This window comes from Strongylocentrotus purpuratus, unplaced genomic scaffold (assembly GCF_000002235.5).
Source record: "Strongylocentrotus purpuratus isolate Spur 01 unplaced genomic scaffold, Spur_5.0 spur5_scaffold_2, whole genome shotgun sequence".
NCBI classification, from domain to species: domain Eukaryota; kingdom Metazoa; phylum Echinodermata; class Echinoidea; order Camarodonta; family Strongylocentrotidae; genus Strongylocentrotus; species Strongylocentrotus purpuratus.
The window spans coordinates 38,193,413-38,255,263 of NW_022145605.1; the positions used below are offsets into that span (position 1 = coordinate 38,193,413).

A 61,851-nucleotide genomic window follows, 5' to 3' on the forward strand; every position below is an offset into this window, starting at 1 on the left:
TGTTTGATCAAAATCGGTTCAGAGACGGCTGAAATATCCATAAATATAACGATTTCGTACCACCACAAATATTAGATATTTTGAAATTTTTTTAAAAACCGTTGAAAAAACGAAATAACGGCTTTTATGTCGTATTTCAGCCAATGCCGATGTTAGTTTTTTTGTTGGCATTTTCGTGTTGCTTATATTACGCACAACCAGCCGGATCATGTATTGTTATTTTAATTAACAAATTAATTAACGGTCACCGTGTTTTTTTTTAAAGTGGAGCTGTATTGGCTAAATTCACACATTTTGGGGTCTAAAATTAACCGTTCATAGCCATTTTAGGTTCTAAAAGGGCACTAGAAATGTAATAGATAAGAATAAGAGCAATAACCATGCACTTTGAAGGCATTTGCGGTCTGAAAACAGAACTCAACTATCCCTTTAACCTTTCGAATGCTTTCTTCGCCTCTTTGTGCGGTCGCTCGTTTGCCACACGTGCAATTTTGCACAAAACAATATGCACTGATTGGCTGAGGGATTGCTGTGCAACTCTTTTAATTAACACAGCTATAGATTCTTCTTTCACTTGACACACTAAAATCAATTTGAAGCCTTTGGTATTTCTATCCCTTAATACATACAACGTGACACAGGGACATAGAGTTCTAGGACACCTACCCCCTGGACAACCACCCTCCGGATAACCACCTTCTAGGACAACTACCCCCTAGGATAACCATCCTCCAGGACAAGTACCCCCAGACAACTACCCATAGGGCAACCGCCCTCTAGGATATATACTTATGTGAGGGATAGTTGTCAAGGGGTGGTCGTACTAGAGAGTGGTTGCCCTAGGGGGTAGTTGTCCTATAGGGTGGTTATCCTAGGGGTGGTTATCCGGGGTGGTTGTCCAGGGGTAGGTGTCGGGATACGGGGAGATGGATGTATGGCGTACAAAGGGTTAACGAACATGTCTATACAAAGTGGACCCCATGGTGGAATCGATAACGGATCAGCCTCAATTTCAGTGGTCATTGTCCGTATGACAGGCCACTGGTCACTTTCTATAGAACAATTATGGATCGGATTAACATCATGTGAAAAGGGGGTATTCCAGTGTTGATAGGAACCTCATGTGGTCTACCACAGCTTTTCAAGAAGCTTCTACTTCTAGATCTTACGAGACCTTAATAGAACGATGCAATGACCATACAGCCCAGACTATTTACGCATTACCCCCTTTCATCTGTTTCATACTTGATAATTTCGCAATTTAATGATTTTATGTGTAATATATCATTTTAAACAAAATCGGACTGTGGGGGACATTAATATTTTGATGTATCTGTATGGTAAGCCCCCCCCCCTCCATCCGCCATGACCATTCTCACTAAAATACCATGCATCTTTCTGTCTGACTCTGGTCTGTCTGTTTTTTGTAAGTCTGTCTGTCTCCTATTCTCACCCCCTCCCTATCTCTGTATGTATGTCTGTCTCTGTCTGTCTCTCCCTATCTAACTGTCTCTCTTATCATTTTCCCTTCCTTCCTTCATTACTTCTCTCCGAGTCTCTCACACCGCTACTCTCCCCATGTTTTGCTACTGTATCTGCCCTTTCCTTTATTCATGGTGACAATAATAATCGAACTATAATCATGCATCTAGTCTCTAAAGTAACAAAAGGTCCAGCGAGTGTTATACTATTTGATTATACAATCAATAATCAGTCAGTAGCAGTGTGATGACTGATCCAATCCGATTTAGATTATACGGTATGTTATTCCTTGATCCTTTCTTTCTGTTCATTCGATCTGTTAAGAAGCGTTAGTACAAACAAAATAGAATAATACGGGTATTTTGCACGGGAATATTCTGCAACCCCCCCCCCCCCCACAGCTTTCCCACATTCTCTGATTCATTTACTTTAAAATGCTGTCGTCGTCTCTCTCTCTCTCTCTCTCTCTCTCTCTCTCTCTCTCTCTCTCTCTCTCTCTCTTGCATGCTTTTGTCTCCGAATTTTTCTGAATTTCTACTGTCCTTTGTTCTTAGTCTGTCTGTTTGTCTGTCTCTTCGGAATTCGCTCCAATTAATCCAACCTATTACCCCCTTCCTTTCTTTCTTTCTCTCTCTCTCCCTCGCGCGCGCTTTCTCTCTCTTTCTATCTATCTTTCTATCTTTCTATCTCTCTATCTATCTCGTTCTCCTCCTCTCATTCCACCCTCTCACACCCTCCTAAAGTTCGTTCATTAAAGGTAAAGACCAGTATTGGTAACGCCCCAATTTCAAAAAATGAAATGGAAGCTCTCATTACCAATCATGTGAAAGAATATGTTTTGACTAATACATGATGATAAAAAATTTGCCGGGAAACCGCCTACTAATTCATATATTTGGTAAATTTATTTCTCTCATGGTCGTGTGAGAGAGATAGGGTAGTCCCATATACATCTTTCTGTGTATAGTGCTTGTAACTTTACGAAGAATGGGCCAAATTTCTTATCATTTTGATGATTCCAGAACCTTGCAGATGCTAGATGCTAGATGATCAACCTTTTCTGATCGATTCCACAACGTTTCTTTCACAATGCAATCGCATGACCATTACTGGTCTTTACCTTTAAGCCCGTCAAATCTTCTAAAGTCTCCCACATATGAATCGTATTATGTCCATGAATGAAGCAATCTATACTTTCTTAAAACCATGCTGTCTTGTCACGAAATTTCAATATAATACCAAAACAATGAGATCAGTTATATTTTAAAGAAATAATTTATTGAATACAAATATCACTTTATACAATACCATACACATAAGGCAGAGCGCATTGGAAGCCTTTATCTCCTACCAACACATATCATAGTTATTTTCAAAAAATAGAATAGAAACGTCCTTAACAAAGTAAACTGAACAGACGTATAGGAACAACCATTTCACCACACTTAGACAGATATGTACGTTATGTTTAACATAATTACAATAAAAAAATACCATATATTTAATTCTATATGATTTTTTATGAAAGTATGACTGAAATCGTCAATAGTTTATAACATTGCAGTAATTTAAGGAGGGATTTCAAGAGGGTCAGACACTTTCTTCTTATTTATGACACACATATTTATGAACTGTAAAGCTGTATTTGCATAGCAACATGTAAAATCTTGCATAGTAAGACATAGAAAATAAACCTTGCACGCCGTTTTATATCATTTGAAAGAGAGGTGAGGTTGCAACATGCAATCACCAAACGCTGATATACATAAAGTTACTTCTTCGGGCAGGTTGAAAAACTACTTCAACGAGTCACTTTGATTTCATAAAGTCAGACACCGTTTTTTCGTTAATCAACTTGCAACGTATTGCGTCATATTTTCATTGATAAAAAAGCCGTTGCATGTGTTATGAAAATAAATAAATCATACTGACTGATGTGTTTCTAGGATCGAAATCTTCTGGTAGATGAAAATAAATTCTTCTTGCAAAACACACATTGTGTAAATATTGCTTTTTAGTTTAAAAGCAAATACATATTTATCATCAGTAATGTTGATACCCAGAATGATTTACTTTATCTTGCCCCACCACCCCTCTCTCTTTCTCTGTCTTTATTTTTGATAGCTATTTCATGTAGACCAATATATTTTATAGGCCAAAGACGGTGGCACTTGAAACATGTATGGCGAATTTAGTTCTGCAAACAATAACCCATGTGTTACATGAATCAGATTTTTTTAAACTTATGTACCTCGCGGAATTGGGAATTTACGTTGATCAATTTCACGCAATCGTAATGGGCATTACAAATGTTGCTAGTTTGTTGTCGACCCTCAAACTCATTACCAATCATTATGACGACATTGGCCGATGGGGTGTTATTGATCGACTCTTGACAAACGTCTCGTACGTCATTGGAAGATTTGTTGCGGGGGGGGGGGGGGGGGTCCCGTGCCCTCTATTTAAACCAATGTGGCATATCATTTTGTACACAAAATGAAAATGTGCTCCACCAACACTTTCAAAGATTTTTTTAAAATCCAAAAGGCACCTTCTCAAAAATCATGTGATCCCCATTAATCATTGTTATTTTTTTTCTGAATCATGCCCCTCCTATCTGCCCCTGCCGTACATACACCACAAATTAATTTGAACCTAGTTGTATTACTATATTTGTTTCATTATGAATTTGCTCCGAGCCGACTTTCGCATCTTTCGAATTAAACAATGATGATCATGAAAGGAAATTTATTTTTCGAATAATTGAATAAATAGTTAAATACAAGTAAAACTCCATCAATGAACACAATTCCCGCAATATCGCACCCATGTTAGTTTCCTCGCTCCAATTTAGCGTAAACTTGGATCAAGAGAACAGAAAGATTCATGTTATTCTTAGTATAAATTCGACGGTTTTCTTTGAAAGTTATTGTACGACACTAAACATCGCTTTTGTATATAATGTTCGCAACAATAAATCAAGAGTGTCTCATGAATCTTGTCACTGGAAGCCACAAGCATCCACAATGCAACAAAAAGACACAAATCGTGACGTCATGAATAGTAACGCGGACTTTGTCACGTCTGCTTCTTCGGTTTAACAACGTGATATGTAGTCATGGCAACGGCACTTTTAAAGATGTTTTCCAAGTAATAGGACGTCTCTATTTGTGCAGATGTGAAATAAAACAGTCATTCATTTTCCTGTATGACAAAGCAACTGCAATGTTAAGAAAGAAACCACTCTTGACACCAGCAAACATGAATAATCTCGCTTTGTCCAATGTAATGACTTGGTACCGTTTGATTTTGTATATGTCCAAGTTCATTCAATTCATCTTAATAAGGTAGAGATCACCAAAGCTGGCGTTCTGTTTCTCCATGTGAAATGTTTCAAAACTTTCGTTTCACCTGTCCAGCTCCATGTTATACAAGCAATCCGCCCAACATCTTTTTTTTCTGCGACAGCGTTTGCAGTCTGTAATAAGTTAAGAGTCTTTTGAGTGTCTCCATCCAACCCGCGGTCGAGATTACGTTCTCACGAGCTCTGTAGACCCGTCATCTCCAGACTGACGTCCCAGAGCCGTTGGGCCAGGTCCTGGTCCTGTGCCGTCCTGGACAGCTTCTGGACCTGACAACCCTTGAAGAACTCTCCAGACTGGTCCAAGATATCGTCTGAAACTGCACAGTGAATCGACGTCTGGGCCCCAGCCTTGACTGACTTGAGGAAGAAGAAGGAGATGAGAGGGGCGAGTGCCCGCAACCAACCCGCCCAGTTACGCTTGATCTCGGTGTTGACAGAACCTGCAATGAGAAATATTTGATTTGAATTTAATGATTTATCTAACAATTTTGCCATGGAAAGGTATTTTGTAATACAGATTGAGATACACAGAATTACATAAACAACATAATGAAAGATGCATATGACAGAAATATTTATATAAATTTAAATCTGGCAAATGAAATATTGGAACTTTTCTTGCGAACCATACAATTGATGATGCGAAGATAAAATTATACTCATCCTCAGTCAGATTAAGAACAAAAAGCATCATTAAAAGTCAATAAATACTTTTCTTAATACAACCAAACTATATGTTTATCATGCTATAGACTGTTGCTAGATGATGGTAAAGTTTACTTCAAGTTTACACTGCAAAATAGTTTAAAATCTAACGACTATTTTGCAATTCGTTCGAAAATCTGCGTCGTCCAATTTCCAAAGTCAGAAATATTTGTCCTCACCTGGATGGAGACTGAAGCTGACGACCCCCGTCCCGGCCATCTTGTCGGCTAGCTGCCTGGTAAAGAGCACGTTCGCCAGCTTGCTCCTTGCGTACGACTTCACCCGACCATCGTTCACCGACAGACGCTCGAGGTCGAGCTTGCCGAACATGTAGGCGTCGGAGGAGACGTTGATGACCCTGGACGGAGCACATTTCTGCAGCTTGTCGAGGAGGATGTTGGTGAGGAGGAAGTGGCCGAGATGATTGACGCCGAACACGAGTTCGTGTCCCTCCTCGGTGCGAAGCGAGCCATCGTTGATCACGCCTGGAAAAGTAGGAAAAGGATTGAAATGATTGGTTAATATTGGTCAAAATTACCTTAAAATAATTGATCAAAATAATGCGTGCTGAATATGATGATTATTTATTACTTTTTTGAACGAGAGAGCTTATGTTTTTGCCGATTTATCTTGCTTTTACAGGCTTTTGGTTAATAATTTGTTGCACTCATGCATTCATCGATTCACAAAAGAAAAAAAACCGATTCCAATGTATAAGAAAAGGACAATGATATGTGTTTTTCCGAAGAAAATAAATTACTAGGCAACTCAATTCTTTAGTTCATGAAGGCGAAATTTGTTTGTTTTTTGTCTTTACTATCGTCACTGAAAAAGAAAGAACACCCTTATGAGAACACATAATTAAACTACCTGGAACCTAGTAAAAAAATCATTATAAATGAAGATAATGCCCGAAAAAGAAACTTCTATGGAAAGAAACGACTTGCGGTCTAAAGGTATTAAATAGCTTGACTTAAATTTTAACTTGATGAATATTATGGTTGATTAATGGATATTGTCATAATATTAATTGTGAAATGCTTACCCGAATGCAATTTACAATATAAGGTCAAATTTAGAGCAAAGAGGTTAGACATGAAAAGAAAACACAGTTTTCCCTTAGATCTTGTTCATGACAATTTCAATCAGCTTTCAAAATTTGGGTCAAATATAAATAATTTTTTTCTTTTTCAATTTCAGTCTACCGAAGTCACTTAATTATGACCAAAACAAAAACCAAGGTTAAAGGTGGACTTTAATAGTAAAAAGTGCATCATTATTTTTTTTCTCAACCTGTTCAATGGAATGAAAATAAAACGAGGATTAAATGAAAGGATTTTCAGTGCATAAATGGTGAAGGCCTGAAGAAATAAGCTATTCATAATGCACTTCTACAATAACCAAACTATACCTGACCACGTTGAATAACGGATAATTGAATTTAATATTAGTGACCTCATTTTATAAATGCAATTGTTTTGATTGCATTGTGTTGATGGTGAAGATCATGAAGTGCAAGCCCATTCACGATTACAAAAAGAATTCGAACTTTTCCTTTGGCTATGGTGCCTGGAAAATAATATGTTCAAGGGCAGATTGCATAGAAGTCGAGTTTCGAATTTTTGACAGAAAATCATAAACGAAAACGGCAGTTGACGGTCTTCTTCAACTTCGTTCATAATCAAAATGACGGCCAAGCTAACATTCATTAAACTTGACGTTTATCACGAATTCATCAAAACAACGAATTCATGTTTTGACATCCAGATAAAAATGTTTTACGATGCAGAGTATATAAGGTTAGCCAGAGATTGCGTTTTTACTGCACCCAATAGGTATGATAAAACCCAGGCGAGTTGAGCAGACGATCGCTTCCTGCACTTTTTGACTTGACCTTGAGTTTGGGCGGGAAACTTTTTATTTGCGTTATTGGAAGTTTCTTCATCAGTTAGCAAATCGGATCGTTGATCGACTGCATTCAATACAAGATGTCATTCTTTGAAAGGTTAAGGTTTAAATTTTGGGGAATATTTGTTTCGTTTCCGTGGCTGTTACTCCTCTCAAATTGTCACAGCCATTATTTGAGTTTTCACTGATTTCGTGTATGTCATCTGTGATCTCCACTGTCCAAAAGTAATCAAGATCTTGACTCTGATGTTAGCTTTACATGCAATAGTAGGTGATCCTTATAAATAGAATAACGTTGCGTTTGATTTTTGCATGATGCGTTCAAATAGTTGCAAGAAGCCAGGTTTTGTTATATCATAGGAAAATGAAAGAATGAATTTCTTTGGATGTTGATGATTAAAGAACTTTGACTTGACGATGGCGCGCATTTATACCTTTATTATATTAAAAAAAAAACTTAGACCGGACCGCGAGGATACAATATGAATATTCGTCCCATCTTACCTGCATTGTTAACTAGAATGTCCAATCTCTCTTCGGTGTTATTGAATTCCTGGGCGAAATGGCGTATGGAATCAAAACTGGCCAGGTTCAGTTTCATAAAGATCACGTCATCATTTCCCGTACTCATTCGGATGTCCTTTTCCGCTTCTCGACCCCGTACAGCATCGCGACAAGCCAGGATGACACGGGCGCCTCGACGGGCCAGGTCCCGCGCTGTCTCCTTACCAATTCCTGTATTGGCTCCTGAAATGATTATGAAGGGGGGAAATGAGAGATTATTTCACAAAAACCTTTAAAAACATGTATAAAAACTCAAACTGACAAGGAAGGGAGAAGACCAGCACCTGTGAATATCTCAAAGTTTGTTTTCTTCTATGCCATTTATAACCAGAACAAGAATTTTTTTAGAAGATGCCAAACAAACTCAGGATTACTTTGTATTTCACTGCCGCATAATAAGACCTGCGGGTTTCCAAAGAGCATTCGAAAGGAGGCAATTGGCTATAAAATAATCCGTATTTTATAAATTGATGGATTGACCATCCGAAGTCAGTCATTACAATATACAAAATAAAATACCATAAAGATGGTATGAAAGGCTTTTAAGATATAACTGCGATGTTTAAAATAATCCGATTTGGACCAACTAGCATTTTAATTTGTTTAAACAATTAAAATTCAATCTAAATTCTTAAGCAAACACATTTAATAATTATGATATTGGGCCAATGCATAGAGAGCCTTTAGCTTCCAGAATATGCATGCTCCAGGCCCAGTATATTCTTTTGAACAGCATGGCATGGGAATCGTACAAAGAAACTAATTACAAGAGAAACAAGACTGAACTTGTTGAAAGTGAAGGCACCGTTATAAATTGAACGATTGGTGGACGAATTTGTACTGGCACAGCATAATACAGTCTTTGTTGAACTCTAACAAAATCTCTCGTTTGTCAAATCCAACACAACGATATACCACCTAAGATCAATGCGGTGCTTTGAAGAAGATAACAAAGAGCCCCTTTAACAATGGATAGGGGTAATACTAGTGACCCCTCTACCAATACGCTGGTATAGAAGATGGGTGCAGGCATGGGGTAATGATTGTAGTATACCCCTAAATATTTTCCCGTGCGGGTATTACTCATATTGAAATGAATTACCTAATTGGGTTTTCGTTCGCATTAACCTCTAAATTTACCCTCGGGATGCGCTAAAGAATTATGAAATTATATCATTATTAGCGAGCTGGCTGTGATTGATGGTATAGATTATGAGTGGTTTTGTGATTTTCTTTAAACTTCGCCGCCACGCCAATTAAGTAAATCTTTCCCATTTACTCCAATACAGTCTCATATGCGATGTGTTGCACTACATTTTTCTTCTTCACAAAGCAAAGTGCAACCACAATGATGCTCCAATACCTTTCTATAATTATTATCTCACATACACCCGTAATTATTTATAAGCAAAGTCGTGTTATTGTTGGTATGGCTCTGTGCCTCTATTCAAAATGAATACAATGAATACTTTGCGACACTAGCCAAATATTCACAAAAAACAGAATTCAGAGACAGAGACAGTTTTGATAATAATTCATATACATTTTAGTGCAATTTTCTGTCACATCCGACTCCAATACCTCATTCCCCATACAGTATGTCATGACATTTCTAGTCTATCGACAAACATCCATAAATATCACAATTCTTGACGTCGGATAAATATGACTTCTGATACCCATGCATAACCTATGCTCTCTGTTGTCTCTGTTATCTAAACAACACGCTCTTCACGTCGATAACTTTCCATTTCTCGCTCTTTTGATAACCCGCTTAACATTTGAAATGTCACAGATAAACAACTTTATACATTATTTTGTCCTAAATCATATTATTGACTAACCCCGGTGCGGTTTAGAAGATAAAGTGAAAAACATTCCAATATTTAATCATTGGAATTTCTGGTGTTTCAATATAACAGATCTGACAGGCTTTTATATTATTGTCACGGCTTAATTGGCATATTGTTCTCATAATCAATATTTTGAATAGAGCGGTGAAGCTCGTAAGAGATAACTCCTTGGGTAAGTAATCAATATCACTTGCATACTATAGTGTTATCCTCTTTGCCCTTCGTCTTTTATCGTACTCGTAGCAAGAATTAGAATACAATACAGCCTATAGGTAGCCGATTACCCTTAAAATAATTTCTAATGATTACATTTCTTTAAATAAACAAAAATAACGATAATCGAACTTGAACAAAATAACATATTTTAAATGGTAAGTGAAAGACATACAGACCTTATAACTAGCATGGTATCAAAAATACAACCAGATTGGCACGAATTAGCCTGATATTTCACAACTTAGGCTAAAGTTGCTGAACAAATAAATATTAGATAATCCAATGGTAACATTCCGAGATTTATGAAGCATCGCATCATGAACACAATATAGTTCCACTGTACAGACTACAGTTAACATTCGGTTGTCACTCAGTCATGGTTGTATATATTCCTATTGATATTAGACCCTTAAATTGGACAATTTTGGAAGGGGAAGCGGTTAGAAGATTGGAGCACTAAATAAAACAAAAATTAATTGATAAATGAAGCAAAATAGACCAAACAATTAATAAATCAAATGGTATACAAGTCATGACTGAGGATCATCACCTAAGTCACCTTATCATCATTAAAACTTTTAAAAGCATTTTTTTTTTTTTTTTTTTTTTTTTTTTTTTACTATGGATCAATCTTCAAGCAAAGTTTCTTTTCTTTAAAAAAAAAAATGAATTTAATCCATCAATTTTATCCTCACCTGTCACAATGACTGTCTTTCCATCCAGTCGCTTGGGACAGGAACACCTATCAGCGACCTTCACTACGTAATAGTAGAGTCCGACCACCAGAACCACCATCATCAACGCGATCGTCGTCCATTCCAGGTCCCCCGGCCCTCGCTGCCCGAAGTCGGGTACGCGCTCCAAGCTCAGCGTGCTCAAACTGATCATGATGACGGGGTGATGGGGATGATGATGAATTCAAGGATGAGGAGGAGGGTGGAGAGGATGATGATGCTAGTATGCTGTGAAGAACTAGGTGTGAAGTATTCACCTGTATGACTGTATTCACCTGTAAAACAAGACCATTTTTTATTAAATTTATGTTGATTTATAATTAACTGAAGTAACTTAAGTAAGGCTAAGGGGGAACAGATTTTAGAACATTGTTTTGTGTAGAACAGAGTATTGTTCAACAAGAGCAATAAGAAAATTATAATATTGCCTCCAAGTTGGGGGGGGGGGGGAAGAAACAAAACATAAATTACCAAATAAACTGACTGACGGTGCTCTGAAAAAATCACTTCAAATCTCGTCCAGGTAACTCATCTTAATATCTTATTCTTAGTCTTACCTTTACTTTTGAAAACGGTAGGCCTAATATTAGATCAATTCGTTAAAAAAAAACTTAAACAAGAAAGAGAGAGAGAGGAAAAGAGAAAAAAGAGAGGTATGAAGGCGCCTGGTTCTATAGAGTATACACTTACCTTTTAGACAGGTGTTTCTTTGGTGAGGGTGACATCCAATCGAAGATGATAATTATCCAATTGATTTTATCCAGGCAGCTAAGGGATGCGAATAGCGCGATTAAATGGAAACTTGTTGGAAATAAATGAGTCCAGGTGCTAACTTGATGAGTTGATGCAATCTTGCGAGTTGCGAGTATCACTTAAAATTAAGTAATTTTATTCAAAACGTGTCTTGAAATGATTTCTCCTGGCTCACAAAAACATCACAGGAGAACCTAATCACAATAATTTTCAAATGAAAGAGAGACACAGAAAAACTCTTTATAGTGCACAGCGTCTTCTCAACTTCCTTTCGTTGCTTATGATGTAGAAGGAAATACACATGTGATGATAAGTATCCTCGGTTATGTGGAAACGGCTGGCCGACTACCTTTCGTGCGTTCGTGCGTCGACTCGAGTATCCCTGTTACGCTGAATCGCGAACAGTAGCCCATCCATGTACGGAGAAACTCCGCCCACAAGACGTGATGTCACCGTTTAAACACATCGCCCATTGGTTGATAGTCTGACAGTTCATTGTGACGTAGTGGACGAGTTGATTAACTGTCTGCAGGTAGGGGTGGGTGGAGATGAAAATGGGATGTGCTGTTTCACAGACAAAACTGACACTTTCCTGTCTGGTTTGTTGTAGCGGAAGATGGCGGTATATACAGTAATGTGATTTATATTGTGGTATTTTATTTGGAGAAGAGCGTAGATAGTGGGGAATGTGGTGATGTTTTGTTCACTTTATTGTTTCACGCGAAGGGGAAATTATCTTCAAAGTTGTGTTATGTTGATAAAAAACGAAAGCACACCATGCCCGATGAAAAACTAAGGCATTGGTATATTTACGTCTACTTATTTGCACCGTAATTTCCAATGTTAATTTTTTATGCAAGGGATCTTTCCTTATGAAATATATCTCTCCTAGTAAAAAAAAATGATTACAAAAAAAGATATATCTTTGGCATAAATCAGTGAACCAATGGCACTCGAAGACAGTGTTTATATCAGTCAGAATTGAATCGCCAGCTCTCTCAACGTTCAATGAAAGCATTAATTATGTATGGTGAAACTTTGTCAAATAGAATCGCATTCACTATGAATATGACTGACAAAGAAAGCGGACACAATATACAGTTCCTCAGGTAGATAAAGGAACATCCCTTTACTGCTATTATGTAAAAAAAATGTGTAGAACAGGAGAATATGCATGTGGCACCTGTTCTACACATTTTTACATAATAGCAGTGAAGGGATGTTCCTTTATCTACCTGAGGAACTGTATATTTTGTCCGCTTTCTTTGTCAGTCATTTTCATAGTGATTAATACGAAAGAAAAGGGACACTACACCGTTGACGTATTATAAACACTAGATGGTGCTGTTTTATTAGCTCATTCACACCGCGAAACCCACTCCGGACCGACTCCAAACTGCCCGATTCTTATGCATTATTTGTTTTTGTCTGTTGTCGGTTTTGTGTCGATCTCATTTGTGTAACTGGACGCATCTATGTTACAAATTAGTGTGTGACCACCATTAGAATGACTGATTTCCGGATTGATTGCTTTCTCTGTTCATAATCACAAAGTGTTAGGCCTATGTAATGGTGACTTGGAAAAAGCTTTCTTTCAGAGAGAGAAATGACAACAACAAATTGTTTCTACACAGCTATTATTTACTATAATAATAAAAGCATTTAAGGATTTTTCTTGATGTCGTTATATGTAGTAGAAGAGTTTCATTGAATCTACATGTATCTACCATAAATTGTATTTATGGTAATCAATCATTTTATGTACAGACGATGCCTGTGCTCCAGTTTGTGAAGAATTCTTTTTCCTATATTTCCCTAGAGAGACTTATATCATATTTATCTTGTGTTTTTATCGTTATTTCAAGTATTTTAGCCGTGGGTGATGGTTGTATTCGCCTACACATTTCGGTATGTGGTCTAACTTATCAATCAACGGAACGATTTCAATGTCAACTAAATTTTGTTTCAAACAAAATCGCCATTCCTGTATACAGCGCCATAAACATGCACCAGAAATAATGTTTACACGTTGAAATAAATTCAAAGTAAAATGTTTAAAGCAAAGATTGTCTCATTTGATTTGTAGGGAACACAAACAGCCACGAACGCTTTTTTTTATGGAACTGTTTTTATTTTTTAAGTATATTTTATTATATAATTATTATGTAACTAAGTATAGGCCTAATGCAAGCCCAAACAAAAGTGCAAGTGCTTCCAAAACGTTTTTAGCTGTAATAATATCTTGATAAAAAAGTGCCAGTGGCCGGTTACAGTTTCCATCAGTAATCGTAATAATTATGATGTGTGCTTATCTGTTTATTCTCGTTGCCTAATTCTTTTGTAGGATATAGAACGTCTACCGAACAAATGCCCAATTTTATCCTGATATTAACATCAAACGTATAGTTACTAAGGTGAAACTTGCCTCAAAGTTATAACTTTATTTTATGTGTGAATCCAGTCACTATTTAATCTGGAAGAATTATATGGCACCCAGTTTCACATAATAATAATAATAATAATAATAATAATAATAATAGTGGGTTCTTGTATAGCGCTCATGTCAGTCAGATTCATGTATCCCACCTTTAATTTCATCTTTTATTTTTTGGTGGGAGAATCTGTCAGTGATGAATTTTATGCCTCTCCGTGTGTCGTCTGCGAATCGATACGAGCGATCAAGGATCACTGATCCAGAACGGAAAGGGGTTAGACCTCCTGAAACATGGAATTTAAAGAACTTGAAACTCCTCCTCGTCCTCTCCTCAATGATCACGTGATGCGATGAAAGCTGCAAGACTACGACAGATGCCCCGGTGACAATTTCTTACACCCGAGTTTGCATCTTAAACTTTCTTTCTACGTCTGATGGTCCTAACTTAACCATGCTAAATCAAGCCTTAAACAAATATTATAACCCTAACCCTAATCATATCCTTGACAAAATAACATAGATAGCCCTTTCTCTCTATATTTCCACTATTCTTTCAAAATTGATAGTCCGACTGCATGGTGCTTTGCAAGTTTGAAAGAAAGGGAAGCGAGCGTGCAAACTACGATAATACTGACCCTCTCTTGTCAATATTATAGTTCTTCATCAAAATAAGAATGATGGGGGAATACGAATACAATTCGGATGAGGGTTGCATAATATTAACGGTGACGATGGCCCGAATAATGATAATTTAGTGAAGGGGCCGGCTGCAGACTTCAATACGCCCCCACCCACAAACACACACTCTCCGACTCGTATTAAGGGCCCTACTTAGTACTCGTTTGATTGTAGCCTTCAGGGACTCAACAATAACAAGTCTCTGGTCTATACTACTGATCCATCGCGAAGTGAGAAAAGGGACTTGTTGCCCTGATTAGAACTTGGGAAGAAATACTATCCCAAATCAACCGATAGAAATAAAAGGAACAGTGAAGCACAAGATCCACATCACTTTCGGCCCTCGATTAAAAGTAATGCAAAGTTTTGGTAAAATTTGGAAATTGGTTGGATAGTAGGCCTATAGGCCTAATTCTTTAAATGTTTGATATATTTGGATGGCCCTGTGGATGTATTATAAGCACTAGAAAATTTAACCCCTGAAACGCTTCTGCTTTTGAGAAATGGAATAATCAAAATTTTACTGGTGCTCCCGGTAAATTTCAAATATTTCAGATAGTGCCTAAGACCATTCCATGGTAGCTGCGACCATGAAAATCTCAGACCATGCAGTTCTGATATCTAAATTCCAAATGGGAATATCAATTTGGTCGATTGTGGTCAAGAAATATTTTTTCAAAGCTAAAGTAATATCAGTCTTGAGAGGGAGCTATACAACATAAAGAGTTTATTATTTACAATTTCATCACTTTGGACTCGATTTCAACCGCGACAACGACATTGAATATTGTAAAATCATGCTTCCCGTTCATTTGAACCAAATTCATGACCCCATACATTAATACGCCGGTGTTCAACAGTTCTGTTTTACCCTTATGAATAAATGAGTGGTTTCAGAGTGATAAATAATGCATCGTAACTTTCCTACGTAAAAAGTGAATGTGTTGTTTCTTATTATTAATTGCTGATTCATTTTTTATCCACAGTACTTATTTTTCCAGGAACCTATAAATATACGAGCACTGCTTTTTAATAGGTTCCTCACATGTTCTACTTAAATTATTATATGAATTGAGAATCATTGAGACATGCTCATCATTATACTACATGTATTGTATAATGTTTGATTTCATATGTTATGTCTAATTTTTTTGTAAAATGTGGAACAATTAATAACAACTTGAAAAAACTTGAAAATAGTTTTAGTTGATATAATTTTACGACCTGCAACGTGATTGCCTATTAAATGTGCCTTTACAGTAGACTTAGCATTAAATAATAAGATTTATGTAATAAATATGTTTTAAGTTTTCTGTTAGATTTTATTTTTTATTTTTAAATTTCTTTCTGGTCAAAACGCCTTGTCGCGCAGTCTAGCTACCGGAAGTATACTCGTCGGTAAACAGAAGAAATCCGAAGATAAAGCTTCGATGAAAACGGGGTTTTATGTTCCAAGAAATCCATAGAATCAATTAATTGCGAAAAGAAAAGGTTCAGAATGCCAGGTACGTGCTTGGATTACGAGTGCATAATGAATACTAATGATCTTAGATGTGAATCATGATTGTAAGGTGTATTGTTCCAGACCGAGTAGGCTATACTAATGTGTAGGCCTAGGCCTACGGTTGAATGAATGGAGATGTTTTGGTGTGGAATTTTCGGTCATATGTTTTTATTTTATGTGCGGATGTGGACGCTAGTTCAGAAGTCTAGCCAAAATTTGACCCGTGACTCCGACGTGGAGATACCCTGTTAAAACATACCCAAGAGGAATTAAATATTCATCAAATGTCCAAATAAAGGTCATGATTTAAAAGTCGATATGTTTGTTACCTGTTAGTCTAGACTAAGTTAGACCTAGACTAGTCTATGTGTCAATTTTCTTATCTTTTTCAGAGTATTTTTTCTAAAAACGAAGATTTATTACATGCACTTTCTCATGGGATTCACGGCAAACTGCAGCACAATACAATTGCATACCGTACTGACGGAGGGGTGTGGGCGCGCGCGTGTGTTCAGTTAACGACTGTAAACTAAGATTAGACTCTAGATCTAGACAGTTGCTAACTGAACACACATGCACGCCCGCACCCCACTTTCGGGATGGTACAAGTAGATCAAGGAAAGAGAATCAGTTAAAGGAATTCTATTTCTTCTTTTTAAAAACTAAAGATCAGATACTAGATCTAATTTTTCATAAAAATGAAAAATTTGTCCTCTAAATTTTGCCAGATATTTTGGCATAGCCATAGATTTCTAGTTACCTTTGGCTTGCAACCGAGATTAGAATTTTACAGCAACCAATATAAAGGCGATATTGACAAAACTGCACACAATTTGTTTTCCCCACGAGTGGTCATGGCTCATGCCGGCTCTGTTGACCTCTCCAGTTCTGTTGCATAGCAATTGTGGATTCTTTCAATATTATGCTATGATATTTTCATGAATCCTTTCAGGTGAACAGCCCATGGCAGTGCAACCAGAAGAAGTGAACTTCAAGGAGAAGTATCGCTCTCTCAAGCGGAAAATGAGATTCCTCATTTATGTAAGTGTCTGTTCATTTGTTGTGCGATGACTGTCTAATGCACACATCTATCTAAATATCTCAATAGAGTATGGGGAACACAGGGGGGACACCCTCTAACAAATATTAGTGAAAAAGGAATAAGTGAGATAGAAGGTTAGGGAGGGGAAGAATTGTCCAGACTTAGTTTTAAACAATAAGAGATGTGTCAAATAAGGCAAATTTTGATTTGTACTTATAAAAAAAGTTGAAAAAAAAGGGAGCTACAGTACAAATGGAGTTGAATTACATGAAACTGTATTTATTAATGCTAAAACTTGTCATTTCTTAAGTCTATAAACTTAGTTAATGCTTAAAGTTTGCCATTTGTAAATCCTTTACTTAAAGCCCCACTGCACTACTTATAGCTACTTGCGCCCTCTATATAGCAAATAATGCCCAAGCGGTGACCATTGGTCCCCCATGAACCCCTTTTTCTTATGTTAATTGAGAGCTGATTTGACGAGATAGCCACCTGCCAGTGACCATGCAGGGAGGTCTAATCCCTCCTGTCCAAACTAGTGCAGAGGGGATTTAAATGTATCGTCTTCATTTACGATAATTGATAAGGAGTAAACATGACTTGAATACTATGGAGTACAATGAACATTACCGTAAGTATTTTATGATTTTGTAATTTGTATTCATTTTTTTCTTCCAATTGTTTGTTTATTCTGCTGATAGGAGCAAGAGTGTTTCCAGGAGGAGCTGAGAAGAGCTCAGAGAAAGCTCCTGAAGATCTCTAGAGACAAGAACTTTCTTCTAGACAGACTGCTGCAGTATGAAAGGGTTATTGATCCTGGTACCGATTCAGATTCTACCCTCTCCTCAGAAGATAGTTGTAAGGAGACCAAAAAGGTATGTCATTTTGTAGTCATTGAATCTCTAGAGACAAGAACTTTCTCCTAGACAGACTGCTGCAGTATGAAAGGGTTATTGATCCTGGTACGGATTCAGGTTCTACCCTCTCCTCAGAAGATAGTTGTAAGGAGACCAAAAAGGTGTGTCGTTTTGTAGCCTTTGAAGATATAAGCCATCGCTGTTGGTCAAAGCTATGGATTTAGTGAAAACATGCTTTTTCTTGAGGCATCTAGATAGTCCAAGGTGAAGTATCAACACTTATGAACTATGGTCCACAAGTGGACCAAACGTTGGACTACTGCAGACTTCTTGCCAACATACAATACATATGCGCCATATACTACCAACAATGCAGTCTGCTTTAATCTGTTCTTGTCCCTCAGATATTCTTGGGAACTGGTGAATATATTTTTTTAAAATCCTTTGTTGTATTGTTTGTTCTCTTTTCTTTGAAAAATGTTTTACCCAAAATAAATACATCTTGATCAGTAAGGGACAAACAGCATTGAACCGTTTGAAGATTAGTTTATTTGTAGGGCCAGATAATTTGGCTACCCCCTTCTATTGCGTTGCTGACATTAATATCATGCAGCCCTACTCACTGGCATTACACCCCATTGATTCAGGGGAAAAATAAACGGGGCTCGAGGCAAATTCGCCCCGGAAATGTCAAAAAGAGCCCCCCAAAATTTGCATAGAGTTCAATGCAAAACAAATTAAATAGTGTTATTTTCATGCAAGCAAGCTTGAAAAGTAGCCCCCAAATTGTTTAAATATTTTTTCCATGCATTGATTGATTGAAACAGGAGCAGGAGAAGAAGGTCGTGAAGAAGAAGAGACGAGCCAAGAAGAAACCAACCAAGAAACTTATGGGTACACCGGTCCTAGGAGCCAGCAGAGATCCTCTACCTCATGACCTTCGCACCTTACCTCCTTCTCTTCATCAGCAACTACCGGTAAGTCAAGACCACCCATTCATGTATTCATGTAGGAATCTACACTTTAACTCCCACCCCCCTGTGGTCAAGTTGGCTTGGTAAATGCATATGTTTTAAGGGCTCCACACTAAATTTTTGAAAGGGGGTGAAGATTCAATTTTTTACAGAATTGAATCCATTTATAGTCCTATGTAAAAACTTCAAAAGTTTTGGAGTCTGGACTGAGATTTTGGATCATGGGCTCCTGTTAAATAGTGTTGAGCCCTGTCTATGAAATTTCTTAAATGCTTGAGCACCATTTCATGGTAGCTTGGCTAAAGCCGGGGTGATAATATATGATTGCAGGCCCTCAGGGGGAACAGTATTTACACTGATGAGGCTACCCTGGGAAACAAGACATATTATTATTAATACTATTGTTATTATTGTATCTTTTTTTATAACTCCTTTTCTCTCTCCAGCACTTGGCAGAGCTCATTCGTAAAGCCTCTGAAGGACTCCCGATCACACATCAACCAGGAATGCAAATGCCAGGTACGCAATGATCGACCTCCTTCTCTCACTCAGGCCCTATTTCTTACGTTTCATTTCAAGTAGATTCAGAATGGATCGGTTCAACAAGGAAACATTGACTGATCACATTGTAAACATGATACATATGCACATGTATGTTGAGAATAAGTGATAACATGTTAGCATGAACGTTTTCGAAACTACAGAACAATGTTAAGTGCTATTGTACTAGTATGAAATGTTAGTACAGGTCTTTCATGAAAAAGTCTTAATACATTTAAAGTTACATCTATCGTTTTTGTCTGTCAACAAATTCAACAGGTATGCCGACTACAGGCCCGGACCAACAGCAGCAGCAGCACCAACCCCCACTCCAGTCCCCCCTCTCCCTCCTATCCCCACACCACCAGCTCCCCCACCCTGCCCTCCTCTCCCCCACCGTAGGGATGGGCCTCCCCCTCGCCAACATGGCCCATGTCTTCGACCCCCGCGCCTTCGACAGGAGCATGCAGCACCACCACCTGCCCCCTCAGCCGTCACCTTACTCCCTGCCTGGTCTCCTGGGGATGGGTCTTGGGGGAGGACCCATGGGGCTGGGAGGAGAGATGCCTCATATGGACCTCAACGCGCTGACCGCTGCCGCAGCACAGGATAAGGTTAATCAAGAGAGAAGCAAGAAGAAATCCAAGAAGTGAGTGTGATATGAATGGATTGAAAGCTAAAAGGTCCATGTTCCTTCGTTATTTGTTTGATTACATCAGCCGAAGTCACAGATTTGATTAGTAATCAGTGTATGACATAGATGAATATATTAAATCAATGAAGTGGTCATTTTGTGATATGATAGGCATGCAGTGTCAGTATAATTAGTCATATATTGGGAATCACTAACGTAATCGATGTGTACAGTAGTAATTATTGGTGATATTCACTGATTGCTAGATGAGAGTGCTTATATTGAGGTTACATTAAAGAAGGATATGTATCAAGAACCAACTTTCCTCCTTTATTGTACAGGCTCTTTATCCGTTGAAGTTGGGTTATTTATACATTCACAGTTTAACTATTCTAAAGCATTGCATGGCAATTGTTCTCCATTTGTAGGGTCATTAAACACTCTTCTTCTCCTGCATTTCAGGGACACCTCGGACAAACACTCCTCTGGCTCCCAGGGCCCTTCCACATCTCACCATCGCATCCCTCTTCCTCAACCATCTACCTCATCAACTCACGACGACAACGAAGACCTGGTCATCGATGTCCGTGATTCCAAGATATAGGGTTTTGAATAATTAGGAATAGTCTGCATTTTATCTCCCTTAACCCATAAGCAACTAGAGATCTTGTAAAAATGGCCTATTACTAACTGGAAGATGTTGCAATATTGCTCTCATTTTTACATTTTTCTGAACATTTATGAAACATGCGCTATTTTCTATGCAGAATCCTACTGTAGACATCGTAAGGATTACATGGTTTCGTGAGTAAAAGGAGGGGCGGTTTAGTCGAGTGGAATGTAGTCGCAAACTGCAGCATTTGATAAAGTGATCTCATCTTGGCTCCATGCTATGAAGATTTAGGATTGCTTCGGATCAGTGAATTTCTAACTAAGTCGCAAGTGTGTCATAACAGATAGGCCATTGTAAAATTGCTATTGATATACTTGTGATTGGTTCAGATATTTGTAACTTGACCCAGATCAAACAGTTAAATGGTCATCTATCATGGACCTTGCTAGTCAGGACAGGCACGCACCGAAGTCATTATTCAGATTCTTCTGCATGTATGTTGAAGATAGAAAGAGTAGATCCTAGATAAGGGAAATATTAAATGATTAGTTTGATGCATTCGTAGTGAGACTTGGCACACAGTATTTCACAAAATAAGATAAGAACTTGCAGAACTGTAGATGTTTTGTCTGTAAAGCTTGTGCAGCCTAGGGCAAACTTTTTTTCTTCTCTCAATGTCATGGTAAAGGCCAACATTACATCATTAATCTTAACTCATTTCAAGTACTGCCTTAATTACTTAAATGAATGTATATCTCACGGAAACCAACTAAGTGCTATGTACTTTTGGTGTGGATATTACTTGCATATCTTATCATGTATTTCACAAACGTCCTACTCTATCTTCTTTTAAATTGTTTTCTTGAATGTTTTATGTGTACAGTCGGTGTTAAAAGCTGGTTAGTATTCAACATATTTATGGATCAGATAATGGTTCATTGTACTTGTTTAAAAGATAGATTGAAAAAGCAGGGACTCCTGTTTTCAGGCAAAAGCCTGAAATCTGGCCCTGGCAATTTATTTTCAGACCATAGTTTAGGTCTTTTGTGTACAAAATACTTGTAGCTCATTCTAGGGGATTTTAAAGCTTTAAAGTTATCAATTTATGTGATACACATAACACACATATAAACCTCAAAATTAACCCAAAGGTACATCTACATGGTAAAAAATACATGTTCATGTATAAATATAAGTTACTGGTAGTTATTTCAAAGAATTCATTTAATAAAGAGCAAAATTTATAATCTCTCTACCTCAGAAGAAATTAAAAAATAGAAGTAAATCAAAGCCACACTATCGAACGATACTGTGATACCAAAATATATATATTTTTTACACTATACATGTATACCAATAAATCAAATCAAATCAAATATCTATACATATGTACATTTATACAAGTAATTATAAACAAAATACATTTTACACGTCTGTGGTTAAAACATTGAAATGAATATTCAGAAGGTATTGTAGGAACTATATTTTTGCTAGGTCATTGTATTTTTATTGATTTATTTTTCAATATGGCACTTCTAGTATTGCACTACAGAACAGATCAATAGTTTTATCATGAAAACACACAGTATACATACAAATTGGTATTGGCAATGTCAAACTGATAAAATGGCAACCTGATTTATTCATATAAAGTTGCTAAGTCCAAATAATGTCCAGCAAATTACCAATTAAATTAAAGATTGAAAATAAATATCCCTTCACCCAAGGAGAAACTTGGAAAACAAAAATTATTTCAGAAGGGAGGTACATTCCAATACATTAGATGATCAGATAGATAGATAGAAAGGTTTTATTGAACAAATTCCATCGTCGCAGTCTTACAACTGAATTGCCATTGGAATACAATTGAAAAGTACATGTATTTACAAGTTAAAAGTACAATAGTCTTAGGACTATGACATAATATATATATAAAAATATCATATTAAAAACTCTATATCAAAATTCAATGAGTATGGAGAGAAAGAAAGGATGACTTGAGGAATATGAGCAAGGAGCAAGAATCAACAAAAGGTGAGAGAAGAATGAAAGGAAAAGAAAGGAAGGGTAAGTAAGAGGAATATATCAAGAAAGATGAGGTGAAAAACATGTGTAATGAGCCTTCTTTTGATTAGCTTTAAAATGTAGAGATCCTCATGGCGTGTATAAACCACCAATATATAAAACATGTATACAAATTATTAAATTAAAAGTTTGACAGGAAACATCAGGTATTGTAGTATTGTAGTTATGAAACTCTCCAGGTGGTCAAATTCAAACATAGTACAATTGTGAAATTAAGTATGATCAAAGATATCAGTCGTGCTAAACGTACAGTGAATTAAAAAGACTCGAGGCTAGTGAATAGAAAGTCCCGAAATAGGCGGAGGAGGACATTAGGATTAGATTACAGTGTAAAGATTAAAGCGTTCCAGTATGAATTAAAAAAAAAAGAAGAAAGATATTGACTAAGAGTCTTTTAATTAAATTAAATCATAATTAATGTTTTTTCTTTTTTGGATTTCAGTCATAAATTACTATTTATGCCTAATGTATGTGTAGTATGGACTTGTACTTAAATATGGTTTGTTAGGGGGTTTTTGTTCTCGTTTTTGTTCCATATCAGTATTGTGTACAACAACACATTTGTATGTCTTACTTTTTTATTTTATTTTTTACTCATCTGTATATGCAACAGTTGTATATATGACATGAAATAAAAATGTCAACAACAGGGTGACAATAAACAGATCACTTGTATGTCCTTTGTTTGGGTTGAATTCATGTGGGTTTGTATTCTAGAAAAACATTTATAAAGAGAAATCTCAATTGACATTCTGAACATTAAGTTAGTTTACTGATGTTCAAATTTATGGATGTTATCTGACTCTAAATAAGTTTAATCTGTTGGGACTTATGGCAGGGATGAAGAGAGAGGAGTGAAAGAATTGGGAGTGGTGCTAAAAGAGAAGGCTAGGAACCAAGAGTTGTGTCGCAGCATGATCACCAAAGTCAATCAATATGGCACTTGGAGAGAGAGAGAGGGACATAAAAAGAGTGGGCAAAACCATGTAACGAATGATAAACTGCAGACATATTCTGTGTCTATCACTAGCTCTGAAATATCTGCTGCAAGCCATGAGGTCATTAATTCTATGTTACCGTATAAGCTATTACTTTGCAAATTCTCAGCAGACAAAATAACACGTACTTGTGATTTTATCGAACATTTCGAGATATGAAAGTCTTGAAACTAGTGCATCAATTATCAATTTATAAACAAAATCCTACAATTTGCTTCGTTTCATATGAAATCATCAATGCATCACACATTCGGGAATTAGAATTATGCAGTCTAACTTCTGAGCATAAATCTTAATAGCATCTCACAGATTTGTCTCGCACCAGCAGTATCAACTTCCCATCTTGAAATGTTGAAGAGCCTCTTGCACTTTACTGCACGCTTGGTGGATATCCGCCTCTATTGCTGCCTTGACTGGAAGAAGTAGACACTGTATCTCATTCAAGCGTACACTCGTCTAGGAGAGTGAAAGAGACAAAGAAACCATGATATAAGATTTAACCCTTACTGTACTCCGACATTTTCGGAGATCGCGCCGCAACCGCTTGGAATTTTGAATTGTCATTTCATGACTTTTTTCCCTCAAGTCTTACGCACATTTTGAAACCATTTTCGTCGAAATCGGATATACCTGTAAGGTGTTACATAACAATTAGTATGCGCATGTCATCAAAAAAGTGCTATAATTGCATATATTCATGTACAAGCAGAAATGTGAAGATATGAATTGATATAAAATTGCTTATATATGTTTCTCAAAGTAACTTGATGTATTTCAGAACAAAAGAATACATCAGAAATAAAACAATAGATATAATAAGAAATAAAAAACAATAAAATACATAAGAAAATAAATAGTTGAAAATCGCATCAAATTTGCATAAATTATCATTATTAATTACATCAAATAACTATTTTGTGTTAGAAAAGAAGTTTCATATGAATAATGGGTTTCAATTAACATTAAAAAAGTGGAGTCTGACAATTTTTGTAATGATTCTAGTTCCCTATATATATTTCCAGATTTTATATTCATGAATGCATATTCATAATTTATGCAAATTAACCTATGCATTTTCAAAAATCATAAAAATAATGAAACCTCATGAATTAGAGGTGAAGGAAACATTTATTCAATACATTTTCAAGATTCTTCACAAGTCTACGGACAAATATGTAGAGTTTTCTGTAAAATGCATAAAATTAGCATTTTGCATAATTAATTAGGCTATAAAATTTGCATATTAGGAAAAAACTAATTATACCATCTTGTTCCTTACGTAAATATCTACAAACGTGCAAATGTTCGCGTTCATCGGACATTCGACGGCCGAGATCATAGGGGGGGGGGGGGGGCCTCCCAGGCCCCCCCCCCCCCCCCCCCCCAGTCAGAGAGTGCTCGAAATAGCCCAGTACAGTAAGGGTTAATAATCAAACGGGGTCATGCATGTTTACTTAATGTCCTTTGGAAAAACATTGATCTACATTTGCCACTCTCCACCCAGGTGTTAAATGGGTACCCGGTAGGATGCGAAAGTTAATGTGGCTGGATTAGCAAGTGGTGCTTGTAAAATGGCGACTGGCTGAAATGCTCCCCAGGGAGTGGAAAATGTGCATACATTGTGTTGCGGGTGAGCCTGAATTCGATGACCGGGGTAATAATATGTGCTGCGCCTATTAACAAAGCGTCAGGCGCATTAAAAATGTGTGCTATTATTATTATTACATGTCATAATGTCAGAAGGATTTTAACTCTCTATTAAAGGGATCGTTTAACAATGTTTAATCTGAGATACACGGCCCTATGTGTTATCAGTGTCCGTGATATGGTGTAATATTGAAGCCCTAAAAAAATTGCGCTTCAAAATAATCAAGAAGTGCCTCAAACTAGATGGAACTTCGACTGCGCGCAGTCGAAAATGATGCCTCCGTCATAGAGCAATTTTACAAACCAAAACAGAAGAAATTTTTCAAATTCAAGTTCAATTGTAATCCATTAAGAGGTTCTCAGAATATCGTGATTACAAGCAATTTCTCATATACATATATGACCCTTTGATCTTTGACCTGATGACCCTAAAATCTACTCAGTTCATTGGCTCTGCAAGATGTCCTGAGTTAAATAGTAATCCATCTGTCAGTTCTAATGAGAATGCGTTCACAAGTTATTTTTGGATACATAATGAGCCCATGACCTTTGACCTCATGACCTCATGACCCATGAATCTACTCAGTTCATTGGCTCTGTAAGATACATACATGATCAAAATTTGGCAGGAATCCATCAATCTGTTCTAATGAGAATGCGATCACAAGCTATTTTTGCATACATAATTAGCCCTGTGACCTTTGACCTTTGACCTCGTGACCCCAAAATCTATTCAGTTCATCGGCTCTGCAAGATACATACATGACCAAAGTTTGGCAGGAATCCATCGATCGGTTCTTGAGATAATGCGATCACGAGCTCTTTTTGCATACCTAATGAGCCCTGTGACCTGTGACCTTTGACCTTGTGACCCCAAAATCTAATCAGTTCATCGGCTCTGCAAGATACATACAAGACCAAAGTTTGGCAGGAATCCATCAATCGGTTCTTCAGATAACGCGATCATGAGCTGTTTTTGCATACATAATGAGCCCTGTGACCTTTGACCTTTGACCTCGTGACCCCAAAATCTAATCAGTTCATCGGCTCTGCAAGTAACATACATGACCAAAGTTTGGCAGGAATCCATCAATCGATTCTTCAGATAACGCGATCACGAGAACGGGACGTACGGACGGACGGACGTACGGACGTACGGACGGACGGACGGACAACCCGAAAACATAATGCCTCCGGCTACTTCGTAACGGAGGCATAAAAAGTAAAAATCTTTGAGTGACCGGTTTTACCATACTCGTTTTACCTGATAGACTGTAGTGTTATGAAAACCGTCAGGTGAACAGTTTTCAAAATTTGTAACTCCAATCATAAATATCTTGATAATCAGACAGGCGATCGGCTTGTAATAGTCATGGGGTTCCTGACTGACCTAAAGGTTTATAATTATCATTGCATCATGAGAAAGTTACCGGATCCCTTTAAAGTATATGAGTTACTGCCCTTCTGGCTCCAAACAGACAATATTTACTTCTATTTACTTACATGTTGATTTTATGAGATCAGGGGATCTAAAAAGTCTTTCCAAGGCACTACGTGTTCGTAGATCAGGATTTATGTTATGATCAGCATGATAAGGTTTCAATCATAACAAACTCATTTCTAGAATACTCAACTGCTAAGACAACTATGTTTCTCTCAATACCAAAACATCATGTACTCTGATACTAGTTAAAGGGCTGTTGACTTGAGATTTTTCATAACCTAATATTCACTTAGGCAAAATTTCCTCTAGGCTATATTTCATCAGCGACATAAGGGTTAGGAGGTGGCTTGTGATTGGAATTAGTTTAGGTTAAAGCCCCACTGCACTACTTATAGCTACTTGCGCCCTCTAGCAAACAATGCCTAATCAGTGCCTGTTGGTCCCCCATGAGCCTCTTTTTCTAATGTTAATTGAGAGCTGATTTGATGAGATAACCACCTGTCCAGTGACCTTGCAGGGTGGTCTAATCCCTCCTGTACACTAGTACAGATGGGCTTTAACATACCTGTTTCTCAATGATGAGGGAGAGCTCCTCTGTCTGAGGGTGCCGCTCTACAACCTCCTTCAGCTTGTCACCAATCACCCTCGGTAGGTACAGGGGTACCAAGCTACAGGGTTCACTCAACACCTCCTCCACCTTCTCACGGAAAGCAGTCACCATGTAACCCAGGATGGACTCTCGCACTGGAAACTAGGAGAGAGAAAAGGAAATGGAATTTCTTGGCCCCTGTATTGCTCGCCAGATTGCTGCATATAAAGGTTTGGGTTATAAGTTTGTCAGCCTCATTTCATGGCAGCTCTTTATATATTGATTTTATATTGATTGAGAGAGCATTTAGCTCTCATTTATTTCTTCCAATATGTACTATAAAAAAAATAAAAAAAATCAACATTACCGGTATGTCATGCATAAATTCATGATAACAGAGTAATACATACATATGAGTTAGTAATACAAATAAATGAAAGAAAGGGGTGTCCCCCCAAAAAACCTCAGGAACTCGTAAGGAGGGGATCAGGGTTTAGCATTTCTTTCGAGATTGTACATGCATCAGCCTTCTCTAGATGGACTAAGTCCTGTACAAGAACCTAAAGTCTGCCAATATCCACACATTTAAGTACACTAAAACTTACTCTGACAAAAAATAAGATAATAGTCCATTAACATTTGTTCCATTTGAAATTAATATAGGCTTTATTTTGTCAAAAATATAGGGTAAGGGTTGCAAATTGGGTTTAGGTTAGGTGTAGGGTTTGGCTAGTTTGGGGCTACGGGTTGAATTTAGTAGAAAATTCACTATGGAGTGATCATTGCAGTGCAGTACATGAGTTGCAGAACCTTTGATGATCATGAAAGGGATTTAATCAGCATATTCAACAACTAAGTTGACTCTACCCATTATCAGAGCGTCGCCTCCTCCTGTTTTGTCGACTCCACGTCTCGGTTTTTACTTGCACATCCACCGTTTTATTGTAAATAATAGACATTGTTCACTGTTTTGAATAATTTCATGCACTGTCACTTTGCCGGCAAGTTGCACGAACATCCCAGTTTAGGCCTAAAATAAAAACTTGTTGTATTGCCCTTTGCGCCTGACCCAAAAATCTGAAAATCTACGGTCAGCATTTTATTATTTTAATTAAACCGTTTAAAAAAAAAAATTTTTATTAATGAATACAAATATATGTATTTTGTTTGTTTAAATGGGATATAAATGCATGAAATCAAATTATTCCAAAATTCTGACTCGTGCAAACCATGGATAATTATGAGGTGCAAAAAATATCAATGGAATGATGACACTGAAGCACATGTATTAAAGCACTAAACACCGAGAAATATCAGCTAAAAGAGGGCGGGAAAAAGAAAAAAAAAAAATCAAATCTGAAAATATCGGCCCAGAGAGGGCGACAAAAAAAAAGTTAAAAAAAAAAACTTTTCCGACTGACCGACCCATGTTTTGGCACCCAAAGGGCAATACAACAAGTTTTTATTTTAGGCCTTAGGTGTATGATAAGCTGCCATCAGGATTACTTCTACAAGGTACTCACTGTTTTAGTAGGTACAGTGGTTCCTTTCTTTGCCTTGGCCTTGGCAGCAGCTATCTCCTCCAGGTATGCCGTGGTTTCAATGGTCTTGGGATGCTGCAGGACGTAGCGGATGATGTTGATCAAGGATTGGATGAGAGCGATGATGTACTCCAGCTGAAAGGCCACGCTGTGCAGCATCCTCCATGTATCGCAGAGATAGTCTGCATTCTGTGGAAAAGATTTAGAATACTTTGTTCAAGATATATTGTCAAACAGCATCTGAGGAACTAATACTTCAACAAGCTCTGCTTCTAGTTAGTTTCTCTTTTCTCGTGCTATTACTATTCTGTTTGACGTTTCATTGTACATTTTTGTAATATACTTACTCATTGTATTCTGTTTTGCATGAGAAATAAAATCATTTGAATTGAAAGTAAAAGCTAAACAAATTATTTTTGTGAACATTTTTTTCATCGCAAGTGTGAACTTATTCTGAATTCATTGATACTGGAGGCTCTACTTGTGAATGTTAGCAGATATATATAAATGCATCCTAAAGTGTCTTTAACTACATCTAAACAACATATCACTAAGTATTGGTACATTGTTTGCATGGAGTAGTGATCAGTCATATACTGCATCGTTTTTTCTCTGTCCTTTAATAACAAAACTAAACTTTAAAAATTCAACAAAGTTCTCTTTAGAGCCCTCCTACCTGGAACAAGACAAATTTTTTTAGAATCGAACCTTATTGATGAGAGCCTTGGTCAAGAGTAGCATGTGAACCTGTATCAAGTTCTGCTGCTGCAAGGCAGTCCTGATAGAGTCGTCAATGGATCGACCGACGGCGGCCATGTTGGATGCGCTGAGGGGATTCCCCATTGTTGAGGCTCCACATTGCTGGTAGTGGTTCACTGCCTGAATGACACAACAATAAAATGGCTTCTGTCATATACAAGGAGTTCAGTAACAGAAAGCAGAGAAAAACCTAAAAACTTAACCTTATGGTAAAGTTTTTGATGATGATGCCACAACATAGTCCAAGTCTGTTGACCTGAAATGACCTTTGACCTTGACTTTGTGACCTGAAATTATACTCAGGTGATTAGGGATACTTGATGACCCTATAGTCCAAGTTTCATTGACTAAAAACTTATACTTTCAAAATGATATAAAAAGTTCAAAAACTTAACCTTAGGTTAAGTTTTCGATGTGGTTGACGCCGCCGCCGCAGCCATCACCGGAAAAGCGGCGCCTATGTCTCGCTTTTTTGCTATGCAGGCGAGACAAAAATTGGAAGATTTTTTTTTTTTAGACAACAATCCTTTTTAAAGAGGGGGGGGGGGGGGGGAAGGGAGACAAACATCAAATGAAAAAAATACGTTGGACTAACCTCATCTAAGGATAAGAAGACATTCTGGTACAGGTAGATCGGATTGTCTTGGAAGTATGCTTGGTGTCTGAAAAAGAAAACAAGAATTAAATGAGTACATACATTATATACAGAGTTACTTTCCTGGAAGTATGCAGTAGTTCAGTATTACAACTGAATTGTCCACCTGATTCAATACATAATAAGATTATTTTCTTTTTTTAAATGATATGTCTAAATACATTGAGTAATTTTGTTTAACAGCCTATTATATGTACAAACACATCCGATGACTTCAGTAAATCTTTGTCAGATTTCATGCAATGAAAAGCCGAAGACATGACCTACAATGTTATTGATTAAAGAGCTAAATTAAATAATTCATATTGATGTCTACAATAATTTTACCTAATTAATTTTATTAAAAAATGTTCAAAAATTAATTGGTACTCCTTGGGGTGAAAGGATCAAAGAAAAAGGATGTAGATAGACATCAGCTTAATTTTATCTGAACCCCTGTTGTGTACTGGAACAAAGTGGGCCTAGGGCCTGTATTAAGCCGCTATGTGAATTATAGAACTCAGAAGTCAACATACAGCTACAACTCACTTATCTTCAGCATGGTCTACATAGAGATAGTGCATCATGTAGTACTTGTGTATCTCCACATACCTCCATCCTACTGCATAGTATAGCTGGGCATGGGTGGAAATAAAAATAAAAATCATAATGATCAAAGCAACAAAGAAAGTATAATGTACTACAGAAAAGTTCACTCGTTAAGATCATTCTGTATATTGCAATTTCATTACCTGCAATATGGGACAACAACAAAAATACAGAAAACTCAATATGACACAGAAAAACCCATCTTGACAATATGTGAAAGTTATAAGCAGGAACAAATCTTACAAAATCGTTCTTTATATTGCAATTACCTTACCTGCAATGGGACAAAATAAAGTCTGATCACTTCATACAAAAAAGGACAATGCATTTTACATTCACATTACAAATTGGAAAATAAAAAGCTACATTAAATGTTATTCCTTTTTGTAATTTGATTAGTTAAATCACAACTCAAACACATTCTGTCCATGATTAGGATTGGATGAACTCTCCAATTTTAACTGATTGGTATCACCAATTTGTATTTCAACCCACTGGATGTTCAAAATGCAAGTCAGAATCTTCAAGTTATACTAATTCTGTTAATATTTTACACAAGTAATTTGTCAGTTTTATTACCTTCACATATATTAGTTTCTTCTGAGAAGCGGCTTCTACTATGACCTTCTCAGCCCCAGCTTGGTCCTCCTCCAACCGGTCCTGGTCCAGGATTGGTCTATGGTCTACAAACAGACCCAGGATGATGTACTTGTCGGTGCTGCAAAGGTCTGCCATATGGTCATATGCTGCAATATCAAGAACTGCTCATGAGAGGGGGCTCCACTTGCAAGCATAGCACTTGAAATTACTGGTATGTTTAGTTCATGAATATGCTCAGATACAACGATCATAATCTATAAAGCCCTTCTTTTTTGAGGTGATGATTGTGATTATCTTTTCCCCCAAGTGCCATGGGGTATGTAGTTGATTGTTGGCTAGTTCCAGAAGACCTAAGGCTTTATATTCTACTACCAGGACTAGGTTACTTAGGACTGATGTATTACAGTCTTGGTCTTGGTCTCAAACTTGAGTCTACTGTCTTTGAAAGACCAAATATATATGATTCAAATGTATATTCTTCATTATGATTTGCCCTTATGGGATTTGTTCCTTTCAGTGATTCTCAATGTCCAAAGGTATTAGGGGGTTTCTTTAGGCAAGAGAATGAAGCCTCTGGGTCCTCTCTACAGTCTGGGTCATCCATAACTGGTTTTGGTGCCATAATTTTTGCCACACCACCTCATGTACTAATTTGCTACTTGTCACTAATTGGGCTATACGTGCTACTTGGTACATGTTTGGGGTGTTATTTCATCTATCATTACAATAAATAATGCCAGCTCCATACCTAATTTTGCAAAGAGTTCAATGGCTCCCTTGTCTCCACTGATGGGTCCTCGTATGTAGTAATGCTCATGGAGCTCCAGAAAGGGCAGATAAGGCATTACTCGACCATAGAGGGGGGAATGACCACTTATCGCTTGACCACAGGACAACTGCAAATACACAGAACATCAAAGAGGGGGTAGGTCATTAATAAAGATTTGAGAGAAACCTTGAGATAAACATGGATATGTAGATGGGAAAAATGATAAGGGAAAAGGTATTCATGTTAGCTTGAACTGAAAGGGGGTAAATGTCCTAGGATCAAAGGGACTATTTTGTACACCTGGTACTGTCCTTCGTGGCTAACGACATCTTAGTTATAGCCATTAGGTTAGCCATCAGGTTAGCTAGGGCTGTCAGTTTCTTAAAGCTCGGTGCCATTATGGCCGACAGCACAGGGACATCTCTTAAAGCCCCTCTGCACTAGTTGGCCAGGAGGGATTAGACCTCCCTGCTTGGTCACTAACATGTGGTTATCTCATCAAATCAGCTCTCAATTAACATAAGAAAAAGGGGATTATGGGGGACCAATGGTCACCGATTGGGCATTGACTGCTATATAGAGGGTGCAAGTAGCTATAAGTAGTGCAGTGGTGCTTTAAATGATAACACCAATTATCTCTCGAATAAACTACTTCAGAAGCTTTTGTTAAGGGTAATTCCTAGGAGGGTTGCATGGTTGTAAATGTCCAAGAAGTTGTTAGTAATGTAAAGACAGTTGTCCAAGAATCAAAGCAAAATATTTCATGGATACCTGATACTGTCCCTTGTGAGTAACAACATCTTGGTTTGCCATCAGGTTAGCTAAGACAGACAGCTTCTTGAAGCTCTGTGCCAAGATGGCAGACACCGCAGAGGACAGTCCAAACCCACTGCACTCCTCCAGGGTGTAGACATAGTTGGCTCGGTCGACTAGTCTTGACTGGCGATGAAGCAGTCTGGCTTGGAGTTTGGCGTCTGATTCTCTCCATAGTTCCATCCTACATGTAGTTGATAAAGCATGCATATTATCCCTCTTTGAATAAGTTTCCTTCAATCAAATGTACCACTATAAAATGTCAACAAAAATTGGTGAACCTAGCTTCCAGCAATATGATAGCTCATAGATAATATCTGTGCATGAGCAGATAAATGTAATTTTCTAACCTTAAGCCTAACCCTTACCCTAACCCTAGCCCTAACAATGAATCATTTAACTCACTCGAATGCAGACCTTCTAACCTTAAGCCTATAACCCTAAACCTAGCCCAAACAATGAATAATAAAACTCCCTTCAGAAGTTGCTTTTTTAACCCTAACCCTAGCCCTACAATGTAAATCATAACCCTAAAGCCTTATAATGAATTGTTAAACTCACTCTAATGCTATTTTTCTAACCTTAAGCCTGAGCCTACACTTTATCCCAACTCTCACCTTAGCCCTAACAATGAATCCTATAACTCACTTGAATGCAGCCTGTCTGAGCATGGTGATCAGTCTAGGGTAGGGGTTTGGTGGGAGATGATCTCCGTTGATCAGATCCATGAGATAGCCTCGCCAAACTTGATCCATCCTTATATCTATCAGATACTACAAGGATAGCATTTGGATAATGCAAAATAATAAGGCTACTGCCATAACCTTTAATGTTGTCATTGTAAACATGTGACATAATAATTCATTGACATCTAAAATACAACAATACTCAAAATAATAAACTTTTAACCTATTTACCTGTACTTTTAATTTACCTTCTCTTCCTATGCTTAACTTTCTTATTTTTTGTCACAATCTACTGCATTTTCTCTTTAACCCTAGATTTCTTTGCTAAAATGCAAAGAAACGTATTCACATATAAAGTGCCTGTAATTGTTCTTGGTGTTTTCAGCACAAGCTTTGCTTCACAGATTATATCCTCTCTCTATGTACTGTACTCATTACTAAATTAAAACAAAAATAACTTTAAAACAAAAATGTAAAAAATGTTGTAATTAATGTTGATAAGAAACTGAAATTCAATCAAATAATTAATTAACTAACACATACACTTTCACAATAAGTGAGACAAGCTGCACAAATTGAATGCAATGTTTGCTAAACTTCCTCTATTGGAGACATTGAAAGCTAGATACTGTACTTACCTGCATCAGCACTCCTTCAGTTGCCATGACAACAGGATGCATACTGGACTGAACAGACCACTCCACATTCACAACTACAGTAACATAAATAAAAGACAAGTGGTATGGTTGGCATTCCTTACTTGTTCTCCTTACACTAAGCATATGTTTAAAACAACAAGATGAATATGTAATGGTGTGTCAAATATGTCTCCACCTATATTCCGTTACTAAGAAGTTGCTGGCTATCCCATCCCGCACCCAGCTCTACCAGAACTCATTTTTCCCTCGGACAGTAACTGCGTGGAATGCACTTTCAAAGATCACCCTTGACGTTACTTCACTGGAGGGCTTCAAGGGAGCGCTTCCACCAAGTATCTAGACCAAGAACTAGATTGTTTATTCCTCAGCACTACATCCTGACTTATGGATCCTGCTGAGTATCGTCGTAGAAGTAGAAGTAACTGTTGATTGGTATATTTAAGCAGAGGATCGATGCATAAAGTGACACTTCCTTTCATATTTTCTTCCTTGTATTTGAATCGTAGTGGAAACCAGGTACAAGATTAATAATACAAATACTCCAATATACTAATATACCTAACATATTCCTTATAAAACAGGAATGAAATGTGTCATCATTACATATTTACTCTCCTAATCAATTCCTTATAAAAGGGCATGAAATGAATCTTAGTCTTGTATTCTTTCTTGTATTTCAATTAAACAGAAAATTAAATATTAATTGAAGAAATACACTCCTGAAACATTCCTTATTGGTCAAACTCAGGAATATGTAACTATATACTTCTGACAGCATGGCAAATATTTAGATAAAGATTATCCATTGAGAGACTTGGTGAATATTAATATGGAGAAAATATTGGTAAAGTACTCACAAAAATTCCTCTGTTGACTGATGGAGTTAGCCTCTACACCATGTTTCAGGATGACTGGTGGTTTACGTGGCACAACCTTCGTTCCCTGATCATAAAGGTACAAATGAGACACAGATTTAAGCTTTTACTGATGATTATTATGATGGTGATGATGGAGATGATGATGATGATAATAATAATAATCATAATACTCAGTTTTTATATAGCGCTTATTAGAATCACTAAGCGCTTCCAAACTTGGTGGTGATGATGATGGTGATGATGGTGGTGAAGATGATGATTATGATGATGATGATGGTGATGATGACGATTCATAGCATTTAAATGGTACTAAATATAAATGCATTATATCTCACTTTTATCTCATCTCTCTCTTTCCCTCTCTTCAGTTTCTTTCTTTATCACTAGTTTCTCCACTATTTCTTGCATTTCCCTCCATCAAATCCATATCTCAGACACATGCTGGTTATCATGAATTATTCTTTACCTTCTTTTTGTTGTTATCTTCATGAGGCACGCTCTTCTCTCTAGTCTGAGGGCGGGGCACGCTGTCTGGGTACTTCTCTCTGTAATCAGAGAGCAATTTCTGGAAAGCAAATATCAATAAAGAATCATCACTGAAAGTCTCATGTGAAAAGAAGTATCAGACTAAAATCACAAAAATATGTTTAATTTGATTCAAAGTAGCTTGGTGGAATGTAGTGACGCAAAAAGACGCACCCAGAACGCAAAAGTCACAATACTTTTATTTTTTGTGGATATATATAAATGAAAGCTCAGGCAACATCTGGACTAATCAAGAAAGTACATCAGTGTATTTACCAGCTCCAATACGGTTCTCCCTCTGTGTGATGAAATTACGATTTTAAACAATTATGCGATTTTGCGTTCCAGATGTGTCTGTTCGTGTCACTGCATTTTGTTAGGCTTCCTAAAAGAGCCAAAGGGAGGGTTAACACATTCACCCTTTTCAACTTCAATGCTAACGCTTTTTAAGAAATATTATGAAATCTGTATGAAAATGTATGTAAATCATGCCAAAGATGACCACACCCCCCCCCAAAAGAAATACAAGCACACTTGTTTCATATATGTTGAACTCTTCCATTACTACAATTGCAAACAATTTTAACTTCTATCTCAACCTTACAGGCGTAAGTTAAACAGATCGAGGCAAAACGTTTACTATATTAAAAAGGTGAAATTATGTTTTATTATTGCTTTTATGCCATATATCTACATGGATTTTGATATGACAGCAACATCAGTATTAGATGTAATTAGGATTGGGACCTGGTCTTGACTGTACCTTGATGTTGAGATGTTTGAGGTAGGCCAGGGCATCTTCATTTAGACCAAGTTGGATGGACAGACAGATGAGGTCCAATTCCACCAACTGGACAACAGTCTGGTATACAAGCATAAACAAAAATAAAATAAAGTCTTCATTTCTACACTTAGAAGATGTGATAAGCTTTACAAAATATATACATTTTAATGCAAATATCTTGTGAAAATAAATTTACACCAGCAGTCTAGGGTTTTTTTTTTCTTACATTAGCAAATCATTGGGAACCATAATTTTCATAAAGAAAATATATATTTAAATCTTTTTAGCTTTTTTTCAACCAAGGTTTGTTTTAAAATGCCATTTGCAAAGCATTTACTTAGCAACATTACACATAAATATCAACTTTTGAAAATAAATGAGGAACAATCGATCCGAAAGATAATGTAGTATGGATTTTATTTGAAATTACTCCTCTATGATTTTTATATGGTGTATATCTTACCTGAACCTCCAGTGGAATGATTGTGACCTTTGACCCTTTGTCATCTCTCTGTACTCTGGTCATTCTATCTAGTTTGAGCTTGAGGAAGTTATATGCTGCTACCTGATCGGAGCATCTCTCATGTCTGATAAAATATGACAAAAATTAGGCAGTTATGATATTTCCTAGGCAAAGCACAAATTTAAAAATAGAAATACTCTTCAGCAAATTACACTTTGTACATAATATCACGATGGGCATTTTTTTTCTTTACAAACAATAAATATTGCAAAACACCACGCTGGCTTACTGTTTGACCAGAATTAAACGTCCCAAAGATTTATTGTTGTTGTTGTTGTCATTGTTGTTTTATTTGTTTATTATTTTTTCAAATGTATTTCAAAAATAAAATACTTAGTTTCACATATCATAACAATTAATAATGAAATATGAGTTACTCAGCAATAATAAATGGAGAGTTGATGGGCTAGTCGTAGGTAAATACTAACTGTATCCATTACATGTCTATACTACAATTTACAAGAACAGTCAACAGAAATCATCATCAACTACATTGAATACAGTTGTGGGATGTCCAAAAATCAGGTGAAATAGATACTTTTCCAGTCAATTTCTGTGTACCATTGGGTTAGATAACTATGGGTGCGTTCTAGGCCAGAAAAGGGATGATCAACGCACTCTAGTACTTATCTTGGACTTGACTTAATTCATGTACAGTTCCATTTATTTCTTGTTTTACTACATAAATCACCAAAGTGTGACATGTTACCAGTTCACGTAATTGATAATGGAATGCTAAGATCCCTTTTAAAAAGCCAAACAAGAGCTTGGTCATTCATAATACTTACAATGTGGGATCCAGTACTGTAAGGAGACTCTTCTTGTATTGCATGAAGAGCTTTGTACCCATCTCTTGGTTATTGCTCTCCTGGAATGAATATGAAAAGTCACATACTCTTGACTAGCTATTAGACAATGCGTCTGTATCCTCAACAATTGTAAGAAAGAACTGACAACAAATAAACAAATACCTCTCTCCTGAATCTATCAATAGGACTGATACTATATCATTAGTTGCAATTTTCAGAATTTTATAGGTTAAAATTTACTGCAATTCTTTCAATAAACAATTTTAGCTGTTTTTTGTCAAAAGGTTTCAATACTTGCCACAGTGACAGAGAAATAATGCAAAATGCCAAGTAGTTTGTGTTCAAATATTTCCCTCAGTGCAATAGATTCCAGGCTTAATTATTTAGTAAAAAATACATAAAGGATATGGTTTGGGCTGTAAACAGATTTTAGGATGGGTTTAAGAATAGGTATGGTAATGGGCCTACATGTAAGTTATGGATTCATTAAAAAACATTAACTTGATCACATAGCATGTATTTCAGCATCTGTCATATAGAACCTTAATATTTACTGCACGAAAACCAAAATGCAGAAATGAAAAGTAGTGTCACTGGGAACGTCTTTGAGGTTGCAGAGTATATACTAACCTTTTGCCGTACATACAAGCGAAGCAGTGCATTCAGAGAACACGCCACATGGAACTGACTAGCTGTACTGCGTAGGAAGCGATAGAGGTCAACCAACTCTTCTGTCTTGTATTTGTTTCTAGTAGAAAGAAAGAAAAGTATACAGTTTAAGTACACCCCAGTCTCCACTGGACCTTCTCTGCAGAGTTACAAAAACCGATGAAACTTGGTAAATAAATTCCATCAACATATTTCAGGGAATGTCCAGGTTCTTATATTTTAGAGGAGAATAGAGAAATCTTGGTGATCTTGATTTTGATAGATAAACCTGGATATACAGTCTTAAATTCAGCATTTTGCTGCAGTCATTTCATCTTTCAGAATGAAATCATGGAAAGACTTACCTATCCATGAGTACTATGAGAAGCAGAATATTGACGATTGTAGAAGCGTCTCCTTTCAGAATATTCAACCTTGCTAGATCCCTCTCCCAGGAATTCCTTGCAACAAAAATTAAATAAAAGGAAAGAATCACACCTCAGTAACACTTCAACTAATAAATATAGTGCAAATAAATATTGATCAGAAATATGATTCTCTTATTTGTATATATTACATTCAAATGATATGCTAAGCCAATTAAATTGGTATTTGAGATAAAGACACCTTTACCATTTTCCTGGTACTATAATTATCAAACTATTGATGGCCGAAAGAAGCAAAATTTTCATGAATCTTAGGCAAAGTAAAACAAATGGCATGAAATGAAGTAATACATAATATAAAATAATATAATATATTCATTTGTAAAGCGCAATAACTACTGGTATGTGGATATATTCTACTGTGCTGCAAGAGCTCATAAATGTTGTGCTATACATACTACATGAGCAAGTGAGTTTTCAGTCTGATTAAAAATGTTTTAGGAAGACTCTGTACAAAAAATTAATCTCATCAAAATGAACCTTCAACCACTTTCTAGTCTTACCTCACTGGTTCTTTGATATCCTCAGCCATGGTGGTCAGAGAAGCAGGCTGCTTCTGAGTCTGCTCCTCTCTCCTTCCTCTCCTCGTGCCGAAAGACTGGTTCCTGGTCTCGCCCCTACTTGGGCCCTCGTTTCTTGTCGTTGACCTCGTGGCTGCACGCCCCGTCGGGTCGTGGTAGCGTTTGAAGCCAGCGACATAAGATTCAGCATCTGCTTTTCGCAGGAAGATGGAGGAGAAGAGAGTCTCGTAAGGGTGCTCTGCAAAGCTGCTGAACCTGTATCAAACCAAAATGTCAGAATCATGGTTAGGGACATATCAATATGTCCTCAGCCATGTTTTGTATACATTGTAAACATATTGTATGTTGTTGGAAATGAAAAATAAAAACGAAATGAAATATGAAAAAAAAACAATTATTTTGAAATAAATCTTGTCATTAAAGTAATTAAAGACCCACTGCACAACTTATAGCTACTTGCGCCATCTATATAGCAAACAATGCCTAATTGGTGCCTGTTGGTCCCCCATGATCCTATTTTTCTTATGTTAATTGACAGCTGATTTGATGAGATAACCACCTGTCAATGACCTTGGTAAAGGGTCTAATGCCCCTGGCCAAACTTGAATAGATGGGCTTTAAATCATGGTTAGGGAAATATGAATATGAAAAAAAGAACATTATTTTGAAATAAATCTTTTATTACAGTAATTAAAAACCAAAGAACTAGCATTCAGTTCGACGGTGTGGGTCCTAAATCCTCTATCAAAGCGAAAAATGTAGAGTAATTCCAACAATATGTAAACATGCAGGTATTGCATGATATGAACTTTAGAAAGAAAACTTCAGTGTAAAGAAAATCTCCTCACGCAGTCAGCAGAATTAGCAATGGGTGATGTGGGTACTTATCAGATAGCCTCTTTTCACATATCAAAAACATTAAATGTCTGATTGCTGTAGATTAACTTCACATTCAGATAATTCAAGAACATGAAGAAGTCAAAATGTCTTACCTTTCAACTCCTGTGTCTTTGTCTGTCTCGATGAAGTGGAAGATGTATTTCTTGGATCCCTTTTTGTACTCTCTACCTCCTTCATTCAATGCATATATAACCTGTAATTAGAGAGCGTGTTCATTGATTGAACAAACTGAACCAGTTATATGAAATTAACACCTTATATTTTAAAAAAAAAATGGTCACAAGGTCTACAATCAGATGATATAAAGACCCCCCCCCAAAAAAAAAAAAAAAAAAAAAAAAAAAAAAAAATACAATATTGAGTTCTGGTTTAAAAAAAAAAAAAAAAAGTAAACAAAAAGTGTAACCAATATTTTAAAACAAATATTAGAAAATAAAATACAAGATAATATATAAACGTTTAAATAGATTAGTAATGAATCAAATAAATAAATATATGAATAAATGAATTAATAAATAAATAAATGAATAAACAAACAAATACATAAATAACCAATTTCCAGGTCTACCCAACAGTGCTGAAAGAAAATGTGTAACTGCTCAGTAATAAGCAAAATCATGATATCTAGCATTCCATGAAAACATAAGACAAGATCAGCAGAATTTGTTTTCTCCCTATAGTTTCTAGCCTATCCAATATGCGTCGGGCTCTAAAAGTATTCTAATCGCGTTTATTTGGAGCGTGACATCAGCGCGGGCGTCAGCCAGCGCGCCTATCTTCACTGGTGCATGCGAAAAGTTTTATTTTCTTTTATGTACCATGTTTCGTTCGTAGAAAATCTACGAACCCCCTGTAAAGCTCTTTCATGAATATTTATGTAGCATGGACCAATATAGGCCAATGAGCGATGGGGAACCTGGAGATGATATTTGATTGGTTGAATCAAAGTGATCGATCACCAAATAAGGCTAGTCTTATGAATCATGCATGAGAATACGCTCGTCACACATACAATACACATATATGAATAATGATGAGTTGACCAGTGATGATAGGCGTGTGGATGCACAAATAGAGTGTAATTTTTGTCCAGTTAAATCATGAAAAAAATGAATTTTGATAAACTATTTATATAAAAATCAATAGTTATGAAATACAATATTCAGAAAATAGTATCAATTCTTCAAAATTCATAAAAGTTTTTGGGAAATGTCATGCACGCAATATGATACAAATCATATAACCTGGGCAAAGGCATGGGGAAATCAAGTTTTGGGGGATAAAAAGGGAAATTAATAGGATTAAACCATATACAGTAATTGACAAGTTGTGAGGACATGACGTCACAAACTGATAACCATCTTGGCAAATTGTGTTGTGATTCTCATAGTTCCATAGTTCAACCCACTTTTTCAAAAATTCATAACTTTGTTATTAGTTATCTGATTTTGCTCAAACTTTTTTTGATTGGTTTGTTTGATTTTTCTGCTTTTATTGAAAGCAAGTTATTTTTGGAGTGGACTTGCCCTTTAAAGGGTTAATCTCACCTTCATGACGGGAGGATTACGCTTCTTGACAGCTTGTTCCACAGCAGCAAAGAAGGCATCTTTCTCCATCACGACTCTCTTCTTGTCCCATAGTGTGGGCTTGCCATTAGCAGCTGTTACAATACCTTTGTGAGATAAATATATATTGTTATTTGCAAATTCATCAAACCTTAAAAGGTCTTGAAGATCTGCCAGTGGAATTTCATAGCATATATACCGGTAACTCAAAATTTTTTGGGAATCAGTGTTCTAATTGTTAATGTAGTGGTAGTTACATTATAATTTACCCGACTGCTAAGAGTATTAAATGCTTATTAAGCAACTGGAGGACAGACGGCTTTAGGTCCTCTCCGAGAGACCTGTTAATGAGGCTTAATGCCTTACCAAAGGACACTAGCGCATCGCCTTGGTGTCGAACCAGGGTCGCCAGATTACGAGACCACTGCTCTACCAATTGAGCTATCGAGTCAATACGTAAACACTATATATTTCTGCACTGTCTTGAAGATGCTCTGCTGAATTTTTCTCCATAAAACATGAAAATAGATTAGACTTCATGAAAACTAGATGCTGGTAGTCTAATCTAAATTCCTCATATGAATATGAATCCCAAGTTTATGACACACTTTTCTTTACACATTTTCTTGACACGTACACTGTAGAGGTGTAATAGTTTAGTGGTTAGAGCGCACTTGATCGGAAATGCAACTCCGTACCAATTAGGCCAGAAATGGGGACCTGGTAGGATGATGAAAGCTTATTTTGTGATAGTAATTGTCATATACAATCACAGTGAGTAAACAGTATAGGAATACTCTTCATGGAGTGGAGATGGTACACATTGAGTCCACATCAACGAATCTCATGACCGGGGAAATAATATGAGTATATTAGTGCTTAGAAATGGCACCTTGTATCAAGTGCCATACAGATTCATACTTATTTTTCCCCCAATCAAATGATGAACAAGTGTTGTACATGCTAGTTCTTATTTTCACTCGGGGATCTTCCTGTTGATTATGATCAATGTTTTTGATGAAATAAGAATCTTACAGAGGAAGCAGTGTGGACACTTGCTAGATGTTATTCTCTTGACATCTTCCCTTAATGTCTTAGAGAACACTCTTAAAGCCTGTAATGAGAACATAAAGAATAAGATCAGTTTATTTTTGTTAAATCAATAACTTTCTTATAATTAATTTCCAATTGGGCTTTAATGCTCAAACTTTCACTGACCTGTTTCTGTTCTGCTTCCATTAAAATCAAATGAAATCGAGGTGGACTTCCCCTTTAAATGGGACAGCACTACTTGTAGCTACTTGCGGCCTCTATTCAGCAAACAATGCCTATTAAAGCAGTGCCCGTTGGTCCCCCATTGTCCCCTTTTTCTTATGTTAATTGAGAGCTGATTTGATGAGATAACCACTTGTCAGTGACCACCCAGGGAGGTCTAATCCTTCCTGGCCAAACTAGTGCAGATATAGGCTTTAATATCTATCATAATTCATATTCAATCGTAAAAACAGAATGACTTAATCCATACAATAAAGCTAATACCAGAGATCCTCGTTCAATTAATAGTGAAACATCTTCAAACATTCTCAATCAATAATCAGAGGTGGCATTATGAAGTGCCATATTTGCCTACCAGATTGCACATGCATTCTCTCTTGATAAGGAAAATCATTTTGATGAAAGCAAAGTAGGCAGGATGCATGAGCAATCAAAAAACCTTCATGCACAATGTTACAGGCATTGGAACACAATTTCAGAAACAAAAGGAACATGATCTTACCATATCTAGCCTGGTGCCATACATCATGAATTCAAGCCTGAAATCAATGGTAGGTGGGTCCGGATAGAATGTCCCACTGAAGATGGCAGGACCAGTCAGAGCTAGTAATATATCACCCTGTCAATAGAAACAAAAAATCTTCAAATGTTATTTACAGTCCTTAGTAAAAGTTGACAAGATGAAATCATTTCCATTGTAGTCATACAATAGAATACGAGAACCCAGCCCCCCCATATAAAGCAATTACTCTGAAACATCTACATTTCCTATCAAAGAATCTATGTTGAATTTATATAATTTATCTATCACTAATTATCATATGTTGTGTTACATCTGATTCACTAAATTATACAAATGCCACAAGAGCTATTATTTCCAAGCTTAAGATTTAAAGATGACGTTCCATTTAAGATGATAAATCTCAAATCCACAGTAGTTACACAACTTTATTACATAGTTCTCTAAATCTTCTACATAGTTTATAATTTGAAATTTGGATTTATCACAATAGACATTTTTTTACGTTTCCCGCTGTCTTAGCTATCTGTGGTGGAGGTAGGAAAGAAAATAGCAAGAAGTAATCATGACTTTGGGCCAACTGTCTATAAAGACATTGTTTGGTTTCCCTTGAAATTAAGGAAACTGTTATATAAAGACCATCTGTGTAAGACTGTGTTTCTTGGGGTCTCCCTTAATTGAGTGGTCTTTATTATACAGATTTACTGTACAGGGTAACCTGTATATAAAGACCACCTGCTTGCTCACATTTTCCCCTTCTAGTCTCCCTTAAAGCAGCCTTTGTAAACAAGTTTCTAAAGTCACCTGTACACGAAACCCATATGTTTGTAAATACAACTTTTCTTAATTGTCAGCTGTCTTTGAATACAGGGCTTTATTAAAGTGAACCTGCACACAAAGGCCTTACGCTTGTAACAACTGCTTTTCTTGTCTCCCTGAGGTGGTCTTTACGTACAGGTTTTACTCTATAATACAGGATTATTTACCTTCACACCACTGTCCTCTACCTCAGCGATCTGTGGCGGAGCAACAGACGACAAAAGCCAGGAGTAATCACTGATGACCTTGGGATCAACGGCATGGACAATGTCCTTCAAACCCCAGACGTTGGTGTGACCCTTGACCCCCCATATCACCGGTGTACTGGTCTTCTGTAAGGGGTTTGTGAGGATGGCAGCGATGGATTCTGGCGCCTCTCGGTGCATGTGGAATCTGGAAGAAAATGCCAGTGTGATAGATACGACAAATTACAAACATGAACATCATAGTTGATAACTGCTAGCTGCTTGAAGTTGTTTATAAGGGGGTGTAGCATGACGAGACTTAGTGTCTTTCCCATGGCCTGACTCGGGGTCAATTGGGTATAATATGACAAAGGACGATGCACTGAAGCGCAGTATTCACGTGTGTGCAACATATATGTGTGAACGCTAGCTAGTGCGCGCTAACTGTTAATCAAGTCAATTCGTTTACGTGCAGTTGTCCAAAAGAAGTCATAGATGGCGTTAACACTGGTTTGCCATGCTACATCCCCTTCATAACCTAATGAAGAGGAAGTTGGTAATTTAGCGCTCAAGTTAATGCAGTCACAAACTATACAGTCAATCATCAACAATGTTACTTAATTTGCAATTGTCTATAGTGAATAGATCACAACCCAAGCCAAGATCATGCAGTTAAGCCAATAGTACGCATTACCTTTCTTGCCCTGGACCTGAACTTCAGATCGGTATTATGTAAAAGAGGTAATTTTGTTTGGTTATAGAGCTACCAGTTCAGCAGCATAACAATCATGCAAAAGACCGTTTCAGACGGAACATACCAATGGAGCCATGAAAATAACTCTAAAAGAATGGTTCCCTCTAGTGCTGTAGTCAAACGTTTAACCGTCCGGTATCCGACCGCCCATGGCGGATTCCGTTTTCAATTGGATGGTTTCGTTCTGCCGTTTAAAAAAAAAAAAAAAATTAAATAATTTTATGCCCCTCCACCTGGCACAATGCATGGCAATGTCTCCCAGCTCAGTAATCTGTGTGTTGACTCACCACTCCAAAACTAGAACAACACTCCAATTTGTCTGTCATCTTGGTTTGAAAGTAATCTTTGTAACAGATCTCAATATGTAGTTTATAATAATAATTCATCCAACTTTTACACACGGCGTACCACAAGCCTTGGTTCTATCCTAGGTCCTCTACTGTTTTTAATTTACATTAATGATCTTACACATTCTTCTAAAAACGACATCGTTACTATTATTTGTGACAAGTTCACAAGCACAAATCAGCGCCTTCAAATGCACCTCGCAGCTAAATGAAAGTCCTTTCCGCTTTTTCACACGGACCTGGCTTGCTGTCGGTCAAAAAAAAAAAAAAAAAAAAAAAATTGTTTTAATTTTTTTGTATAAATCATAAATCATTTAACCCAAAATCGTCTGTTTTTGACTGGCGGTTAAACGGAATTGGAGATATCCATGATGTTACGGCACTAGTTCCCTCATTGACTCTAGGAAAAACACTACTTACGCTTCAGCGAGGTGTCGCAGCCGCTTTAAGAAGGCTGGGTATGGATTGTAGGGTAGGTTTGGGTTGGTTAGTAGTCCTTGACAGAGGGATAGCATATGGGCATGGACGAAGGCATCATCTAGATACTGTGTAACAATGTTCATCTCGCTGGCTGCCATGACGTCTACAGGAGGGTTGTAGGTGTAGCGAGGCTTGGGAATATCACTGGTCAACTGAATAAAGCAAAACAAAATGCGATTTCATACTCACCTAACAAAATGTGTTGATGTACAGTACATTGAATCTCGAAAAGTATGTCATGAAAGAGTATTAGGTCATTACGAACATTGCTTGCTTATCTAAAGCATCACAGGTTTCGAAAGCTATTAGGAAATGCACAACATGATGATTGCAAGTATTGTGTTATTCATGAGGCTCTGGGAGGCAATGGCTTGCCTTATTTTTCACTCGTTGAGGACTTATTGTTGCGGGAGTCCCATAGAAATTTGAGAACCAAATTCCATGACTTTCCATAACCAGATAAGTATCATTTTTGTATAGATTGTGGTATCCAAGCGGTATACGGATACTACGCTCATTGCCAGTTTAAACTGGAAGGTTGCTTTAGCTACACACAGCCCACACCCATGATCCATTTCCATGGAAAGTGGGATATATTGTTCCATCTTTCCAAAGCAGCTACTGTGAAAAGTGTTTCAGGTGATGAGAGTCTGGAATTGGGAATTATTAGTTTATATGACATCAAAATTGGATCAAGGAGTGTTGTGGTTGAGTGGTTTAAGGCACTTGACTGGAGATGCGAAGGTCGAGGGTTCGAATCTCGACACTGCACTAATATTCTTTGGCAAGATATTAACCTGCACTTGCTACTCTCCACCCAGGTGTTAAATGGGTACCCGGTAGGATGTGACCATCATTGTTGGTCAAACAGTTTTTGAGCGTGAAGTAATGCCTGGCTGGAATGCTCCCCAGGGAGTGGAGATTGTGCACACAGTATGTGCAGGCAAGTATTGAATGCAATGACCGGGGTTATAGTATATTTGTAAAGCGCTTAGAGACATTTGTATTAAGCGCTATATAAAAGCTAAATATTATTATTATTATTATTATTTGTCCATACTCACTGCTGTAATGATTGAATTGGAGTCTGATCTATCTTCATCGATGGTGCTCAGCTGATCTTGGAGTGTTTCCTTACGGCTGGGTCCAGGAGGCTCCGCAGTAGACGCTCTTGTGCTCCTGCTTTCAGTTCGACGTCTAGCTACAGTTACCATAGGCCGATACTGTGCCTGCATCAAGAAAGTTCAGATTTTTTTCATGAAGTTCTTAACCCTTTGCCTATGTGAACTTATTGTGCACGTACTTAGCCTAGGGACTGAAATAATTCAATAGTCAACAGGTCAAGTTATTATTATTTTGACTAGAACGTTTTGAGCTTTGTCTGAAAACAAACTTTCACACCTCACATTTGCTATAATATCAAGAAAATCTGTCCTCAAAATTATTGTGATTTACTTTTTCTAAAATCTCTTTTTTAAACTTATATATATTTCATTCATTTCCAAGTTAAGAGTATAACAAAAGTTACAACTACGTAAGATAAATGTACATGTAGATCAGTGCAGTGTGTTTGGGTATTATTTAATTCGTTAAGCTCTGAGTATTTGTAGGTGTTGTAGTTTCATCTTTTTTTCTTTTTAAAATGAAGAAAATCTTCTTTAAAAAATTTAAAAAAAACTGTGCACAGTCGGCAATTGTGGACAGCATACCATATACACATTTATTTTGTTAATCAATGAATCTTAAATAATCAACCAATCAAAAGGTCATTCATTCATTCATGCTGACCTTCTTGAGGCCCCTGAAACTTTGATTGCGATGAAGATTGGTGGATCTGGAAGCCATGCTTGGTGGTCGGGTGCTTGTGGCTCCATCTCTACCTCCCGTCTGGGCCCTGGTAGGGGCACGAGAAGGACCGTTGCTTGACATTCCGAAGTTGCAAGGTGAGTTTTAAAAGACGCCCAGTGGATCTGCACTCAATGTCACACCATGTTCAGTAGTTCTTCAAATGTCCTGTGTAATTTCAGTAGATCTATTAAAGTAAGAAAGTTAAGAAACAATTCAAGATTCAAGATTACAATGGTAATAATGACAGTTATAATTCAATAATTGTAGACCTACACATGTATACCATGCAGTGCTAATCATCTATGTGTTTCAAGAGAGCTTTAGAAATTATCAGAGTAAACTCTGCAAACCACTCTAACTGTTAGGTCTAGGTCTAGACCCTAGTCTTCTTTGTCCTCTCCAGAGAGAGTCTTCTAGATCATCTTCGATCTTCTTTCTTTCCTTTCTTTTGAGCTGAGGTTTGTTCTCCTTGTACATTTAGTCATCATCATCACCATCACTGTTTCTATTTTGCCTGTAATATCTGCACTTCTAACGAAGCACCTTGCCATCTACCGTACATTAAGCCACCAAGGCTGATCATGCATGCATAATCCGGCACGAGCTTCCCCATTCGCATTCAGAGTCCGAGGCCGTTCATTCGGCGTGCCGCGTCGTTAAAACACCCAGTCCCACTAGCAACAAATTATGTTTGTGAAATTAACTGATTTAAGCCCCCAGAATCCCGCTCTAAACTCATGAATGCTTGAGCTGGAACATATATTGTACATATGTTTGGCCTATATTCGATTCAAAGTAAATTTACTGTAATTAGTTGAAAATGTAATCTTAACTCACCGAAGAAAGACAATCATAACAAATCAGTGCAGTCTCGCGTCACTCGTTTCCAGGCCAATTAAGAACTAGTCTCGATACCAGACGTACTTCATGGCGCCACCGTACCCCCCCCCCCCCCCCCCCCCCCTCTCTCTCTCTCTCTCTCTCTCTCTCTCTCTCTCTCTCTCTCTCTCTCTCTCTCTCTCTCTCTCACACACACACACACACGCACACACACATACTCTCTCTCTCTCTCTCTCTCTGTATCTATCTCTCTAGCTAAACATATCTCATTCAATTCGTAGCACACTAGCACTTGTTATTAAAATCGAGATTTATGCTGAAACAAGGCCCAGGCGCGTACGCAGGATTTTTTCAAGGGGGGGGGGGTTTTAACATTTATAAATCGGTCCGAAAATTTCGCAACGACTCAGCCAGCCGCTGAATAAGCGGGGGGGGGGGGGGGGGGGGGGGGGGGGGTAAGAGGACACTTTTTTTTTTTTTTTGGTCTCGAAATTTGGAAATTTGACATTTTGCTCCGTTGGGGGGGGGGGTAAGGTCACCTTTTTTAGGTCGGCCATGGGAATAATTTTTTTTTTTTTTTTTTTTTTTAATAATTAAAAAAAAAAAAAAAAAAAAAAAAAAAAAAAAAAAAATCCAAAAGGGGGGGGGGGGGGTTTTAGGTTTTTTTTAGGGGGGTTTACACACAAAAAATTTCCAAAGGGGGGGGTTTAACCCCCAACCCCCCCCCCTGCGTACGCGCCTGACAAGGCCCATGTTCAAGTTGGGGGGGGGGGGGGGGGTTCAAGGTATAAATCTGATGTATGAGAACATTGCCATTTAGTGAGTGGGGATGGGACCGGGGGTCTCAGTCTTGTAGAAATTCTGTAAGCATGCGTGACAACAGGTTTTCCAGACACCCCCTAAACAAGGATATCTTCTAAAGCCAAAAGACACTCTAAATGAGGATTTCGCATGGTTTTTTCTCGAATTCAAAAAAGTGTACTCTTTAATAAGTAATGTAAATTCGTAGCCCCTTGAGCATTTCAAAGTGTGATAGGGATTACCATTTAAGTTGTTGACAATGTAAAATAAATCAAATTGTACTTTTGATGTAGAATTCACAATGTAAACATTTTATTTCAATATAGAAGCAACAACATCAACCTGTACACTTCCAAATGGGTTAATGCGCAGCCATCATACGTCCTTTCTTTGAAAAAAAGAAGAATTACATTTCAAATTTGATCTATTTCAAATAAAGTTCATGTAGTGTTTACAAAAAGTGCACAATGTACATTGAACAGTTAATATTCTAATATGCACGTGATATGCATATACCATGTGATGCCCCTGTTTACGCATTAGTGGTCACGTATGCTTACAGTATTTATATTTTACTGAGACCCCCGGGTCGAGGGTGTAAAATCACCATGTTTTCACGTTTCCTTCCCCCTCTTGCCTCCACCCGGTTTCTATAATGAGTTGGGATCCTCCTATGCGGGCTACGCCACTGCATGGCCACACCCAATTACTCAACAGACAATATCGATTTGATATCCAAATAAACAACGATCAGTTGGGAATATTATCATTGACCTGCCCGTAAAATTAGGTCGCTAATAGAAAACTGATGTGCTAAAATCATTGATCAGTTTTGATTTTCCTTTGTCCGCAAATTTGTTTCTATTCAACCGTTTTTTTTTCTTCTTCAGATTCCTAGTGCAAATGTTACCATTAGGAGCGTTAAATATTCTACAAATCTTTATACGAGTAGAATCAATGCATACAAAACGAAATGACAGTCATTTGTAATTGAAAAGGATTACAAATTAAATTTGTGATTATTCTTATTCTCATCTTGGAAATTAATGTTTAGGATAAATTGCTTACTTCATCGGAGATGTACACCCTCATAGCAAAAATAAATACGTCACTAGATCACTATTGAGCTAACAGATGTATAATCTATTAAAGATGTGTAAAATATTTTAACTAACATTGCTTCATATAAGAAATTGCTTTTTAAGGGCACGGCATTCTCCCATGTGGGGTCATAAAAACAATAATATACTGGGTTTATATAGCGCTCAATGCATCGACGGTGTCTCTATTAAAGCGTTTTATAGACATATCATCGGATTCAGGCTTGCCCGCACACAATGTATGCACATTCTCCACTCACTGGGGACCATTTATACATGCTAACACTAAGCGCCATTTTACAGACGCTCACAATGCTGAGAAAACTACAATAACCTTCTCATTCTACCTTTTACTCATTTGACACCTATTTTTTTTTTATAACTTTAACTTGTGCAGTGTGTGATTGGAGAGGGAATTTTTTAACGCTGGATACGCCTCTACATTTTAATCAAATTGTTTATCTAATATTCCATTTGTATTGCTAAATTATCATCATTACTCTTATCAATCATTCATTATGATCATCATCATCCTTATTGATATCATTTCGCGACCCCGTATCTTCCTCGTCATTTTATTTAGCAAAGACAATGAGCATTATTAAAACAGAATACGCAACATAATTTGAGGAAAGTCATGTCGATGCCTTAAGAAGAAGAAATAAAGATTAACTACTTGAACGAATACAGTTTACTTATTGTCTTCTTTTCCAATCCATGAGGCATAAATAAAATGGCATTAACAATTACATAAAGCAAACAATGAACTTTAGTTACAATTAGCTACGATGGAAATGGCTTGAGTTAAGATGACTGATATTCACCACATCTAGACTAAAGAATACCATCATTCTTTTTTCCTTGAACATCATAGGATCAAGAATTCTTGTAAAGAAACAAAATGGATATGAACACAATAATATTGTGTTAAATCTTGGGCCAAGAATTCTCGTAAAGAAAAAAAAAAAGAATATCATCATCATTGTGTAAAAACCTAGGAACAAGAATCCTTGCAAAGAAAAAAATAAATATCAACACTATTGTGTAAAACCTAGGGCCAAGAATTCTTGTAAAGAACAACAAATGAATATTATCACCATTGCGTAAAAACCTAGGGCCAAGACTTCTTGTAAAGAACAAAAGGCGAATATCATCATTCAAGATTGTCTAAAATAATCTTAATCCAAGAAATCTTTTGAAGAAAGTGATCAATATCAACTCGGCTTTCTTATACATCTTATTAAAAAGAAACGAATAACATTATGATTGTCTAAAAGCTAAGGCCAAGAATTCTCGTATAGAAATAAAAATGAATATCAACACCATTGTCTAAAACTCAAGTCCAAGAAAAGTTGTCGAGAGAGAGATGGATATCATGACGATAGTCAGAACGAGACTGCTTGTCAGTTTAGTATCAGCTGAATTGGAAACAAAATAGAAAAGAAACGGAAAAGGAAGATTATCTGAAAATGTTCTGAATTATTCACCTTCAGCAGGAGAGCTTTAGTATTAAACAGACCCCCACCCGGCTCCCCTCCACCTCCACCCTCCAACAATTAATCTTGTCTAGATTTTTTAACACACAAAGGTGGCTTACTTCGTTCCATCTATTCTTAAAGCTTCACTGCACTGCTTATATGGCGCCCTCTATATAGCAAACAATGCTTCATCGGTGACCATTGGTCCCCCATGATCATCTTTTCTTATTATTGAGAGCTGATTTGATGAGATAACCACCTGCCAGTGACCATGTAGGGAGGTCTAATTCCTCCCGGCCAAACTAGTGCAGTGGGGCTTTAACGTTGTATTTTGCATGCGCCTCGATCATCTACTGGAAAAACTATGCGCCCAATATTGATCTACAAAATCAAATTACTCAATTTAGATGAAGCCAACATACTTACCACTGATAGTTGACGAGGTTTGTTTGACCCAATAACTACTGTAACTCTCCACAAATGTGGCCCTAAAAAGATAACAAATGAAATTATTTTTTAGAACACCTAATACTTAATGTTGAACAATTTAAAAGCTATTATACCCACTCATCAGTACTTCATTGTCCTACTGTTTTACTCTGCCTTTACCAACCAAAGACATGCCAAGGAATGTTGATGTGAATAATGCTCTCTCTCTCTCTCTCTCTCTCTCTTATTCCCTTGTCCCTCTCTCTCTTCCTCTCTCTTATCTCTTCCCCCCTCACTCTCTCTTTCTGTGTCTATCTCTTTAACTTTACCCAAGAGACATTCTCTTTCTCACTATTGTTTTCTTTATGTCCGTCTTTTTTAAAATTCCTTCTATATCTCCATGATAACACAGCTTTAATGATTATTATTAGCAATGCAAAATATTATTCTAAAGGCTTGATTTTGTATTGAAACTACATGTATAGAAAATACCTTATAAGATTATATGTGCTATATATCAAGATGAAGGAGGAAGAGTTCGAGGAATATTTAGTGACTTATGTTTTCTTAAGAACTCAAAAAAGAATGTAACCCCCGTTTTAGAACTACATGTAGTACATGAAGTAAATACATGAAGATATCAATTTCTACAGATTATTATTTCTCCAATTATGTTAACTTCATTATGATCACTCTTTTGTTTCTTTATTCTTCATTCATGATATTGTGTTCATACTCACGCAACGTAAACGGCGTCATCAAAATCTTTCGGAGGTGTCCACATGAATTTGTTGACAGTGCCTTTCATAGTTTTGTCTACATGTGTCACGGCATTGTCTTCCACTCCTGCGCACGACACAGTCTTGAACTTATCCGCGTCCATCACGGACCACGTCCCCACGATAGCGTCAGTGTCATTGCGTCGCATCTGCATGAAGATTCCCTTGAATTGTTGTGATTGGGTAGCGTTAATTGTGACTGTGTGGTAAAGATAAGAATCCAGAACAACCTCATTTAGTGATTAAAGTGAAATCCCCTCACGCCTCTACCTCCACCAAACCCATCTCCACTAATCAAAATTCTAACTGAGCAAAGATATCTCCTTTCGATCTATTTATACTAAAAATTGGTCCTCATACAATTTTTCAATAATACAAAAAAAAAAAATAATCTCTGATTACTATCAGGCCTAAGCATCTCAGTGTACCGAATGAAGATAGTTTATGGGATGTGCACTATGACATACTACTCCGGCGAAATTCCTACACCAAACTAAATACGAGACCAGACTTCACACCTAAAGACCTAGATGATTTGTAAATAAAACCCTTACCCTGACATTTATCTTTGACGAAATAAAGCCCGATAAAAGTCACCGGAGCAAACTGTCGCCTTAGCCAATGATTTGTGTTTGTTTGTTCGTTTATTAACCTGGTGCTTTAGTTTCAGTTTCAGTTTACCGTTTAATATCATATTTCAAGATTTCACAAAAATGTACAATTATACATGAATTTTATTTACAGAGACAAAAAGAAACAAGAAAGTGAGTGCCCCATTCCAGTTTGATTGAATGCATTAAATTTATTTAAAAAAAAACTGAACTAAAAAGGAGATTGTAATATAAAGGGGCCCATGGTGAAAGCTATGTTTGTAAGTTATAGGTCCTTTTGACGAAGTAAGTTCGCAGGAGAAAATGTCACCTACCAGAGAACTTTTTGCCGGGCATGTACTTCATCTTGGCGGGAACGATGGAAAAGGGGCTCTTTGTAACCTGAGCTGATATACCATGACCGGGTATCATGGTATCACATATTTCAGGATTGGAACCAACGGGAGCGCCATTAGACCGGGCATCGACATCAACGATGACGAGCATGACAGCCAAGAAGACGAAGGCTTCTCTCCTTGCAATCTTCATTTTCAGCTTTACACGAGAGCAATGGTGGAAGTGATTGTTATCATCATTATAACAATGAACAGTTTTATCATCATTATAACAATGAACAGTTTTATCATCATTATAACAATGAACAGTTTTATCATCATTATAACAATAAACAGTTTTATCATCATTATAACAATGAACAGTTTTATCATCATTATAACAATGAACAGCTTTATCATCATTATAGCAATGAACAGCTTTATCATTATTATAACAATGAACAGCTTTATCATCATTATAACAATGAACAGTTTTATCATCATTATAACAATGAACAGTTTTATCATCATTATAACAATGAACAGTTTTATCATCATTATAACAATGAACAGTTTTATCATCATTATAACAATGAACAGTTTTATCATCATTATAACAATGAACAGCTCTATTTTCATTATAGCAATGAACAGTTTTATCATCATTATAACAATGAACAGTTCTATCATCATTGTAACAATTTGAAAATCAACAAAACATTAACAAGACTCATAAATGCATAAATATTTCGCCACTGATTTCAGTCAATGTTGCTGCTAGGTAGATACAAAATGTAAGGCAGGTGTGGTTGTAAACAATGTCATAGTGTGGCTTCAGTCATTGCAAGGATACTGGCATGATTGGGGATGAAATGCGAAAAAAAGGCCGACCATCGGTATGACTGTGAGGTAGATGTGGGACGGGCTTCTCGGTCTTTTTTACTGTTTCTTTTCCTTTTTTTTCCTTTTTTTTCTCTCTCTCTCTCTCTCTCTCTCTCTCTCCCTATCTCGCTCTTTCTCGACCTTCATATCTCCCCTACCCCTTTTTTCTCTCCCTATCTTTCTCTCTTTCTCCCTCTCATGAAGACCCGTGCACTAGATCGACATGTTGGCCTTCTGATCACTTTCCAGAAGGTTTGCTAGACCAATATTGTCGCTCTCGTGGGCCGTCGGTCTCTAGGGCTGTAAACAAGGTGCATACATATAAGATGCAATTGGGAATACGTTAGTTAAATATATTCTCATGTATGAACAGTCTACTTCACAGACTGCATGGTCTACAATGGGAATCGACAAACGCAATGCATGCTATTTCTATCGATCTTCAACAGTTCAATGAGAATACAAATTATATCTACCTAAACATATATCTTGTTACCAGACACAAACAAGAAATGTATTGAAAAACTGCCAATGAACTCGCAAATAATATTTTCTTACAAGTCAGATTCATTTCACGAAATTGGATTTACTCACCTGTGATAATAACACTTAGCGCGAGATCGAGAAGAAGAAGAAGTATTGTGTGCAATAAAGTAGGACGCACGAACTGATGAGCCTGCTTAGAAAGTTGTCAGTGAGAGTATCCTTGAACAGTCTCACTATATTACCAGTGTATATTGGTCTATTGCAGGGGCGGCGATTCCGGGGGACAGGGGGGAGGGGGGGGGGGGGACACATCTCCCTCCCCCAGAAAATTTGAAAAATTGCACAAAAAAGGTTATAGCATATACTGACTAAAGACTGCAAACAATTTTAGGCTCTCGAGGGCCCAAGAATGCAGCGTTTAGACAAATAAAAATGCAAAAATCTTCTCCCTCGCATAATAACTTTCAAAGTGTACGAGTAAATATTGTAGAAAAGTGAAGTGTGAAAAGGTATATAAAGTTTTTACACTATAGTTTTGCAAAGGAATGTAATTTTTTAATACAACAAAAATTCAAAAACCTGTGAGGGGTAGTCATTTATGCTCCCTCGCACTTGCGTAATGGTGTGTGTGTGTGTGTGTGGGGGGGGGGCAGTTGCTATCCTAATAAAATTCAAACGTGGTGTATTTCTGATTCGATACCAGTGATTTAAAACTGTTGCTAAAAAGGCATGATTTTTCCCTGAGCTTCTAGGGGCTCTGCCCCCTGGACCCCACCAAGGGTCCTAAAGCAGTCCCTGGATGCTCATCCGACGGTAATTAAATGCCTAAAACCCCTGAGCTTCATGGGGCTTTGCCCCTGGACCTTACAAGGGTCCCTAAGGCGGGCACCTGGATGCTCATCTGACCGATATTAAATGGCTTAAACCCCTGAGCTTCATGGGGCTTTGCCCCTGGACCTTACAAGGGTCCCTAAGGCGGGCACCTGGATGCTCATCTGACCGATATTAAATGGCCTAAACCCCTGAGCTTCATGGGGCTTTGCCCCTGGACCCCACGCCAATTTACGCTCCACTTGCTTCGCTCGCTTTGCTCGGGGGTGATGCGGATTTTTTTTGTCCACCCCCAGGAACGTTTTTGCTCATTATGCCACTGCTCCCTCGTCCCTCGCATTTCATCCCCCAGTCATGAAAAGAAATCGCCGCCCCTGGTCTATTGTACTAACGAATCAGTATCGATTTCGATTTCACACGTAAATTAAAAAGCAATTAATATAGATAATGGTGAGAAATAGAAACAAACACTGTCCTGATGACTGTGAGAGAAATATAAGCATTCAAGGATTCCAAATCGAAAACACGTAAAGGAGAAACTCGTTAATATAGAATGATGTTATACAAACTCTCGTTATAGCAAATTGATATTGCCGCTCCCGCTTCTCTATATTTCCTGTTTGCTTGTTTTTTGTTTAGTTATAATTTTCCTTGTGTGTTGCCCTGATATAGCAAGGTTTCATTAAAACAGGATAAATACTTGGTTCCAAAAAAATTGTTATAAACAATTTTCCCTGTATTTTTAAGCACAGGAGACCCCTCCCCTCTCTTCCCGTCCTCGTTCGTTCCCTCTCTCTCTCTCTCTCTCTCACTCTTTCCCTCTTTTTCTCTCTGTGCCACTCTCTAGTTCTATCTCTCTTCATACTCAAATTCTCTCGCACAGAAATCTGGCGTTTGATTGACCAGATGTGTAACTAAAACAAATAAATTACAAATCAGTTGGTATCGTGGATACATATTTAATTAGAATGCCATGCAATTCGCTTGAAAATTCAAAAAATAAGTAAACGACAAAAAGAAGACAGGATTTCTGCTGCAAAGGAAGAAATCCTAATTACTTGAAAGAACAAAATGTGATGCTAGATCTAAAAAGCTTATATGTATATTTTCATTATATATTTTCTACATGCGTTTCTACAATAGGTAATCAGGTAATCCACAGAATGCAGACACAAAAATAACTGATTACACACATAATATAGTGAGATACATACATGGAAAGGAACGTAAAGGTAATAAAAAAATATTTGTTGTATTCTACGCATAGCGATCTAACTAGTGGCTATAAATTGGCTGCCATCATTCCAAGGTTTATTAGCAACATACATAGGAAAACACCACCACCTGTACATGAATCACATTATCAACACATTTTAAATGGTTCATGTCTTGTCGTTTGTGTGAGTTAATTCTATGTTCCTATCTCTATTGGGAACGTTGACTCGAAGTATTCAAACCACTCAACTGTTTATACATTATAAACCTTATAGCCCGTGGTAGACCATTTGATATAAGAAAACATTAATTTTCCTCGTTTAAACCTCCAACACACAAACCAAATACATATAAATATCCATATTCATTTCTTGATACCTCAATGTTTTAGCTGAGTAAACAATAATTTGCCTTCATGACGAATTACCTTATACTTAGGTAATACTTCTTAAATAGGCATTTCCAAACTATTATATATATATATATATATATATATATATATATATATATTAATATTTCCCCCTATCTAACATGTTATCAAACGTGACAATAATTGTGAATAGAATATCTGTTATTCGCATTGGTTTAACCCTGTTCAAAGGTGTGACACAATAATTATGACAGCTGTTCTGAAATAAATATAAACATTGTGTAAGAGTTCGCCGTATAATAATAGTGGGTCCTTGTATAGCGCTCGATCATGTCTGTCACACTTGACACTAGGGACTTTTAGATTTGCGTGGACTGATACATGTGACGTCCATTCAAGGCAGTGCATTAAAAGGACGTCGATCGTAGCAATCCACGTTGTCGTTGTGCAAATCTAAAAGTCCCTAGTCCTGGCGCTCCGCAATCAGGGAAATAATTACATGCATGCAAATAATATATCTATCATTCTGTATAAGTATATCGAAGAATGAGAAATTACAGATTTAAATCTACTCTGATTGATTCGCCAATACTGATTTATTCATTAATATTTACATTTTAATACGAACTTAGCTGCAACAATGATTTTTAGATATAAAATTGTAATTTAGTATTGTTTTTTTTTAAATTCTTATTAAGTAGATGTTGCGTAACTTCCTAATATCAATACTTTTATTTGAATTCCAAGAATATGATTGAAAATACAACTGTCATGAATATGAGAACTATGAGAAATATATACATTCTTATACCAACTGAGCTGCTACAATGATTTCAGAAATTCAGATATAAAAATTGTAATTCAGTATTGGTTTTTCTGTATCTTATTAAGTAGATGTTGCGTAACTTCCTAATATCAATACCTTTATTTGAATTTCAAGAATATGATTGAAAATACAACTGTCATGAACATCAGAACTTCACTGCCGAACAGCCGCCGTCCACTGCCTCTTAAATTGGAGCTGGATACCGTTGACATATTCCCAACTGTTGTTGATTCCGTCGTAGGTGGCAGATCTGCACGTGGATGTAACGAATTTAAAACAAATCACATGACATGAATAACAAGGAATTCATTTATCTAATACATTTATTTAGTAAATTTCAGCTAGTCAAGAATGGCATTAGCAGCCGTAAAAAAGCGTTTAGGTACTGCTTTGGAAAAAAAATCAAATGATAATGTAATTATATGACAATTGCAAAAGGTTAATATCGGTAACGGATTTGTTTTTAAAGCACAAAACGTCATATTCACACTCATTAGATCTCTTATTTCAGAAACATAGCATTTCAATTTCAAATAACTATATTAGAGGTATAGAGAACAATGATAGATAAATTCAAAAATCAACGTATTGAACAAGTTGTTTAAAAAAAAACCACAACAAATATTTATATAGGCCTACTTTCTTTTCCTAGATATTTGTTTTCATTTTATTTATCCTTCGGATCCCGAAGTTTAATCTTTAATTCTCCATCATCTTTGCATGAATTGAGATTCACTACAATACATGTATTTGGCATTTTTCATTTTTATCATAACATATATATTTGTTTGTAATATGTAAAGCGTCGTCTACCTTTGTGCATCAAAGAATACCATTTCAAAACAGCCCTAGTGAATAATTCTTTATTGTCTGATGTAGTGAATATGAAAATCATATCCCCGAACCTGGTACTGATTTGTATTCAAAATATTGTTTCATATTCATTCAATTGTCAAGCCTTATTGGTTTTTACGAATGCACTCATTTCCATTTGTACTTTCTTTTATATTTTCTTTATATTTTGTTTAAATTTTATTTCTCATGTCAATTTACATTTATGTTTCAATATGATACTCCGTTTTGGATACCCTTTTTAAAAATCTTAGTACGAAATATGATGATGCAAATAACTTATTTTCAATTCGATTCAGTTTTTTAATCTAGAACTTTGCATTTCAGAGCGCTTTTGATCTCTCATGCAAATCAATGTTCGATATTCAATATATTCGATATATTAGGAGCGTTAAATATTCTACACATCTTTATACGAATAGAATCAATGCATACAAAACGAAATGACAGTAATTTGTAATTAAAAAGGAATACAAATTAAATTTGTGATTATTTTTATTCTCATCTTGGAAATTAATGTTTAGGGTAAATTGCCAAATTCATCGGAGATGTACACCCTCATAGCAAAAATAAATACGCCACTAGATCACTATTAAGCTAACAGATGTATAATTTATTAAAGATGTGTAAAATATTTTAACTAACATTGCTTCATATAAGAAATTGCTTCTTAAGGGCACGGCATTCTTCCATATGGGGTTATAAAAACAATAATATACTGGGTTTATATAGCGCTCAATGCATCGACGGTGTCTCTATTAAAGAGTTTTATAGACATATCATCGGATTCAAGCTTGCCCGCACACAATGTATGCACATTCTCCACTCACTGGGGACCATTTATACATGCTAACGCTAAGCGCCATTTTACAGACGCTCACAATGCTGAGAAAACTACCATAACCTTCTCATTCTACCTTTTACTCATTTGACACCTATTTTTTGTTTAACTTTAACTTGTGCAGTGTGTGTTTGGAGGGGAATTTTTTTAACGCTGGATACGCCTCTACATTTTATCAACTTGTTTATCTAATATTCCATTTGTATTGCTAAATTATCATCATTATTCTTATCATTCATTATGATCATCATCATCCTTATTGATATCATTTCGTGACCCCTTATCTTCCTCGTCATTTTATTTAGCAAAGACAATGAGCATTATTAAAACAGAATACACAACATAATTTGAGGAAAGTCATGTCGATGCCTTAAGAAGAAGAAATAAAGATTAACTACTTGAACGACTACAGTTCCCTCATTGTCTTCTTTTCCAATCCATGAGGCATAAATAAAATGGCATTAACAATTACATAAAGCAAATAATGAACTGTAGTTACAATTAGCTACGATAGAAATGGCTTGAGTTTAGATGACTGATATTCACCACATCTAGACTAAAGAATACCATCATTCTTTTTTCCTAGAACATCATAGGATCAAGAATTCTTGTTAAGAAACAAAATGAATATTAACACAATAATATTGTGTAAAACCTTGGGCCAAGGATTCTCGTAAAGAA

General features: G+C 36.8%; 4 protein-coding genes across 7 annotated transcripts; 1 reads left to right on the plus strand and 3 right to left on the minus strand.

Annotated features, from left to right (window-relative positions):
* Nucleotides 1–3,203: 3,203 nt before the first annotated feature.
* Nucleotides 3,204–11,974, minus strand: LOC589120 (retinol dehydrogenase 12). Its single transcript, XM_788773.5, has 5 exons — nt 11,517–11,974; nt 10,788–11,101; nt 7,964–8,206; nt 5,731–6,036; nt 3,204–5,286 (listed from the first exon to the last, which is right to left on the minus strand). Exons 2-5 carry the CDS (start codon nt 10,978–10,980, stop codon nt 5,021–5,023), a joined length of 1,008 nt encoding a protein of 335 aa, XP_793866.1. The 5' UTR covers nt 10,981–11,101; nt 11,517–11,974; the 3' UTR covers nt 3,204–5,020.
* Nucleotides 11,975–14,996: 3,022 nt separating this feature from the next.
* On the plus strand, nt 14,997–23,300 carry LOC589150 (INO80 complex subunit E). Of its 3 annotated transcripts, none has more exons than XM_030992366.1 (7): nt 14,997–15,044; nt 17,148–17,236; nt 17,939–18,112; nt 18,922–19,071; nt 19,515–19,587; nt 19,888–20,257; nt 20,705–21,104. In XM_030992366.1, exons 2-7 carry the CDS (start codon nt 17,159–17,161, stop codon nt 20,844–20,846), a joined length of 987 nt encoding a protein of 328 aa, XP_030848226.1. In that variant the 5' UTR covers nt 14,997–15,044; nt 17,148–17,158; the 3' UTR covers nt 20,847–21,104. The 3 variants fall into 3 exon arrangements, with proteins under 3 accessions (XP_030848226.1, XP_793894.4, XP_030848227.1); XM_788801.5 differs by lacking the exon at nt 14,997–15,044 and adding an exon at nt 16,066–16,196 and having other exon boundaries at nt 20,705–23,300; XM_030992367.1 differs by lacking the exon at nt 14,997–15,044 and adding an exon at nt 16,310–16,493.
* LOC589172 lies at nt 23,181–49,454 on the minus strand. Of its 2 annotated transcripts, none has more exons than XM_030992364.1 (28): nt 49,353–49,454; nt 48,456–48,699; nt 47,732–47,896; nt 46,608–46,819; nt 45,069–45,294; nt 44,065–44,181; nt 43,323–43,401; nt 42,270–42,394; nt 40,815–40,915; nt 39,805–40,077; nt 39,221–39,316; nt 38,838–38,955; nt 38,187–38,266; nt 37,339–37,462; nt 36,855–36,953; nt 36,033–36,131; nt 35,546–35,630; nt 34,668–34,741; nt 33,992–34,116; nt 33,302–33,527; nt 32,510–32,657; nt 31,741–31,907; nt 31,102–31,187; nt 30,514–30,580; nt 29,868–30,038; nt 29,142–29,348; nt 27,595–27,780; nt 23,181–24,394 (listed from the first exon to the last, which is right to left on the minus strand). In XM_030992364.1, the coding sequence occupies exons 2-28, from the start codon at nt 48,594–48,596 to the stop codon at nt 24,269–24,271; spliced, it is 3,723 nt and encodes a 1,240-aa protein (XP_030848224.1). In that variant the 5' UTR covers nt 48,597–48,699; nt 49,353–49,454; the 3' UTR covers nt 23,181–24,268. The 2 variants fall into 2 exon arrangements, with proteins under 2 accessions (XP_030848224.1, XP_030848225.1); XM_030992365.1 differs by lacking the exon at nt 49,353–49,454 and adding an exon at nt 49,071–49,243.
* A 992-nt stretch (nt 49,455–50,446) lies between these two features.
* LOC115918845 (putative defense protein 1) lies at nt 50,447–56,434 on the minus strand. Its single transcript, XM_030992368.1, has 5 exons — nt 56,344–56,434; nt 54,868–55,087; nt 53,904–54,141; nt 53,161–53,222; nt 50,447–52,674 (listed from the first exon to the last, which is right to left on the minus strand). Exons 2-5 carry the CDS (start codon nt 55,079–55,081, stop codon nt 52,586–52,588), a joined length of 603 nt encoding a protein of 200 aa, XP_030848228.1. The 5' UTR covers nt 55,082–55,087; nt 56,344–56,434; the 3' UTR covers nt 50,447–52,585.
* Nucleotides 56,435–61,851: the final 5,417 nt, after the last annotated feature.

Bases quoted from the DNA above. Each gene is read 5' to 3' on its own strand.
- LOC589172 (XM_030992364.1), bottom strand. From the start codon at position 48,596: ATGTCAAGCAACGGTCCTTCTCGTGCCCCTACCAGGGCCCAGACGGGA. The intron at 36,954-37,338 runs GTAAGATATACA...CTTGTATACCAG, and splicing joins TCATTCCACTGGAGGTTCAG to ACTGTTGTCCAGTTGGTGGA. The intron at 36,132-36,854 runs GTACAGTCAAGA...TTTGCTTTCCAG, and splicing joins TCAAACATCTCAACATCAAG to AAATTGCTCTCTGATTACAG.
- LOC589120 (XM_788773.5), bottom strand. From the start codon at position 10,980: ATGATCAGTTTGAGCACGCTGAGCTTGGAGCGCGTACCCGACTTCGGG. The intron at 8,207-10,787 runs GTGAGGATAAAA...TAATCATTTCAG, and splicing joins AAAGACAGTCATTGTGACAG to GAGCCAATACAGGAATTGGT. The intron at 5,287-5,730 runs GTGAGGACAAAT...TTCTCATTGCAG, and splicing joins CAGCTTCAGTCTCCATCCAG to GTTCTGTCAACACCGAGATC.
- LOC589150 (XM_788801.5), top strand. The intron at 17,237-17,938 runs GTAAGTGTCTGT...TTCTGCTGATAG, and splicing joins AAATGAGATTCCTCATTTAT to GAGCAAGAGTGTTTCCAGGA. The intron at 19,588-19,887 runs GTACGCAATGAT...CAAATTCAACAG, and splicing joins ACCAGGAATGCAAATGCCAG to GTATGCCGACTACAGGCCCG.
- LOC115918845 (XM_030992368.1), bottom strand. From the start codon at position 55,081: ATGAAGATTGCAAGGAGAGAAGCCTTCGTCTTCTTGGCTGTCATGCTC. The intron at 53,223-53,903 runs GTGAGTATGAAC...TTATCTTTTTAG, and splicing joins GATGACGCCGTTTACGTTGC to GGCCACATTTGTGGAGAGTT. The intron at 52,675-53,160 runs GTAAGTATGTTG...TTTCCAATTCAG, and splicing joins AACCTCGTCAACTATCAGTG to CTGATACTAAACTGACAAGC.